We start from the raw sequence: 72,089 nt of genomic DNA, 5'->3' as shown, positions 1-72,089 counted from the left end.
GACTATCATACCTAAAAACTCAATGGAGGTGTTCAGTTGGGTCATTGGTTGTGCACTGTGCAGCAGTTATCTTAAATTCCATAAAGATTTTTAAGAGTCTCAGGCTACTGGCCACAAAAACATTTACTTCTGCTCAGAACAATAAGGCATTGACATGTGTTATTCATGTCGGTGATCTGATTACAGGATCTTACCTTATCACAATTGCAATCGTAAACTCCCATGTATATGTGACTTCATTCTGCAAAAAAAGAGCTAAGTGGTTGTCAAGCGATGCGTGTGCATTCTTAGGAGTCTTCAGTACATTTGGAAGTCAAATATCACTCTTTTCTATGACCTGCTCTTGGTGTGATCAAAGTTCAAAAGATTACATCTAAAAATGCGGCCGCGCCAAAATGGCAATCCTCATTTTGATAATGGGAGTGGCATCATTTTTTTGGGCATATGTTCCTTTAATGGCGATTAGTGAGGACTTCTTTGCTAACGGTATGACTTATAATCCAAAAATCAAAGCATTTTCTGCATTTGTTAACAAAGAAAAACACATTAACATTAATCATATTTTGGAAGGATATCTATCTCAGCAGTCTCCACTTGGGCCAAGATTAATGATTTGATTGGCGATATGTTTTCCAAACAATATGACGGGATAGGACGAAGAAAGATTCACTTCTATGGTAACGATGGTGTCGGTCTTTTCAAATACTTTGTTTCGAGAGATGACTCCCAAAAAACATATGTTTGGACAAATCTTTTGCTTAACTTTCTATGCTTTTCAATTATTTTCGTCTGTTACATCAAAGTCCTGTTTCTATCTAAGTGCACTAGAAAACGCAGGAACAGAAACATGGAACAAAACAGACTGGCCAGAGATAAAAAAGAGACAGAGAGATACATTGCCATAATAATCGTGACAGATTTTCTATGTTGGATCCCGTTCATCTTGGTGTGTATGCTGCACTATTTTGAAGTTATGGACGCAACAGCCCAGTATCCAATATCGTCTATTGTGATTCTCCCAATAAACTAATAAACTCTGTGATAAATCTTCTCCTTTACAACAACTACATTACCCGCATAGTCAAAACAATTATGAATTAGCTAACTCGAGTATACATGTTCTTGTTAAGAATATTGGTTCCAGATGCTGAAAAAAAAAACAATCAGAAGACAATGCAGAATGCAGGAAGACATTAAATTGGATCAACAACCAATCACGAAACCAGAGCATAACACGGGCCAGAAAGATGCAAACATTGAAAGGGACTGTATTATTCTAAATAGGATGAGAACGATAACTAAAGAATCTGTTGACAAAATTGACATTCAAAAATAGGCAATGATCGAAAATAAGGCGACCCATTTGACATGAAAGAGTTTCTAAAAACATAGCCTGATCAAAAAGTTATTGGAAGTCAATTTATTTCCTTAAATTAGCTTTGCATTGCAGAACTATGAGTGGTAGTTGATGAAAAAACTTATTTTATGACTGGTGATTGACAGATTTTCATTTTTGCTCATTCTTCAAGTTTCATAAATTTCAATGCTTATTTAAACCTTTATCTATCCTATTTTAAATGCTTGCACGTTCTACTTGACGTACTTGGTTCACAAGTAAATAATCCTATGCCACTCACTGTATGACAGTCGTGCGCTACTTAGAGTGGACTGTGGAGGGTTTTTTTCGATTATTTTCCAGGAAAATACCGTTGTAATGCTTATATTGAGAAATTAAGGATGGTGGAAGTTTTTCCGAAAATGGATTTGACCCAACTTTAAGAATGGCTAATTAACAAACTAACAAACTAACAACAATCCAGTCAGTGAGTGAGCCACTCTAATTGACCTTCCAAGCCTAATAAGGGGCGCCCATTGTTCACACGAACATGTTTGCAAAATGTATATCAACCGAGGTCACCAACAGCCTAATTGTCCGTTTTCGATTTAATGAAGTTTACATATTACCCAAACGTTCTATCTTGAGTTAAATAGTTTAATGGTTAAACGTTTGGGTTACTATATGTTATATATAATAATACACTCTACACAATTATACATCTAATCTATCACCTTTCCTGTTGGAATTATGTGGAAGTCGGAAAAGAACCAAAAGTTTACAACGAGAAAGATTGTACTTGAACTATGATAAGATGTTGGTAATGAGAAATGTAATTATATACGCTAATCTAACTGCGTATAATGCGATTACACTATTAATTGCACGAGGCGCAGCCGAGTGGAAATTGATACAATAATCGCACGAGGCGAAGCCGAGTTCGATTATTGCAGTTATTTCACGAGGCGCAGCCGAGTGCAATAACTGGTGTAATCGTATTATACATGCAGTTAGATTCGCGTATAACTCCACGCCTCTGATGTTATAACCAGTGTAATTAGTTTATATTCGCACCGACTTTGTTGTTATAAGTTGCTCTCAAAACAATGCGATTATAAACTATAATTGCATAAACAATTTTAAATCAGTTTTAAAAATCTTAAGAACAATTGGATTTACAATTAATAAAATATAATAACTAGGAAACAATGCCGTAGTACACAATTCAATTAAAATTAATTGTCATCCTCGTCCGGTATTTGTTGCTTGAATCTTCTGACATTTCTATTAGACATCCTGTGAGTATGACGATTAACTTAAAATTTAAAACAAGCTAGCAATTACTAGAATTCAATTCCATAATATTATTACATTGACTTTATGACTTGGGATATAGCGCACTTGCAATTAAAATATCAAAATGTATTATTATTTCAAACTATGGATCGTTCACATATTACGAAATCATTTTTTGGAACATTTTTACCCCCCCCCCTCCGTTATAAGTTTTACACATAGCTATTGTGCCGAAATTGCAGTAGAGCAATCATCTAGAAACCCCCCCCTCGGCTGATTACGTAATATGTGAACGACCCCTTATTGAAAGCTATTGAATTAGCGGGCAAACGATCTGTTTCATGATGTGTATAAAACAATGCCAATCAAATGCAATTGCATTAAAATACATTTCCGTGCAACTATCAAATGTTATTGTACCACCCAACTGGTGTAAAATTGGAAAACGGCTATAACACGGCAACCGGCTTGACTGGTCTTTACGGGGCGCTCCCTGGTCAAAGCCTAGGGCGACTGAGCTGTACCTAGTTGTTGCAAACAAACTACTTCTAAAAATCTACGTACGCGGCTCCCGATAAACGAGGAGTTAACAAATAAAGGTGACTGTCTGAAATAAGCTACGGGTGTAGGTGTACCTGTCTAAAAGAAGATACGATTTTAATATTTAAACTCCCGATAAACGAGGAGATGAGAAGTCTGTAACTCGCGACGGTTATAGTAGCTGTACGAAGCACTGACAGTGAACTCCGGTGAGCTTCCCGATGTGATGGCTCAGTCTGTTTATAAACAAGAAATGTGGAGTCGTTATTTAAACAAGTCTTAGACTTATTAGTGAATAAAACGCTCTCGTAACGATAGAAAACTAATAAATCAAGAAGAGCACCAAATCTCGACTAATCCTCGGTGACAATTTCGGAAGTGCCTTATCTTCCAAAAACCTTATCTCTTAAAAAAAGGGCTCGTAAAATCTGATAAATATAAAAAAGGCCGAAGAACTATAGATAAGAAGGTAATGGTTCGAAATAAAATAGATGCATGAGATAAAGTTAAAATTAAGAACTGGCAAAAACCGGAATTAAAATATTAACATGTAAAATTAATATAAAGCCTAGCAACATTGTGAATTTACTAAACTACACCAAACACGGCAGCAAACAATCAACTTTCAAAATAAAGAGACAACAGCGGGTCGCACAACGCCTCAGGGTCTCAGAGCACTGAATACGTTGGCACACGCCGTGTATGCTTGAAGATGATTCGTTCTGGTGACTCGTACGCAGAGGTCACGCGGACCTACCATTTCGACGAATTACTATCACGTGACACCCCGTATTACTGATTTCGAGGAATAACTGTCACGTGACACACTGATAAGGAGATTAGCCCCCGACACCGTGAGAAATCTGCCCTGCCTCATACTGTGTTGTATTAATGCAATGTAAGAATTGACTTATTCCAAACACAAGGAAAGATGTTGTCCTAAACTATAAATTTAAATTTATAAATTATAAATTATAAATTATAAATTATAAATTATAAATTATAAATTATAAATTATAAATTATAAATTATAAATTATAAATTATAAATTATAAATTATAAATTATAAATTATAAATTATAAATTATAAATTATAAATTATAAATTATAAATTATAAATTATAAATTATAAATTATAAATTATAAATTATAAATTATAAATTATAAATTATAAATTATAAATTATAAATTATAAATTATAAATTATAAATTATAAATTATAAATTATAAATTATAAATTATAAATTATAAATTATAAATTATAAATTATAAATTATAAATTATAAATTATAAATTATAAATTATAAATTATAAATTATAAATTATAAATTATAAATTATAAATTATAAATTATAAATTATAAATTATAAATTATAAATTATAAATTATAAATTATAAATTATAAATTATAAATTATAAATTATAAATTATAAATTATAAATTATAAATTATAAATTATAAATTATAAATTATAAATTATAAATTATAAATTATAAATTATAAATTATAAATTATAAATTATAAATTATAAATTATAAATTATAAATTATAAATTATAAATTATAAATTATAAATTATAAATTATAAATTATAAATTATAAATTATAAATTATAAATTATAAATTATAAATTATAAATTATAAATTATAAATTATAAATTATAAATTATAAATTATAAATTATAAATTATAAATTATAAATTATAAATTATAAATTATAAATTATAAATTATAAATTATAAATTATAAATTAGAAGTTGGAAATTAGAAATTAGAAATTAGAAATTAGAAATTAGAAATTAGAAATTAGAAATTAGAAATTAGAAATTAGAAATTAGAAATTAGAAATTAGAAATTAGAAATTAGAAATTAGAAATTAGAAATTAGAAATTAGAAATTAGAAATTAGAAATTAGAAATTAGAAATTAGAAATTAGAAATTAGAAATTAGAAATTAGAAATTAGAAATTAGAAATTAGAAATTAGAAATTAGAAATTAGAAATTAGAAATTAGAAATAAGAAATTAGAAATTAGAAATAAGTAATTAGAAATTAGAAATTAGAAATTAGAAATTAGAAATTAGAAATTAGAAATTAGAAATTAGAAATTAGAAATTAGAAATTAGAAATTAGAAATCAGAAATTAGAAATAAGAAATTAGAAATTAGAAATAAGTAATTAGAAATTAGAAATTAGAAATCAGAAATTAGAAATAAGAAATTAGAAAGATCATTACAAAATTACATATGTCAGATCCCAATCAATTAAATGTCAAATGAAAATTCAACCAAACAAAAAACATGATATCATAAATAAAGAAATGGTTTCAAAGTGTGCACGGAATATGGTATTATGGATATTAAGTCACAGCTTACTTTTAGGAAATCTTTCACGAAATAGATTATAAACAAAATTTCTGGTTTCAAGAATGTAATCCTCATTAAATAAGTTACTGAATTGACTATTTGTGAGCATGTTGTGAAGGTCTGTGCTGCTTCTTTGTCTGATCTTCTTGTAGGACATTCTTTAAGCAGATGGACTTCGTCTTTTTTAATGATGTCACTAAAAGGGAGCTCGTTCAGAAGGTCTAAACGAACTAATTGTTCGTTCAGTTGCACCTGGGTAATTATGAGGATTACCATATCCTGGTAGAACCTAATAAAAGCGATCCATGATATCACGACAGGCCTTATAATTCAATGTTAAAGATGGCAGGAATAAGAAATAGTTATGTGGAGGTTTTTAAGAAATTTGCGCAAAATACGCGCCAGCATGTTATACGAAATTCGGTTTAATCGCGTTACAGGAGTATAGTGCCGAAAAAAACTATGACTAATCACGGCTTACGAATTTTAATAAAGCTTATTGAATGGGAAAAGCGAGCGACCGATTTCATTCTCGGTATCAATTTGCGATTGCAGACGGTTATTCAAATTAACATCATTTTCTTTTGTTAATTGGAAAAGAGACTAGACACTGGCAGCGGTCCACTCAACCCATGATTATGGGCTTTGGTCAAGTTAGCTGATCTAATTTTCGACATTATGGAAAACTGATTCGAAAAAACTAATTCGAAAAAACTGAACGGTTTTTCGAATTAGTTTTCCATAATGCCGAAATTTATTGGTAATTTTTTGGTACGAATCATTCTCGAAGTCGATACATACCTCTGAAAGCAAAGCTCCCGCTTCCGAGCTTCTATTGTGAAGGGGAGGCTTGCCTTCCGAGATCGCATTACAAAGGGGAACCCTCGAGTCCAAAATTTCCAACGTTTTGACTTTTTCGTAAAAATATCCAAACATATTTTTCCCAAGAATGTTTTGAAACTTTAATTCAAAAGTTTGCCCTTTTTGGCCCCTGCCTAGATTTCATGGGGGGGGGGCAATGGCTCCCCTGACCCCCCCCCCCCCCCGCTTCCTACACCCTGGGCAGCCTTATATGTGTACTTCCTAACAATCGGTTCAAGTCCGGAAAAATCCGGCTAATAGATTGGAATGCGGCAAAATCCTTAATCCGGACCGGCAGCAAAAAGCCCATTCCGGTCGGTATAAATTCTTATAGTGGCTGCAGTCTGTCAACTTCCCAACACAATTATGTAGCAGGATTAGCGATATAGGTAGTTATTACTCTACATATTAAGAATATTCATCCTGTTTATTTCAATATAATTTGTCCCGAGAAATAATATTTAGACATTAAACGGAGAATTGTTTGCTGCTCACTAATGTTATGAATCTGATAAAAATAAGAATTGTGACGTGCCTTTGTGGTTCATCAGAATCTCATGATATCATGATCTGAGTTTAAGGACCTGCGTCAGAGGTTCACTGGGACCAGGGGAGAGAAAGCCTTGTGCAAAATTATGATCTAACACTGTGGGTGGATATCTTCATAGCTATTGTGAATAGCTCTTGTATAATATTAATATTAATAGCTGTGTAACTGATAAATGTCTGATGGAGGGTGAGGGGATCTAAAACAGCCGAAAGTTGTGTTATATTCAATCATCGATGACCGGACGTACCAGCCAACTCATATTATTATTTCGATCGTCCAAAATATTTATATCACTTGACTTGGTTATGTACGATTTTGCAGCCAAACAAAACGGTTTTACATAAACACTTATTCCCAACCATAACCCAGCCGGCTCTAACCATGACTCTGACCACAATCCTAGCCCTGTCACAATTCTAATTCAAATTGAATTAGCATTATGATCATCATCCTGGACTTGAAAAAGCAGTCATGGCGTGATATTTTCTTATCGTTAAAACGTGACATTAGATGAAGATGATATGCGATAATATGTTTATCGGTCATCTTACCTTTGGATCTCATATTCACTCAACCAAAGCTTTTAAAAGAGATTGCTAAATGTTTAGTTGATATAGATGCACTTCGTTTCCCGAGAGACTTAGCTTAAATTATAATATTTGTTTCTTTACGGTTTTCGTATCTTATTTCTATGCTATGATTTCATTCTTGTATTGTCAAGCCAGGAGTGTTAGGGCTTCTCTTGACCAATTAACGTTTAATCTGTTTAATCCGTTTAATCTTACCTTTAATTTGTCTGTTCGCAAAATTTAAGAATTCGCAGAATTTTAAAACTCAATTGTGTCTCTCTTTCCCAAACAAAAGGAAATTATATTAATTTGAATAACCGTCCGCAAATGCAAAATGATACCGAGAATGAAATCGGTCGCTCGCTTTTTCCATCCATTCACGGCTTACGAATTTTAATAAGTTTCGATTGATTACATCAATCACAACCTGTACAAATCTCTTTATGTTGCTTTCGGGTCGATACCTAGTATTTCGGGATAAGGATGGTAGTTAGTGTCCAATTAGCTGATGTTTATTGAATCTTTATTGCCGAATACAGCTGCCTTCGGGTAGTTCTTCTTTATCTATTACAATTGTATGTATATGAATGGGTAAAGTTAAATTATTTTTTGACATAATGTAAACTTAAGTCTGAACGATTATCATCAAGACCTGTGGTCCGAGATGGCTGTATCTTTAATGTTTCTGAATCTACGGACACTTGAATGTAACCTATAATTGACTGCCAAAGCGTCTATACATAGATACATACATACATAATATTATACTCTTTCTTTTGATTGGTTGGTGTCGACTGTAAGCTTTCCTTGCGGTGGCTTTCACAACGCGTCCCCATTCTCCAACTCCTGCTGCTAGAGAGAGAGACTCCCAAGTTAAATACCATAGTTATATTAGACATAGATATCGACAACAGACTCCGAGAGTCTTTAAGTTCTGTTACCACCGCCCCTGGTGCAACCCCTTACGGGTTAACGATGAGGAGACAGGGACTTCCAGAGACGGTCATGGCCTGCTACATGCAACTCGTAGGAGTATGCAATGTTCCTGTAACGTCAATGTAGACAACTCCTCTGTCGTTGTTTTGAGTGATCCAAAAACCAAATCCTAGGGTATACGAGACGTGGAAGCCTGTGAGCGTGTTAGAGTCTGTTAAGTGTTAGAGTCCAACTCCTAGGGCTACACGAGACGTCGTTGCCTGTGAGCGTGTTAAATCCTAGGGTTACACGAGACATGGTAGCCTGTGAGCGTGTAGACCGCTCCTCTATCGTTGTTTTGAGTGTTCGATCCAAAACCAAATCCTAGGGTACACGAGGTGTGGTAGCCTTTGGACGTTTAAAATCCTGGGGTTACACGAGACATGGTAGCTTGTGAGCGTGTAGTCCGCTCCTCTATCGTTGTTTTGAGTGTCCGATCCAAAACCAAATCCTAGGGTACACGAGACGTGGAAGCCTGTGAGCGTGTTAAATCCTAGGGTTACACGAGACATGGTAGCCTGTGAGCGTGTAGACCGCTCCTCTATCGTTGTTTTGAGTGTCCGATCCAAAACAAAATCCTAGGGTACACGAGGCGTGGTAGCCTGTGAACGTGTAAAATCCTGGGGTCACACGAGACATGGTAGCCTGTGAGCGTGTAGTCTGCTCTTCTATCGTTGTTTTGAGTGTCCGGTCCAAAACCAAATCCTAGGGTACACGAGACGTGGAAGCCTGTGAGGCGTGAGCGTGTTAGAGTCTGTTAAGTGCGTCCTAGGGTTACACGAGACGTGGTAGTCTGTGAGCGTGCTAAATCCTGGGGTTACACGAGACATGGTATTCTGTGAACGTGTCAAATCCTGGGGTTACACGAGACAGGGTAGCCTGTGAGCGTGTAGACCGCTCCTCTATCGTTTTGTCCGATCCAAAACCAAATCCTGGGGTTACACGTCATGTGGGGGCCTGTGAGCGTGTTAGTTTCCTGCGGAAGGTGTTATTTGCCTGTGGGAAAAGCGGTTATGCTGCGGTTCTAAGGTAAGTAGAGGCTATAAGAGCCTTTCCTTGTTGTAGAGATGGCTAGTCCCTTCCTTTGCATAGGTTAGAAACACACATGCACCTCCCGTTCGAGCCACCCAGCCCACACCACCCAGCCCACACCGCGTGGAGGTTCGGTGAGGTTTTTCATGGGGCCATACATATACTCATATACCTTATCGGACCTTATTTGAACGGACATTAAATGAACGGACATAATTATGAACGAACATTAATATGAACGCCAGAAGGCATTCAAAACCATCAAAAATCCGAATTGTTTTCATTATCTTAACCCATTAGGGACGATAGGGTCGTTTTTATGACCCACCTTTTCTAGACGAAAAACCAAATTACTAAACGCTATAACGAATCTATAGCATATATGCTCAAAATTTATTTGGCTACATATAATGAAGCCCAATAAATTTTGAGTATATATGCTATAGATTCGTTATAGCGTTTAGTAATTTGGTTTTTCGTCTAAAAAAGGTGGGTCATAAAAACGACCCTATCGTCCCTAATGGGTTAAACGTTTTTTATTTCAGAAAATGATTTTAAAATCCATTTTTTATACAGTAAGTAAGAAAAGCAGTCGTTAAGCAGTCAAAATTTTAAAAGATGTGTACATGATCAGTGTCTAATATCGCATATCATCTTCGTCAAATGGGTTTTCGTGCATAAAATAGTTCAACGTTAATAAATTAACCTTAACCTAATTTTAACCAACGTTGGCCTATAAGAACTGTTCATTCACAATTTAAAATAAAATACAACGTTTAAACGCTGTTCAATTTTAAACGTTGCTCATATCAATTGGTTCATCTTTAAGGCGTTCGTGTAATGTTTTTTACCCCAGTTTCAACGTCTTTTCAGTTTCAACGAGTCAGATAGAAACTTGATCTCTATTTCCAGACTTTCATAATGATCATTAGGCTCGCAACAGCTGGAATAAAATAAGTTAACCTCCTTTTTGGCTTACTTGTGGGCTGCTTAAGAAGGCTATACTATATATAACTGTCTAATTAAATAATTGGAAGAGAACTCCATCAGGCCTAGCTGAACCAAGCAAGAGCCACTTTGTTCTACTTGCTGTGAGGTGTCTGAGTCTCAGCTACGCCTACATGGGTTTGGAGTCCCCCTTTTTCTTTTTTTTGGCTTTGCTGTTTGGTCTGCACTGATCACCATTATTTAGGACTCGACATGATTTAGTGTTTTACAGTGTGGGAGCTTGGGAGTAACTCTTAGAGGGAATATCTTCGATCAGATTTGCAAGTGTTTTGCTTGACTATCCTTTTTCCAGTTCCTGCTCTCATTAGCAATTCATCAAGAGCGCTTTCTCCATGGAATTTATTTTCGTTGAAAATCGCAAAATTTTGAAGTTTTTAATTCCCGGGTGCAGATAATTATATAGACTTAAAATAGAATTAAAGTCGATGTACCAAGCGCTTAAGGGCCTTTGCAATCATAACTCAATTTTATATCGGAGAAACTCTTTAGTGTCGTCTAATATTATATTATGCGAATAAAATGGCGGTGACAGGCTCTGTTGACTTGGTGAGAAATTTTTTTCTATAGGGCTCAAGGTAGAGGTAATAAGATTTCAGTGATGTTTCTCCGTTTATTATTCGCATTTTATTTATTTATTGTATTTATTTGCTTATTTTATGCGTTTAGTAATAGAGTGTAAGACCCGGCGGTCTGGTGGAAGACTCTGTACTTAGATAAACCTAGGGTAGAGTGCTTATTTTAGGCTCCACAAGAGAGCTCCTACAGCTCTTGAAACATGAGCATGCCTGGCTAGCCAGAGTAACGAGCTCGACTTACCTACATCATGTCCTCCTTCAGGTCCACCAGGGTCCCGAGTTCGTAACGTCCCACTAATATAGTGGTACCCAACCACGGTAGGGAATGTCGTGATATCATGGATCGCTAAGGTTCCACCAGAATATGGTAGTCCTCATAATTCTGCGGCCTCTAAGTCTATGTATCGTCATCTCGCACAACTCCGAAAAGCCGTTGTGAGTTTGGCATGTGAAAATTTGCAGCCTTCGATTGGGTTTATGAGGTGTCGTACGTCACCTCAAGATCGGGTGACAGGGGGCTGAACAGGCCAGAACCCAATTGATTGGGTCTGAGGTCACGTGACTATGAGCCTGAGATCACGTGACTATTACGTCACCAGAGCTTGCTCTCCGAACTCGAGCTTCTCGATCAGGCCTTATATGGAATAATATAGTCTATCGTGTGTAATTGGATCCAATTATAGGAGCTGCGTAATTATTGCTGCATATTGATCATAAATCACCTTCTGAAACCCAGCAGGCAGCTAGGCCAGAGATTTGAAGATAGAAGGATTTTTTGTTAATGAATATCGTAGCGAAAATCATGTAACCCTATGTTTAAGTGGACGCCGAACACGATAAAACTGGTAATAATTATCATACTCAAGGGCAAATTGCTTAAAAATGGACTTGAATGTCATAGATGTTATTATAAGCTAAGCACCTGAGCGGCTTATCGGGTGGCACCAGTCTCTCTGCCGAATCTCAGTTATTGTAAACAACGACGCCAATAATTTTCAGCTAATAATCAGGCTTATGATGGAAAGATCTCAAGTTCAGAAGACGAAAGAAATTTATCCAAATATTTGCTTAAGATTAATTATTTACGAATACGGATTTCAACCAATATCGAAAAAGACTACCAACTACCAAGGATTGTATCGGGACTTTTATATCGGTATTTCAAGACTTCATAGCGGTTTCAGGATGAACTAACTGGATTTTAGGATTGTATTAGAGTGTTAGGGCTACTTACGGATATTTTGACCCTCCTGTTATGAGAATGGTCCCTGTTATGGACCAATGAAATAGACTGTCTTGCTAGACCTCTAAATAGAGGCTGAAATAGATTGATTAGTAATAAGAAATATACATCGTCATATTATAATCAATAATACATTACACCTTCCCTTCACAAATGAATTTACTTTTCAGGATAAAATCGAACGAAATCGAAATGATACGTGCGTGCTCCGCGCACTAAAATTACATAAAATGTTCGTTGAGATAAAACTTGTACACTAAAATCCCGTTTGGCGTCGCGCCCTACGTCAATGAATTACTAGTTTAAAAACAGAATTCCTGGATTACACTGTCATAATAGCGCTAAATAATCTCCTCAGGTCTATTATTGTTTCTGAACACCCTGGATTGCTTACAAATTTTTTAAAACAATTTAATGCTGTACAAAAGTATAAAAGTGTACTACACGTGTGCATAAAAAATGTGCTTTACAAAACAAACAAAAAAGTGCTTTACAATACATGCAAGATTCACGGGTTCACGAACCCGGTGTTTGCATTATACCTGATCTGAGGTTTTGCACTCAACCTGCCCGAGCGTCTAACTGGCTCCTGACCACTGATCTGAGTGCTAGATTGTGTCGGTTGGTTACTAGTCACAGCTGGCGCTCCTTCTCTACTTGGACCCGGCTGCTGCTGAACTGTTATCACAGGTTGTTCAATATTCCTCGGCTCAGTGTTTCTTTCTGGTATCTCAATTTGCTGCTTCTGTAACTCGATTACTGGCACTAACCGTTTCTTCATCGCATCTACATGTTTCTTTATGATCCTGCCCTTGTAGTTCACATCATACCACAGTGATTCTCCGTGTCTTTTTTCAATCGTTGCTGGTTCGTACTCTTTCCGAGTGTCCGGTCGAACCCATATTGTTTGTTTCTCCTCAAATACACGTTCGTTTCTTTTACTGTCAACAACTTTTTGTTCATTATCAACATCCAGTCGTTCCGCTTCCATCTGATCACTGGGTCTGAGGTGATGTAACTTAGATCGTAAAGTTCGTCCGTACATCATTACTGCTGGTGGTTGCTTAGTTACAGAGTGTGGAGTATTCCTATATGCCATTAGGAAGTTAGCGAGATTTAAATCTAAATCCTTAGACTTTTCGTACATCTTTTTCATCGCTGACTTAAAACTCTGGACAAACCGTTCGCAGCTTCCGTTACTCCTCGGGGAGTATGATGGGCACAAAACATGTCTTATCTGATTCTTCTTTAGGAAGTTCTTGAATTCTTCACTGATAAATTGCGGTCCGTTATCGCTGACTAGAACCCAAGGTACCCCTGTTCTTGAAAATACTCTTCTCATTGCTTTTATCGTAGCTGGCGCAGTAGTGTTATGAGACATCTTGATAACTTCCGGCCATTTTGAGTAAGTATCGTACATCAGTAACCAATAGTTATTTTGGAATTCTCCAGCGAAGTCCACATGTACTCGTTGCCAGGGTCTTGTTGATTTAACCCAGGGATGGTCGATGACTTTTGGTAACTTTTTCCCGTGTTTTTGGCAGGATGCACATGCTTTAACTAAAATCTCTATATCTTGGTCTATTCCTGGCCACCACACATAGCTTCTAGCCAGGCTTTTCATTCCAGTCATCCCTACATGTGTAAGGTGTAGCATCTTAAGAACCTCTGCTCTTAGTTTATGTGGAATGATTACACGATTTCCCCATGTGATACATCTTTTTTCAGTCGTGAGTTGGTTCTTTCTGTCGTACATGGCTTTCATCTCCTTGTGATCTTTGTCTATCTTTTCCGGCCAGCCATCTACAATGTACATCGCTATCTTGCTCAGAATAATGTCTTTGGATGTCTCCCGGGCAACTTCTTTTGCATCTATCAGTGCGTCCTCCACGGTCAAAGAAAATGCCTCTTCACATTCGTTTGGCTCGTCCACATGAATGACTTTTTTCGGGAATCTGGACATTACATCAGCATTAGCATGCTCTTTTGTATTTCTGTATACTATGTTATAATCGTAATTTTGTAACAGCAGTGCATATCTGGATAATCTGTTCGCCGTCATCTCTGGAATGCCTCTCTTAGGTCCAAATATATGTACTAACGGTTGGTGATCCGTCACTAGTTCAAAGTGTCTTCCATACAGATACATATGAAACCTTTTTATAGCCCAGACTATCCCTAAAGCTTCTTTGTCAATCTGGCTATATTTTTTCTCAGCATTCGATAATGTCCTTGAAATAAATTCAACCGGACGTTCATTTGTTCCATCATCATCTATGTGTGACAATACAGCTCCCAAACCCACGCTGCTTGCGTCTGTATCCAGCTTCAAACGTTTCAGCGGGTTGTAGAACGTCAATACTCTGTCAGAACAAAGTAATTTCTTTAATTCTTCGAAGGCTTTCTGTTCAGTCTTTGTCCATCGCCATTCAACTTCAGTCTTTCTCAACTCGTCCAATGGAGCGATTATTGTCGACAAATCTGGTAGATACTTGCGATAATACCCAACTGCTCCCAGAAATGCTACTAAATTTTTCACATTTTCCGGTGCCTGTACTTTTAACAGATCGTCTATCTTGCTGTTGACTGGTGACATACCATGCTTGTTCACCTTGTGTCCTAGATAAATCACTTCTTCATGCATCAGCTTAGATTTATTCAGTCTGCATCTGAAACCGTTTGCTTCCAGTCTTCTCACAACTTTATTCAGATTATCTAAGTGCTCTTTATCGTTCTTTCCTGCTATTAAAATGTCGTCTATCCTACAGCAAACCATAGGTATACCCCGTAGTACATTGTCCATCAGATTCTGAAAGATTGCTGCGCTGCTATTTATTCCATACGGTAAGCGCGTCCACACATACTGTCCCATATGCGTATTCATTGTCGTGATGAGTTGATCTTCTGTTGATAGCTCCACGTTATTGTACGCTTGTTTTATGTCTATGACTGAGAACTTTTCTCCTCCCGAAACGCTTGCAAAACATTCTTCTGTAGTTGGTAACGGGTGATGTTTCATTTCCAATAGTTTGTTGACTGCTTTAAAGTCTCCATATATTCTCACACCGTCTCCTTTTTTCACTGGCATAACTGGAGTTCCCCATGGGCTCTCTTTGACTTTCTTCAAAATTCCTTGTTTCACCATGTTGTCTAACTCCTTTTCCAGTAAGTCTTTAATAGCAAAAGGTACTGCTCTTGATTTCTGCGTGACAGGTCTGCTTCCCTCCTTCAATTGGAGTTGCACTTTATAGTTCTTTACCAGACCTAACTCATCTTTGAAGATGTCACTAGACATTATCTCTTGTACTGTCCGTATCTTTGTTGGTGTTCCAGGATCTGTTTCATCGTCCACACTAACAAAATTTCTCAACTGATGTGTTCTAGGAGCAGTCTCTTCGTCCTCACATCGTTGTCCAGTTTTAAACTTTCTCTTGGCGGTATCTGTCACTGGTTCTGATTCCATAACTCCCAACACGTTCACTGTTCGTACTCCTTCTTGAGTCCCAGGAAATTCTCCTTCGTGTGCGCTACAGTTTCCATCAGTTCTCTCCAGTTCAACCTCTTTTGTTGGTCTCTGTCCAACTTCTGCTGTTTGGCCCTGTGTTCTCGTTACTAACTTTTCTAACCAGTTTTCACCACAAAACTCTGTAATCCAAGAGCGTCCAAACAGTGCTGGAAAGTGATTATCCACCACATACAGTTCCAACCCTTTCACAATCTGGTTGTTTATCGCCACTTCCACAACTGCTTTACCGCATACCTGCTGGTATTGACCATTCGCCACACGCAGTTGCCTATCACTACTTCTCAACTTAAACTCCACACCAGCTTTCTTCAGCATCTCTCTACTGCACACAGATACACTTGATCCACTGTCAAACTCCATCAGACACTCTCGGCGATTGATCCAAACCTTGATCAGGGGTCTAGAATCACGCAAAAAGTTCACGTTATCGAAGTAAACAGTGTTATCATGCAAAAACCTGTTATCATGCAAAATAATGTTATTGTCATGCAAATCAACATGCGAATCATCATGCAAATTACTACCATACAGAACACTATTATCATCATCCTGAATTTTAGAATCATCAATACTTGTCAGGTTGTTGCCCAAATTTGAAGATTTTTGAAACAAAACATTTAACTGGTCATCTAAACTTACGGATTTCTCCGACAATTCACAATAGTAAATATTTCGACTCACAAACTGTTCTGTGTCCTGGTTTGAATCGCTGCTTGAATCGCTGTTGTTGCAGTCTGTTGATACATGATGTGTAGATTTACCACTCTGTTTCCAGGACTTGCGTTTCGTCTTCTTACGGCAGTCCTTAGCAGTATCAGGCACGTAGCCAGGGGGGGGGCTAGGGGGGCGGCAGCCCCCCCGGAAAAAATCGAACCCCAGAAAAAAGATAAGCCCCCTAGTCCCCATGGTCGCCTGGTAACTGGGCTTTGTTTATGACTGCAGTCAGTCAAAGATTTGAACTGTGGATTAGTAAATATATGTCATTAAATCCAAGCAAACATTCTAGAAGACTTCTATAATTATAGTCAATAGTGTCCCCTAGACCGTAGGAAATGTAAAAATCTTAAGACGATGAGGCCTGAGTAAGTCGTAAATTCTGATTGGAGAATGCAGATTGCTGTTGTGAAGTTACCAAATTTACGTGAGTACTTGATTCTTTTCAATCCCAGTTTATTGCTGTCCTACAAATTTCTTTAATGCCAAATGTCGTCTAAAACACCCTGTTTCGCAAAAAATTTCCGGGGGGCTGCGCCCCCCTAGCCCCCGCCAAGGAGCTCCGCCCCTGGACCCCGCTGGGGGCTGCGCCCCCAGACCCCTGCCACAGCTTGCTCGCTTCGCTCGCTGCGCAGCTTGATTGGACGCGTCGGCTCGCTTCGCTCGCCGACAGCCCCCCTCAAAGAAAAATCCTGGCTACGTCCCTGAGCAGTATGATACAATTCACCACAGTTGAAACATTTAGTATAGCAGTCCTTGGTTGCATGCGATTTGAGTTTGCATTTATTGCATCTTGTCTCCTGATTGGAACTTCCCTGTGAAGATTTCCCTTGAGACTTCTTGCTGATCTGTACCTTATGTACAGTTTGCTGGGAGTTTTTAATCATTGCAGCCTCTGATTTAGATCTGTCCATTGCCACCACTTTTCTATACGCTCTCTCTAGTGTCAGTTGTTCGAAATCCTCCTCCAATAGCAACTCCTGTGCTTCTGAGTTAACAATTCCCATTATAAATTGATCTAACATTGAACTGCCGAAGTCTGTAAACTTGCATTTGACTGCCAGTTTTTTTAACCTCGCAACAAAGTCTGCTGTTTTCTCCGACTGCTTTTGGTGGCATTTGTAGAATCTGAATCGCTCTGCCAAAACAGTCGGTTTCGGGACCATGTGATTTATGAGAATTGTCTTCATCTCGAAATATGTAAGTTCGTTGACGTCATTTGGAGATGCTAAAGACGTAAGTAGGGAAAAGATTTCTGGATCAATGCTCGTTAAGAAGTGAGGTTTGATCGTTTGACATAGCTGATTATATTCCGCTAACAGTTGTGCATGCGCGGTTCGTTGCGCTTCATTCGGATTCTCTACTAACGGTTCCGGTTCAACCGGATAGGATTTTTGGGACTTGAGAAACCATGTGTACTGCTCGAACCAGTCTTCCGGCGCGCTGACTGTAGCGGTCAGAGGATAGGGGTAGGATTTTGTCATACTCGTCGCCAGTGTTATGGACCAATGAAATAGACTGTCTTGCTAGACCTCTAAATAGAGGCTGAAATAGATTGATTAGTAATAAGAAATATACATCGTCATATTATAATCAATAATACATTACAGTCCCCTTCCGTTTTACACTACTCAGCACCTTCTGCCTTAAATTTAAAGTTAACCTTACCTTTTACCTAGCATATGTAGTTAATTTTACCTTGTATCTTACAATTAGAGTAAACCTTACCTTTTACCAAGCATATTTAGTTAATATTACCTTGTATCTTACAATTAGAGTTAACCTTACCTTTTACCTAGCATAAAGTTAATATTGGTACCGCGACAATTGACCTCCCGACAATTGACCCCCGACAATTGACCCCCGACAATTGACTCTCGACAATTGATTCCCGAAAATTGACTCCCATTTAATTACGCTGGGGTCAGTTGATCGGGTCAGGGTCAGGGTCAGGGTCAGGGTCAGGGTCAGGGTCAGGGTCAGGGTCAGGGTCAGGGTCAGGGTCAGGGTCAGGGTCAGGGTCAGGGTCAGGGTCAGGGTCAGGGTCAGGGTCAGGGTCAGGGTCAGGGTCAGGGTCAGGGTCAGGGTCAGGGTCAGGGTCAGGGTCAGGGTCAGGGTCAGGGTCAGGGTCAGGGTCAGGGTCAGGGTCAGGGTCAGGGTCAGGGTCAGGGTCAGGGTCAGGGTCAGGGTCAGGGTCAGGGTCAGGGTCAGGGTCAGGGTCAGGGTCAGGGTCAGGGTCAGGGTCAGGGTCAGGGTCAGGGTCAGGGTCAGGGTCAGGGTCATTTTTACATTTTTAGGGCATCAAAAACTATGCCAGAATTCAGAGAACAATTTGATGTCAAGCATCAAATCAATCCGATCTTCCCTGACGCAGAGCACAACCCCGGGCCGATGACTGGAAAAAGGCCCCGAGTAGATGGTGCCCTCGCCTTTTGTAGTGAGTCTTTACAGCGGTAGTTCCGTGGAGATGGCAGTGTTCTTCGCACTAGCATCATTGCAAATAAAAAATTGCAGTTTTACATTAAAATACTGGTTTACAATACCGGTTATCAAATTACATTATAGATAATCGTAAAGAACTTATTCATATTAATCAAATCCAAAATCCTAACACAAACGCAACAAATTTTACCAAAGACTTCATGCTTCTGATAAATCTAATTTGTTGCGCGAGAATTCTGGCCTCTGGGTCAGCTGAGTTTATTTGCAAATAATTTACTGTTATCAATAAAAATTCTATTCGCACGCCCCCCAAAAAACCACCCAAAACCAAACAAAACAAAAAACTTTGATCTGGCAGCTATAACACACATAACCCCGGCATCGCAGGATTATATTTCAAATTTCCCGCGACGCGCGGGAAAATTTATAATAATTTCGAGGCGAAGCACGAGGGATTATTATGAAAATTACCCCGACGTGCTTTTAGCACGAGGTTATTTTAAATAAAACTTAAGCGTGCCGGTGTTAGTGTTATAAAACCCCTCCGGGTTAGTGCTAGGACCACAAATTTGACATTTACTCCTCAAATATAGCTATATGAGATCATTATGGAAAACTATGAAATGAATTGGGGACTAAACCAAATAATATACAACAAAGGTACTATGACTTTTGAAAAGTTGGCGTTATATCTAAACAAAATTCTCCATCAGAACGTTGAAATGAATATGAATATCGATAAGGGGCGTCGATTAAGCCTGGCAAGCGATAACAGCTAAAACTGGATATCGTGTCCATGAAAGTTTATCAATAACGACTATAATACATGGCTTATATCAAACACGACAAAATAACCGAACCGGACAAAATCAAATGTATCCGTCGAGACAAAGTTTTGGAACTGTCCATTAATGTAAGAGTTTTAAGTAATGTCAGCAGTGTGCTGGTTTTTTGCCATGCGCCTGCAATTAGACGAGACATAGATCGAGTGATTATAGTTCTTCTCTTACGTTAAGCCATAGGTCACGTGACATTTTTTTACCAATGCGCGTCGTAGTAGTTAAGTCACGTGATACACGTCATCAAAACACGTGACATACGCGGTTTTGAAATTCTCATGGAATGTCAAAACAAAACAAATCTTAGTGAGCCAAATTAAGCGGGGCGGGATTATAAAGCTGTGCCGGGGTTATTTATTCAGCGGGAAAAAACTTACAGCGGATCCGGTATTACAGAATCTATTTAGCGGGAGCCGGATTATCAGAATCTTATTCTATCCCGTAGGAGTTTATAAGAATATAATTTTTTACAATTCCAATTAAGCTTCTAAAATGCTTACAACTGTGCTTAACACTAACTACTAGTCCCTCATGAGAACTCCGGGGTCTCACGGTGATCTGCAGATCACGTCACCCAATCAGTGACGAATAATATACAAAGTCATTGATTGATAAGTGGAGAGTTGATCAGCTGTCATACACAACATAATGTTGCGAGATAATAAATAATACATCACTAATCTAACATCCCTGAATTTTTTTTATTGAAATCATTTCAAATCATATCATTACATACAATATTTACACAAAGAACATAATTAAATCTTTCATAAGTATTAAGACTCCGATAAAATACGATTTTTTTAGGACAAAATGTAGTAATCAAAGTACCTGATGGTCACCAAAACACAGAGGTTGAGAGCACAATGCACCTCCTGCACAAGTATGGCCCACGAAAATCTTGAATTCTAAATAGAATTTCAAATAGAATCACATCAAAAATAATCAAAAGCAATCAAATCATACAATAAAGTGAAATCCATGAAGTGAAGATATGCACTAAATGAGGCATGAGAAATACAGACCACAGAATTTTAAGCTCTATGGAACATATTGTTAGCTTTATGTAGACTGCCTCACATCTCTGTCTCTGATCTCGAGGGAATCAACGAATCACATAATCAAAGGTCCTCCGCAAGAATTTTATCCACATGTAGGAGGAGGTCAATTTGCTTTTGAACTCAGAAATAGTCTCTATCTCACGTATAGCTAGAAGGAATATATTTCCATTTGGAATGGGTCCTAAAGATAAAATTCTTAGTCAAAAGGCGTAGAGCTTGCTCGTGGTAAGATTGAGCTTACAAAACATAAGGGGCTATGTAGCTATTTCTTACCCTCGAAGTGCCTTGAAATTATGCAAATATGAGTAAAGTGACAGTATATGACTTCTCATAAAGTGAGATACATTACTCTACGACTATTTTCATCTGAACAAAATAGCAATTTCTCCATGCCATGCCTAACCTTTTGGTTGGCCTTTGAAAGGAACTTTAGAGCAACTGTCTTGCCAGTCGAGATTCTTGTCACAAAAACACCCCAGATCCTTTTCCTGATCAACATAGTCAAAGTGCGATTCATCCCATAGAGTAGCAGTGACTAGAAGTTTAAAAGAGGGTAGGACACAATGAGGGAAACTGTTTCGGATATCCCTTCCTGCGACGGAGCGGACCTACCATAATGACGGATGAAATCTCATTTTATTAGAAAGTGACCAGTCATGGAGATTAATCAATGTCCATCTGCGTCCTCAGGATATCAGACTCCGAAACAATCTTCCGGCCAAATTTTAGTATCACGGCCATACTGTGACAGTTGTGTGCATGGTGAAATCCCACGCACTGATAGATCATCAATGACATAGTGAACAACACGGTCCCAAAAATGACGCCTTGTGGTACAACCAGACCTGGGCGTATTTCTCCTAGAAAAGAAAACTTGCCACTTATCAAGACCTGTTGTTGCCTGTCTCGGAGATAATCATATAATTTCAGTAGCCTCCCATCAATACCAAATTTGCACTTTAGCTTAAATAATATAAGTATCATGGTTAACCGAGTCAAAAGCATTGGCAAAATCAAAGTAGACTACATCTGTTCAAAGATATTCATTCAGTGAAAAAGCTTGGCTGTCCACCTAGACCTACAAGATTAGTTGCACATGATCCTTCAGACTCGAAAACCGTGTTGTTTATTCGTTGATCATGGCAGTAAGTAAGTGGCAAGTAACTCATCTTTTTAATTATTGCGGTCAAGAAACTTTGGTGATTAAGCATGTAGCGGAATATTGTGCGCCTAAAAATTGAAACCTTCATGTTTATCACCTTTTTATATATGGGTACAACGTTTCCCAGATTTCCACTCCCTAGGTCAATGGCCCAATGTTGTAACCCAAAAAATGAATGAAATTATAGTGAAAATGGGTATGCAAGCCCGACAGCACACTGTATTTTCAAAAGTTTCCCATGAAGACCACAGGCCCATAAGCTTGTTAGAGTTAAATGTTGAAAGGATTTTTTACGGACCCTTTGGTGGTCAATGCAATATCAAAGCGCCCAATCGTTTGAATAATCAATATCTATGTCGAATAATGATGCTTCAGAGAACTGCTCGAAGAAAAAGCTATTGACTCAGAAGGCCTGGTCCTCGGGCAGTTGCGGACATGCCTTTGTAGCTTACAAACTCAGGGATTCTACTTTGACTAGCATTTTTATTTTTACATATGACCAGAATTTTTTGGGGGTTTACAAGAGCGCTAATCATCTTGATTTCATTAATGTTTCCTTCGCATTTTGAGCATCCACCATTTTTTAAAGTTTTTCCTGGCGAGGAGAACGCTATTGGGCTTCTATCGCTTTTATGTCTATCTTTTAATCAGTCTTATTTACTTGCGCCTGCACATAGCCCTCTGAGTCCAAACAATGGATCTTGTCCATCGTCTTAACTGAGCATTTCTTGATGAATTGTCAGTGATATTGAAAAGGTTTTTCCTTAAAATTTTTCCACCCAATTTTCCAGGTTCTGTGCCAATACGCAATGCATTCCAGTCTGTGTGCCTAGTTCATGGTTTTAGGCCTCTCCCAGTTCACTGTTTTTATAGTTTAGCACATACTGCAAACCGGCTTCTTCCTATTTACCTTAAGTTGATCTTAAAGTGATTGAAATGATCAGCTACAGACCTATCTCGCCACCTACCATTAGGTTCCACAGTTATAGACTCATAGTTTGTGAGCAAAAGGTCCAGTGTGTTTGCTTTTTTGCATGGTTGGGTGTAAGTACACATAGCCGAAGGCCAAGGTCTACAAAAGATCAACAAAATCAGCTCATAGTGACATGAGCCGGCCAGGTAGACCCAGAGACTCCAGTCCAGGTTTGAAATCTCCCAGGATGAAAACTTTGCTTAGCCCTCTTCTCCGAAGAAGAGTTTCAGAGATCCAAGAATTTTTTCATGATTTGCAAAGCCCAGTGTACCAACACGATAAACATGTACAGATACAAATTTAAAATGCCCGTGATTTGTAAACTCCACAGCAAGAAATCTCAGCCCCTCTTTAAGTCGGAATTTCTTCGAAGATAATTTGAAGGTCTGCTCTAACACAATCCTGAACCCCGCCACCATTTTCACCTAAACCGGGTCGGATTAGAGGATCTAGGTGGATGATTTTTTCTTAGATCCGTCAGAGCTGAAATATCTATATCAATCAGGTGCAGGAATTCGCTATCAGCTATGAGTTTTTTAAACCAAGTTTCGTTAAGTATTGCAATATCTATATTTGCCTCATTAAGATAAGTTGAAAGCTCAAGACATTTGGAGTTATCAAGCATTAGGTGGGCATTATTAAGCCTCACCGAAGGGAATAAGGCCTTGAGCTTCTGGAAAGTAAACATTCAATACTTACTACTTCGCCCCACCTAATATCTATAGGAGGGGTCCTGGGTTTAACGATTCCAGGATTTACAAAAACAACAAAATACCATTCAACAAGAACAACCAAATTATGCATCCATTTATGTGCAATACCACTCTACCATAGATACAAAGTTTAGATTACGATAGATTGTAACATGGCAGAAAATTGTAAAGGCCATCGAAACTATAATCGTCCGTTAAATAATACAGATTTGCTACGTGTAGAAGGAACTATGCAGTAAAACTATCGCAACAAGTTGGCACTGTATGTAGGTACAAATGCTCGGCAATCATATGTGACTCTAGAAAAAGCCAACCCACTAAGCCCCCGCACAATAGTGATGATGATGAGTGAGAAATGGCATAAATGATAAAACATAGATACTATATAAAAATAAGCTAAGATCGATGCAGCTGTCTAAAATTGTCAAAGATACTATCTGTACCACGTCCTACGGTTCTAAGTTTTAATGGCTCTTGCAAAAGAAGCATTTTATCCACTAATCACACCAACTCACATCTATATTGTTACTAAATCGATCATGTAATTTGACAGGAAGGTGTACTTGCCAGACACCATCTTCAATATAACTAGCTAAACAAATGTCCAATAATACAGCTCAGGTTAAACTATTGATATACTAGGATTAAAATATCTACTGTGTATGGCACAATCAAAATCAGCAGCTTGTCAGTAGTATATGTATAATAGATTTGGCCTGTCGGTGATATCATGGTCACATTAAAACGTTTTCCGCGAGGAACGGTAGTCCTAATAATTCTGCAGCCTCAATGTATAAACGTCAATCTTGCACAAACTCCTTAGAAATCGTAAGTGCTGGCCCCCCCCCCAAAACTGTGAAAATTTGCAGCTTTTCAGACATAATAGAAATAAGAGGTGTCGATCGTCACCTCAATTAAGGTCAGGAAAACAGAGGAGCCTGACCAAGACAGAACCCAATTGATCGGGTTCGGAGGTCACTTGATTATGAGCCTGAGGGCCCGTGGATATATACGTCCCAAGCTTCATTTATCTCGTTTCCCCGCTCATTTGACCGAGGTGGATCTTGGATGCTTTTTTATTTGTATCTGATAATGAGAATGTAAGTGTAATTCTAATACCTCGCCATAGAAAGACCCAAACAATTTTCGAAGAAAGCTAGAAATTTTTAAAAATATAATCGACCTTGTTACAAACTCATTTGGAAGAGACCGTTCCCCCCCTGAACTAAAAGTAAAATAAATATTTCAGAAATTCTAGAAGGTTATGGATTAGTCTATGAGATACAGGGTAGGCAAGTCCTGCAGACTAACAATATAATGGAGTAATTCAGTAATTCGTCGCAACTTTAGTTTTAGATAAAAAATTCCAAGATTTATTGAATTTTGCATGTTTAATGTTGCCAATATGTTCATTTTTCCCTTTATTAGTATCATTGACGCCCTGCACAAACTAATCTATGAGGCTAAGACCGAGTATGTTTGTCTAATTTCTTGCTTCCCAATTATCAAATTAGATGATGGCGGTGCTTTCTGAAATAATGATCCTAGTAGGTCGCAGTAAAAATGTCTTGGGTCGCAGTACAGACTGACATTAACCATAACACGGTTTTTCGCAAATTCCAACCTTATATATCATTTGGCTTGAAAATATGATCTTACTCGACATATAGAAAGGATGTTCTGCAAGCTGGAACCTCCTATATGTGTTTTATTTTACGTTTTTTTTATTACGTTTTTTATTTAACCTTTGTTTTATTTCGTTATTTTATTTACGTTTGATTTAATTATGTTGTATTTATTTTTAAGGCGTTGTTTTATTTACATTGTTTATTACGTTGTAGTTATTTACGTTTTTTTATTAACGTTTTTTTATTTACGTTTGTTCTATTTACGTTATTTTATTTGACGTTTATTATTTACGTTATTTATTTACGTTGTTTTATTTCACGTTGGTTTTATTTAGCCGTCCTGCTAAGCTAGGGATGAAATATCAAAATAGGCACACATTTTAATATAGATATACTTTTAATTAAAATGCCCATTCAAATTTAATACATAAAACAAAATACCAACTTGCTTGATTCTGCACTAGTTTGAACTTACACCCGAAATTGTAAACCGATGAATCGACTAAAAATATACTAAAATTTTCAGAAATATGTAAATATTATCCCTAATATAAATGATTAAACACTAATTTGTAATAAATGATATCTTTATACTAGTTAGTAACATAATAGGATACATTATTTAGATGATAATAAGAAAACATATTAATTGTTTCATTTTTATCAAGTTTGTAAAGTGAGTGTAAAACGTCATGACGATAACGAATCATCATTTTTCACGACCCTACTGAGGGTCCAACAGTCCAAAGCTGGTAACAATTTATAATTGATAATGTAAATTTTTTACCAGTCAGGTGGTGAATACCACACACAGCTCACCGCCATACACCGAAGCTTGCCATAACTCTCACCTTATAACAACACACACATCATCTATGGGTCTGACAGTCTCACATCCATACAAGCTATTTACTCCTCGATCTTAACGAGGAGTGGAACTACTAAGACTGTTAGACCTTCCTCATACACTCGGATCCACTAACACCTTAGAGTCAAATAGGATAGCTGCACATATCGGATTGTGGGGTAATGAAAAAGCAGATTGAGCTAGGGCCCAGATTGGTATAACCAGTGAATCCACTTTTGAACTGCCCCATTCCACAATCTAACATCAAACGCCTGAATCGACGACAAAGTCACTAGACTAAATAGGAAACCTGGTTAACTGATGGACCAACACACCAAACGACAACTCTGGTCACAAAAAACATATCAACATCATCAAAAATCCTAACACGAACACTCTGCAACAAACAGACAAAATTACAGAACTGCATGCACCTCACACAGGACATTTGTGGCTTAAACAAAACACCCCCTACCATCCGCAAATCAAGCACCAGCGCTGTCCGATTGTTAGGCGACGGAGAGGAAACTATCTCACTCTTTCTAGGACAGAGTCCGGCTATTGCCCAAATAAGAGGTCAATATTTCCTCCAGGAACTATACCTCTCCCCTTAATGACATATTCGACAACCCAACACAACTCCACTATTTCAACTTCGACAAACCACACAAAACGCTAAATTGTGTCCCAGAGGGGCTGGACAAGACTGGTGTAAACATAGCGACTACTTAACCATCGTCTTAGCTCACCTTTCCCTTCCAACGCCCACTCCACTGTAAGCGTTCATACACGACATATCTACAACACTTACTTACCGATCATCCTACATCCACTTACTAGAGGACTGTCATGCCCAAGAGGAAGGCAAAGCATCCACATGCTTCCTCTCGTGGGCCCACCCATCCCCAGCCTCTCCTATAAAAAAAGAAAGATAAACATCCCTCGATTTAATTTGTAACCTTCTAACGATGTCACAGCTGAAGATATTTGACAAACAAGAAAGATGGGTAAAAAGTGGCAAAAGAGCAAAAGTGGCCTAAATACAAGTGGAAAATTTGGGAAAAGTTAATCATCCTAATAAACGTCATAAATCCTTGAAACTTCTGTGACGGTGAAATCGATTTTTCCAGACGATCTGTAGCAGTAACTATAGTACTAATCTTTGCACACTGCACTGCCAATGGTCCATATCACGCAAAATATAGACCTTAAAAGGTAATCGTGACGTCACCTTTTCCCAGACAAGATGCACGAGTACTGAATAGACTGTGCCTGCAGTCACGTGAGGCCACGGATTTTTTTCCCGATCCATGACTCAAAGTGCCCGAAGGCACAAAAGAAGTCCAAGGACAAGGGTTAGCGATCGAGGTTTTTTTTTATAAGGTAGCTTTGCGTCCGTGCCTGCGACCGTGAAGTGCGACCGAACGTGCCTGCGAGCACTGTTATCGCCCACGTGACTACCTGCGCAAGTATATTTTGCGTGACAATCTGAATTATAAAATTGATTGGCGCGCTGGCGCTGAAACCAACCAAGGTACATTATTAAATTCATCAGTACGTATCCCCTAGTACTAGGCCTAATTAATAGCATATTAGTATTATTTGAGTTAGTATTACTATTTTGCACAGATCCGTGTCAGGTTGCATAAACACAAATATATGGTTACATAGAGGTATAACACGATTTTCAAATTCAATATAGAATTATATTAACTGGGCGGCGCTCGGCAGTCTGCAATGTCACTTCGCGCCATATTTGCATGTTAATATAAACAGTAAAGACTGGGCCGTCCCCAGGTTTTGTATGGAATATGATTAAATACGCCATCAGGGGCGGATCGGAAATTGAGCGCCATCCACAAAGAAAAGCGGCCGCAATTACTTGTTACTAGCGGTGCTTTTGAAAAGCCGTGCGCGACGTGCCTCAATGATTTGTCACGTATCGTTTTGGCACGCGCTATAACACAATATGTACCTATGGACATTACATCGACCGCAAACCATGACAACAGTCATGCCTCATGTGAACACAGTCATCAATGTCGGGCCCTTAAATCTGAGAATAAACTATGGGCGAAAAAAAATTAGGGGGGGGTTTACATTCTTACAATCTTTACATTTTGCTAGAACACCTCTCTTTAAATTCATGATATCATTAATCGTTGCCAGTAGTCATGAGTTTAAACATACAATTAACAGGAATTGGGGACCAGTCCGTACGTGACGTGGAATAGAGTGGGATCTTGAGTCGACACCTTTAGAAATAACACTAATAGTGAGCTGGGGAGCGGCGATAAGGTTGAGAGTGGACTCCACTCAGCCTGACGGAGGGATGTAGGATCACTCGGCTCACTTCCTCTCTACTGTACAATACAGCCTCGGCTGGTGTCTTTCCTCCATGGCTTTAATCTATTCTATTCTACGTTTAGTAGAAATAAATTATTACTCCTTATAACAAAACGTAATAGATTTTTTGCTTATCCAATTGTTTTATGTTTGCATATACTTCCAACCGCTACTATATAACAAATACTTTGAAGTATCGAATTATTACAAAGCAGTTGTTAGTTTTTTTTAAGAACTGACAATTTTCATGTTTGTCTTTTCGGTCCTTGATCTTTGTCGCAAGGGTGTTTAACATGGAAAAGATGGAGTAAGGAACCTAAAAAGAATGGAGGAACAATTGAAAAGATAAACTGCACTTCACATGAAGTTTAAAGGTAAATAGATATAGAGATAATAAGAATTAAGATAACTATTGAATCCGCGCTAGTGGGGACCTTTTAGTTCATTTACCAAACCAGACATCTTGTCCGTTATCCAGGATATTTACACTATATCTCCAAAATGCTCTTCAACTAACAAAAACTGTTCTAGGAACAAAACAGCAACAAACTTCTAACAAACAGAATCTCCAGATTTCAACAGAAAATTATAAAGACACAGCTCAAAGAGGTACAGCAGAAGTACACCCTCCAATACTACCCGGATTATTGACTTCAGATGGTGGCAACACTACCCAAAGAAAAAGAAGACACATGGAAGAAACGAAGCTCGCAGAAAAACCACATACTCACAGTGGAGAAAAGACTGGGAGATTCTGAAGAACCCCATTACAAAAGGAGGATGGAAAAGGAAATGACCAGGTGTCCTTAAAGTCGAACCCCATGAAAGAACTATACAGTGTCCGGCAATACAGCAACTTCAAGTTTGTTGCCCAAGATACAACTTCAGAAAGCTAGACAGTATATATATCACAAGATAAATACAAAGTATCATCAAAAATCTGAACAGGAAAGAATTGGACCCCAAAATGTCCAAATCGAATATTCCCTCTGACATCACAAACAAGAGAGACATTGCTAGAGAAACATTTGGAAAAGAATGAAATACTGAAGTCCTCTTCTGGAAAAGACGATGCAGTAAAAGTGGTTTACTCTCGATGAGATATGAGAAATCGCTGTCCTCCTGTGTTCACTGCAAGCAATGCTGAGGGGTAAATCAGACCAAACAGAGACTATATACACATTGACCACAGGAACACCATGTCACAGACCGAAATCATGTCATTCAATGTTATCATTGCCAGGAATATGTCACATGGCCAATTCCATGTAACTGTAAAGCAACAAAGATAAAGCCCAACATGTTTCTTCTGTGCAGAAGCCACCATCGAAAGATTGGTAATAACACGATGAAAGTAGTAGATAGTAAAACTTTCAAGTACGAAATAACTCTTTAAAAGAGCATCCTAGGCACCATAATAGATACACAACGCATAAAAAATAAAACAAAAACATCAACCATCTTCCTAACTTCTTCCACCCTCCCTCACTAAAGCTAAAAATTCTAAGGTCTTTTCGAAATCAGTCAAATTCTTAAGTCAATATCAAAGATTCTACTAGTCCAAGTCTTTTCTAATAACTCCTAATAAGTTTAAACATGGACAACCCCGTCTCCCTATCCATAAAAAATCAGAATTTATAGCAAATAACTAGAGGTGTATGCTGGTGAGTCTTCCTGTCCTTTAAGATATGTCCTAACATTCTCCATCGAACTACAAAAAATTTTTAAAACGAATAAAATTAAAACCCAAAGCGGATTAAAAATTTTTTTTATTTCCCCAATTTTTTTTTTTCGGAAAAATTTTCTTTCCCCCCTTTCCCCGGAAAAAATTTTCCCCGGTTTTAAACCATGTTAAAAACCCTTCGAGTGAAAAATTTCCCAAAAGGGTGGGCCCCCTGGTAAAATTGGAAAAGGCATAAAACCCCCCCCCAAACCCGACCAAACCGTGAAAAGGGTACTTTATCAACCGAAAACCTATAAAAAACTAAAATTTTTTAGAAGGCCCTTTTAAAAACCCCGAAAAAAAAACAAAAAAACAACCGTCAAAAATAAAAAAAAAAATGGGAATTTCCCCAGATACAAAATTAATTCCCCCCCTTCCCCAAAAAACGGAGTACCAACCCCCCCCCCCCAAAAGGGCCCGAAAAATTTAAAATGATTTAAAAACTTTTCAACTTCACTGAAAAGTGACGTAATTGAAAACCCTAAAAACCTGTTACTTTCAAGAAAACCCCTAACCCCGGGGAAAATCTAATTTTTCTCCAAAAACCCTTAAAAAGGGGCTGAATATTTGGGGGGAAAAAACCCTGTTAAAAATTGTTTTTAAAAAAATTTTGTAATTCAAACCATTTTGTCTTTTTAAATTTAATCTTGGGGTCAAATTTTCCTTTTTTGGTTAAAATTTTTTTGGGAAAAATTTTTGGGAAAATTTAAAAATTGAAAAAAAAAATTTAGAAAAAAAAACCTTTTTGGAAAAATTTTTTTTTTATTTTTTTTAAATTTTTTGGACGCCCCTCTAGCCCACTAATGCCCCCCCAAAAGGGAAGAAAATTATAAATAGTTTTATAAGATTATCAAATTGGCAAGCAGAGACGATAGTAGAGATATGAGATGCTTTCGAATCTTTAGGGAATTGATAGTCCTTGTTAAGGTCTACACATTTCGTCAAAGGAAATAACGTGGATAAAAATGCCCTATAAATTTAGCTAAAACACGTAATACCTGTCAGATAAAAGGAGGCATGTGTTGAGGTGAGTTTGAAGGTATCCTGATCTGGGGGCTGAACAACACACGTGTAGACCTCAGAGAGCACAGAAGCAACTCCGGTAATAGTCAGGGTACTGGTAAATACCTTGAAACCTGGACATTGTCAGGTAAATGTTTACTGCCATTGCTCGAGGAGAACCGAGAAATACTCAAACATACCCAAAAATATAAATCATATATAAACCATACATTCCGCATATAAATGAAGCATGGCAAGATGAAATATTACCAGAAGTAACGCCAGGAGCTGAGGAGAGCTGAACTTCAGTATTCTCCATGTCTCCAGAACCGGAGGTCCAGGTGATGTCAACAGCTGGGAGCGTCGTCTCTACCGTTACACAGGACATTGTGGTCGTTTTATCGACTTCTGCTATGGTATCTGTCGGATTCGTAGCAATACCTGAAGACATGTGTTGTCAGGGATCCATAAATACATTGCAATTTCTATTCAGGACAGAATATAAAAGACTTTGCCATAGGATTTTATAAAATAAATACGTTATGTTTCATGATTCGACTGAATGACAATTTAATCTCATTAAACTATATAAAAAAATAAGTATAAAGAATAAGGAAAAGGAACGGGAATGAAGCCAATACCAGAAGTGAAACCCCACCAAAGAATAATTGATCCTTAGCTGTAGACCTGGTGAAATAAAGTAACTGAACTGTAAGTTTAAGAAAAGACGGAAGGAATAAAGGAGAGAGGAAATAATGTTATGTGAACATCATCAGCAGATGACTTGGCACACCTATATATATATACACTATATTTTGCTAGTTTATATGCACAAGAAACTATAAATATCTTACTGATGACATAAAGCTCCTGAGTGTCTTCCGAGTCCCCATTGCTGCATCTATACTCTGCAGAGTCCGCAGAGTCCGCGTTGATCACAGTAAGTGTGTCTGTTCGTGTGTACGCAGTGGGTACACCGGCAGTTACCGTGAAATCAACATCATCAGACACAATAGCTGTTGAAGATTCGCCCTTATACCAAGAAGTTGCAGTGCCGAGACTGCCATGAAATACACAAGATAAGATGACACTCTGACCGGAGGTAGAGTATTTGTTCGGTGCTGGAACTGCAGCTGAGAGGAGGTACTGAGTCACTTCCATCTCATGAGAACCAACACTACCGAATGTTACTTTGCACTTGTAAACACCGTTCATTTCAGTGGTTGCAGTCTCGGCTGTGAACTTCAGGAGCGAATGGTGGTTATCCGCTTTGTTTTCTATAGCATATTCCACGCTGTTATCAATAGGCTGAGAATTTGCAAACCATTCAACAGTAATAGCCCCGGCAGAAAGTACGGAGTAACTGCACGTCAAAGTGAACGCAGTCCCAGCATTCAACGAGAAGGATTCCTCGCTCGACGTTATTTCAACGGCTGAAATATAGATTGTTAATACGACGAAAATAATTTACACTTTGAAGTTGAGTTATCGTTATTCTTTACTCCCCCTCCCACTGTTTTTATTTGAATTAAAGAAGAAGAAAACAAGTTAAATACCATACCAAGAACGTTAACAGTCTGTGTAGACTCGACCTCAGCGCTGTCTGCGATATAAATCCCCTTGCAAGTGTAAGCAGTAGTCACAGTCAATGCTTTTGTCGTCAACGTCGTTTCCAAAGACTTTCCAACTGGTTCCCAAGCAACGACCGAAATATCGTAAACGGAATCATCGACCAACGCTGGTGATCCGGAACCAGCAGCATGCCAGCTGGTTGAGCCAACTTCATCCCCTTCGAACTTGCAGGTCAGAGTTACATCACTTCCAGTGATTATCTCTGTTGTTTTGTCATTAGAGTGTGCTCTGACAAAAATCTGAAAAGGAAATAGTGAAATACAGTCGTCAGCTTGGTCCTCAAAGTATACAGTAATCACGGTGAAGCAAAACCTTAAGAAAATGTAACTTGAATGCTATTCCCTTGTGATTCATTTTTGCGCATACAACGCCTTACTCCATGGAAAAATTTAACTTCCATTCTAATCCTGGTAAAATGGAGCTATACTAAGTGAGAGCTACATTTCACTCACTAGCTATACTAAGTAAGAGCTACATTTCACTCACTAGCTATACTAAGTAAGAGCTATATTTCAATCACTAGCTGTACTAAGTAAGAGCTACATTTCACTCACTAGCTATACTAAGTAAGAGCTACATTTCACTCACTAGCTATACTAAGTAAGAGCTACATTTCACTCACTAGATGTACTTAGTAAGAGCTACATTTCACTCACTAGCTATACTAAGTAAGAGCTACATTTCACTCACTAGATGTACTTAGTAAGAGCTACATTTCACTCACTAGCTATACTAAGTAAGAGCTACATTTCACTCACTAGCTATACTAAGTAAGAGCTATATTTCAATCACTAGCTGTACTAAGTAAGAGCTACATTTCACTCACTAACTATACTAAGTAAGAGCTACATTTCACTCACTAGTTATACTAAGTAAGAGCTACATTTCACTCACTAGCTATACTAAGTAAGAGCTACATTTCACTCACTAGCTATACTAAGTAAGAGCTACATTTCACTCACTAGCTATATTAAGTAAGAGCTACATTTCACTCACTAGCTACATTAAGTAAGAGCTACATTTCACTCACTAGCTATACTAAGTAAGAGCTACATTTCACTCACTAGCTACATTAAGTAAGAGCTACAGTAAGAGTCTCACCAGAAGGTTGGGACTAGTGACAGAGCCGTGTCCCGCATCACCGTATGTAGCTTTACAGTTGTACTCTCCGGAGACGGTGGGTTCAACGCTCGACAGAACAAAATCATGAGATGTTACCTCATACCCCTCAACTGAGTCAACATATGACTCGTCTACATGGGTCTCTGTCCCAACTTTAAACAGTTGCACAGTGACTGACTGGCTGGTGCCAGCACTGATCCTAGCCAGTGCTATACTTGTGAATGTGCAGGTCATTGTCAATGTAGATTTTGCAGCTAGTGTTACTGTAGCAGCTGTGAGTGTCGGTTGTTCTGAAAATTTGTAGAGTTTGTTTAAACGTATCTGTTTATAATATAGGATAATTTAAAGTTATGAATTACGTTCCGGTATAAGTTATGATAAAGTAAAATCAATGACCATCTTTTTTTTGCTGATTTTTATGGTTAATTAATAATTAGTGTAATGCTGAATAACAGTTTGTAAAACTCACCTAGTACGTTTAGGACCCCTAGCTGCACGACACTACTTTTACTACCGATAGGGTCAGTGTAATCCGCTTTGCAAGTATATGACTGGTATACAACGTTGTAGAGGTATGTCGCGGACGGGATGACTAACACTGACTCCACCAGTTGATCTGCATAATCACTATCTGTAACCTCAGCATCAGCTTTTGTAAGGTCTTTAGCTCCATCATTCCAAGTAATGGTGGTAGGTTGGTCTCCGTAAACTCTGCAAGTCAGGGACACTACCTCTCCGCTCATCACGTGCAGGGACGCTTCCTTCTCCATCCCCACGTAATAGTCCGACATGTCCGGGATATCCCGTACCAGTAGTGGGCTCTCAGCAGTGACGTCCCCGAACACTCCGTACGTGACTGTGCACTTGTAATCACCATTCAGCTCCCATCCTCCAACGGCAGGCACTGTGACTTGGAATGATTCAGTGCCTGCTGTAGTCTTATCTATGACTATGTTGGAATCTAACGGTTCCCCATTACGTGTCCAGGCTGTCTGGAAGGTTCCATCGTCAGCACCCAGCTCTTTAACAGTGTAGGTGCAGACGAATGTTACCGTGGCATCAGCCACGACGCTGTCCACTGGGTCTTTAGTAACGGCGACTACTAGTTGCACATCTGTAACTGTGAGAGTTTGGATTGAAGAAGTTTCCACTCCTCCGTCCGTGTACGCCGCTTTACAAGTAAACGCACCAGCATTATCAGCCGTCAAGGTGGCTATTGTTAGAGTGTCAGTCCGCATCTGGAGCTGATAGGTTCCAGGAGTAACAGTATACTGTCCCCCCGTCACGACTGCTCCGGAATCCTTTAACCAAGTTGTTGCTCCCAGAGCATCACCATAGAACGTGCAGGATATATCAATGTTCAACTCCAAAACTCCGAATATGCTAGCTGAAGGTGTCACGTGTCTAACGTAGCGAGTAACTTGATCCGAAGCGGACGTGCCAACATCACCGAAAGTAACCTTGCACTGAAAGAGGCCGTTGTTGGACTCATCTGCAGCTGCCACAGTGTACAGTGATTGGGAGTCGGAAGGAGCGGTGATCAGCCCACTGAGGGTTTCTGGGAATATGACGTCATTCTGGTACCACGAGACAGTGGGGCTGCCATCGGGGAACGCACTGAAGCTGCAGGTAAATGTGACGGAACTTCCATAAGCTACTTTTGTTTCTGTTTCTCCGGTCGCGACAAACTCAGTTATACCTAAAATATATATGACAATTGTAACTTGAAGATGTATACAATCCTCGATGATATAAGTTCTATTAGCACGAAAACCTGGTCCTTTTTTGTTTTGATCGAATGAAATCTAGAGGAATGAAATCAATAAAGTTATTAAATTAATTTTATTCTTCCTTGAAACATAGTCAAAGATATTTAATTGTTTGCCGCTTTTAATTATTGTTTTCGCAGGCAAATTTGAGTAGATAAATTATTAGTAATGGAAATAATAATTAATTCTCTCTTTCTCTTACCCAGGACTGTGAGGAGGATATCTTTAGAAGCATCTTGCGCTCCTGATGTGTACTGTGCAGAACACTTGTAGGTTCCTGAATTAGCAGCTTCAACTGTGTTAATCGTTAACGTATCCAGTCTTGAAGATGCTGTGGGAGATGATGTAGAGAAATCGTACTCATCATCATCAGTGAGCACAGTGTCACCAACTTTCCAAACAGTAGTCGACAGAGCGTCCCCGTGGAAGGTACATGTCATGACATACTCTGCTGCTCCATTGATGGCATAGTGACTAGATACAGTGACCTCGGTCAGCCTCACATTTTGAGTTACTTCCTTGTGGAGCTGCCCATAACTACCAAAAGTCACCGCACACCGGTACACACCGTTATCTGCCTTGCTGGCTGTAGTAACTGTTAGCACCGACTTCTTGTCTCCCTCCGCTGCCACTGTAATTCCTTCTCTTATCTCCGCACCATCTTTAGTCCACAGTACCTGTAGACCTGTACTTACTGCACTGTGGGTGCAGCTTAGTGTAAATGGCCCTTCGGCGTCCACTTTATCGTTAGTAGATGTGACACTGCTGATTGCTGCGGTAATTCGGAATGTTAATCAAACTTTCATCAGAGAATCAGGGAATCAGTAACTCCCAATACTGGATAATTTTATCTTCTTTCTAGTGAACAAACTAGTTAACCAATATATTAATATCATGTATTACTAATGTATTACTGTGTATTACTAACTATAAACAGTGAGGGTTTGCGTTTTCTCAGTTTGGGTGTAGGCGTTGTTACAGGTGTAATCTCCCTCGTCATCATGCGTCAACGCCAGAATAACCAACTTGTCCATACGCTCGTAATACTCTGAAACAGTGTCCTTGGATCCTGGAGTAAGGGTGTACTTCTCTCCATTCTCCAGGTTAACACCAGCCTTTGACCACGTGGTGGGACTGCTCATGAAGTCCTCATCACCCCGGAACGTACACGTGATAGTGACTGAGGCTGCTCCGTCCAGGAGGTGAGTTGCAGCGGCTCCGACTTCACTTTCACGGACCTTTTGCACAACCTTCTCACTCTCTATTGAGTCGTACTCACTTCCGTACATTACCTGATGGGAGATAAGGGTTTATAGTATTTAAATGTGAGGTGTTAGTCTAACTGTTTAAAGCCTACGAAAGCCTTTTGCTACGATTGAGAAGGCTGGGACTGATTAAGAAGGCCGTTTATTACCGTGCAGGTATATCCACCATTGTCAGATAGGCTGGCTGATGTTACAGGATAATTCGAGTCTGAATATCCTTCAATGATCTGTCCGTCCTTTTTCCTGAAAATATCTATAGAAATAAATGTGATACCACAATATCGTAATATCCATATTATCCATAATAGTGAATATGACAATACCATCGTGTTGTCATAGAGTACTACATTAACTTTTCGATCTTACTGGTTAAGAATAAAGCTGAAAGTAAGCAAAGCAGATACTCACCATTGCAGTGTTGCAGTGGCGCCTGGTGGTGCAGGACTATGGTTACAAGTTAAGGTAAATGGGTCCCCAGTCGTCACTATCTCGTTGTCGGATGTTGTTTTACCTAAATAACCATGTTGAGCCCAAAACACTGATAACAATAACAAAAAACATTTGTTCTTTTGAAAACTACAATCCAGCAAAAGAAAACATGTTTCTTGTTGCTGAAGTGAACCCCCTACCCTCCCCTGCGACACTGGAGTTTTTTCTTTTAAATTGAATGTTTATGGGCTAGGAACCGACCGGAAATCCGGCTGAATCCGGTTCCGGCCGGATATCCGGCTTCAAAATCCGGTTCCGGTTCCGGCTCCGGCTGAAAAAAATTTGCCGGATTTTTGCCGGATTTCAGTTTTTTTTTACCGAAAAAAAAATCAAAAAAATATTTTCGGCTAATAATGAACAGGGTAGCCTGAATCGTGGAAAAAAAAGCGGTTTTAAGAAAAACTTTAAAAAATTTTTGACTTAGAAGTTTTTCGGTCCGAGTCGTTCTCGAGACGTACCTCCTGTATCGAGAGCTCCCGCTTCCGAGCTCGTGTTGCAAAGGGGAGGCCTGCCTTCCAAGATCACATTACCGGGGGAAACCTCGAGTCCAGAATTGTGTATCGATGGGTAGGTGCGGACTTCGAAAAACCAAAAAAATATTTTCGGCTAATAATGAACAGGGTAGCCTGAATCGTGGAAAAAAGTGGTTTTCAGAAAAACTTCGAAAAATTTTAACTTAAAAGTTTTCGGTCCGAGTCGTTCTCGAGACGTACCTCCTGTATCGAGAGCTCCCGCTTCCGAGCTCGTGTTGCAAAGGGGAGGCCTGCCTTCCGTGATCACATTACCAGGGGAAACCTCGAGTCCAAAATTGTGTATCGAGGGGTAGGTGGGGACTTCGAAAAACCGAAAAAATATTTTCGGCTAATAATGACAGGGTAGCCTGAATCGTGGAAAAAAGTGGTTTTCAGAAAAACTTCGAAAAATTTTAACTTAAAAGTTTTCGGTCCGAGTCGTTCTCGAGACGTACCTCCTGTATCGAGAGCTCCCGCTTCCGAGCTCGTGTTGCAAAGGGGAGGCCTGCCTCCCGTGATCACATTACCAGGGGAAACCTCGAGTCCAAAATTGTGTATCGAGGGGTAGGTGGGGACTTCGAAAAACCGAAAAAAATATTTTCGGCTAATAATGAACAGGGTAGCCTGAATCGTGGAAAAAAAGTGGTTTTCAGAAAAACTTCGAAAAATTTTAACTGAAAAGTTTTCGGTCCGAGTCGTTCTCGAGACGTACCTCCTGTATCGAGAGCTCCCGCTTCCGAGCTCGTGCAAAGGGGAGGCCTGCCTTCCGTGATCACATTACCAGGGGAAACCTCGAGTCCAAAATTGTGTATCGAGGGGTAGGTGGGGACTTCGAAAAACCGAAAAAATATTTTCGGCTAATAATGAACAGGGTAGCCTGAATCGTGGAAAAAAGTGGTTTTCAGAAAAACTTCGAAAAATTTTAACTTAAAAGTTTTCGGTCCGAGTCGTTCTCGAGACGTACCTCCTGTATCGAGAGCTCCCGCTTCCGAGCTCGTGTTGCAAAGGGGAGGCCTGCCTTCCGTGATCACATTACCAGGGGAAACCTCGAGTCCAAAATTGTGTATCGAGGGGTAGGTGGGGACTTCGAAAAACCGAAAAAATATTTTCGGCTAATAATGAACAGGGTAGCCTGAATCGTGGAAAAAAGTGGTTTTCAGAAAAACTTCGAAACGTTTTAACTTAAAAGTTTTCGGTCCGAGTCGTTCTCGAGACGTACCTCCTGTATCGAGAGCTCCCGCTTCCGAGCTCGTGTTGCAAAGGGGAGGCCTGCCTTCCGAGATCGCATTACCGGGGGAAACCTTGAGTCCAGAATACAGAATAGTGTATCGAGGGGTAGGTGCGGACTTAGAAAAAACCGGAAAATATTTTGGGCCACCTCCCTGGGCTAGCCCCCGGCTATAATCGCAAAATTGGCAGTATTTAATCTTATGATTATGAAATACGAAATATGAAGGTCACGTGTTCAGGGTTTAATTAGCTCATTACTGCAATCATGTGACTCAGCTCTAGACGCCAGACGGTGATTAGTACTGTACTAGACAGTGCCTGCTTACGAACAACCTTATTAAGCACCTCTGGTTGTAAGTCACGTGACCCAATGATACTCAGACTTGCATGAAAAAAAGGGAATTCGCACAAACGCGCTCAATCAGGGCCGGGGTCTGGCAGCATATGCCAATTAGATATCATTTCTGATTATTACTCGTCTAGTGTCGTGACTCGTGTCTACTCGTGTTACATTGTGTCTGCTACGTACTGCTTGTTTAAGCAATGTCTAGTAGTAGATAGGAAGATTTGTAAAAAAACTATATCTGTTCGGACGTTGAAGCCGCCCTAAGTCGAGTCGAGTAGTAGTAAATCTAAAACATCGCCCGTCTGGTTGTTCTACTCAGAAGAAAATGGGATCCCTTATGCAAGCTGCAAGAAGTGCTCGATGAAGATTAGGCGTGGAAAGGAAGGAAATTTTCCGGCAACATCCGGCAAAATCCGGCTGCCTTTTATTTCACTCTGAAACCACCGGTTCCGGTCCGGCAAAATCCGGCTGAATCCGGTCCGGCAGCCAAAACCCCAATCCGGTCGGTTCCTATTATGGGCCTCAAGCTCACCGTTTGTAAGTACCGAAAGAGTCAGGACGGATTGAGATGGGCTAGAATCACTGACATAGGTTGTTTTGCAGGTGTAAGAATGTTTATAAGCTCACCGTTTGTAAGTACCGAAAGAGTCAGGACAGATTGAGATGGGCTAGAATCACTGACATAGGTTGTTTTGCAGGTGTAAGAATGTTTATAAGCTCACCGTTTGTAAGTACCGAAAGAGTCAGGACATATTGAGATGGGCTAGAATCACTGACATAGGTTGTTTTGCAGGGGGTCCGGACTCTAGGGCGTAAGACTCTAGGGCGTAAGACTCTAGGGTCTTAGGGTTAGGGTTAGGGTTAGGGTTAGGGTTAGGGTTAGGGTTTGGGTTTGGGTTAGGGTTAGGGTTAGGGTTAGGGTTAGGATAAGGGTTAGGGTTAGGGTTAGGGTGATGGTTAGGGTTAGGGCGCCGCCCTAAAGTCTCACGCCCTAGAGTCTTACGCCCTAGAGTCCCGGACCCTTTTGCAGGTGTAAGAATGTTTATAAGCTCACCGTTTGTAAATACCGAAAGAGTCAGGACAGATTGAGATGGGCTAGAATCACTGACATAGGTTGTTTTGCAGGTGTAAGCAGCTGCATCCTCTGCTGCAACTGTGAGGTATTTAAATGTTGTTGTAAGACTGTTTGTCTCTGAGGAGTAAGTGCCAGGGGTGACTTCTGTTTTACCCTCGACGTCTATTTCGGCTTCCGCTGAACCTGCTTTGTGCCAAGTAGCAGTATTCATTTCATCTCCATAGAAAACACAGGTTAAAGTGACTGAAGTTGTTCCTGCAGAAGCGTAGATTGTAGCGTCATCGATCTGTCCTCTTACCTTCACACTTTTGGTCTGTCTACCGGTTATTGTTTCGCCAGTGTAATAAACTTCACAAGAGTAAACCCCACTATCAGATCCAGCAACTGTGGCAATGGTGTACTCCAGCTCGCTTTGGTCAGCAGTAGGAACCTCCTCCTTCACCTCAACTCCTGATCGATACCAACTGACTTTAGTTGCTCCAGCTTCGAATTGGCAGGTGATCTTGAGCTCAGTTCCAGGGGTTTGCGTAATCGCAGTAGCATCTTTTATACCTGTCACATCTGCAAAGCAAACATTGATTTGTTAAATTGTTTATTTGTTTCAAATCAGAGAATTTGTACCCTGGGAAAAGCTAAAATATCGGTTAGATTCTACTATTGATCCTCTGTGTTTACTTACCTTGAACTTTCAACTCCACGCTATCCTCTAGAAGCTTAGGTTCAGACGTCGACCAGGTAGCTTTGCATTTGTAGCTTGCTTCATGATTAGGAACGGATGCAGCTGCAGTTTTTAATGTTGAAGTCTGTACATTGTCCGCAAATGTACCAGTATCGATGGTGAAATTAGTGTCATCAAGATCGGCGCCAGTCGAAGTGTACCATTTGAAAGTAGCAGCTTCATCACCATTCACAGTGCAGACTATTTCGATACTAGCTCCCACTCCAACGTGGAAAAGCTTTGCAGTTGTAGATAACTTCCTGACGTAGAAAGCTTTTCCTTCAGCTGGTTCGGGTTCCACGATCACTGTTTTACCATCTATTGTATAAGTTGCTTTACACTTATATTTGCCTGTGTCTGTGGTGGCTGTGCTTGAAATTATATATCTTTTTCTCTGGACGTCACCACAGTTGTCTCCCTCGGAAGTAGCTGCGATTTGATCAGACGTAAACGTTGTATCATCCTTGAACCATTCGATTGTTGGGGCACCAGAACCAGTATACTGTTCGAAGTTACACGTTATTGTAACTTTGCTTCCTTCTGCAGCTGCCTGACTACTCATAGTCATTACTACATCTGCAAACATAAAATATTGCATTAGTCGGTTAAGATCGATGCATTAAAAAGTTTTTGTTTCATTGATTTAACATTTTCTTGACTCTATTCACAATTAAAAAGTTATCTGTATAAGAAACTTACCGATAACTTACTTGACTCTATAACTTACCGATAACTTGGAGATTGAGTGGAGCATGTATAAGAAACTTACCGATAACTTGAAGATTGAGTGGAGCAGCAGGTGTCACTACAACAGCACCAGTTGTATATTCAGCAGAACAAGTGTATTCGCCGGAGTCAGATAATGCAGCTTTTGCAATGGTGTAATGTGAAACACTTAGTGCTCCTTCTGCAGCAGCGGCTGTTACTGCCGTCTTTTGGGTTGCGGAAAATTCTTGTCCTAAGTGCATCCATTTGACTGTACCTTTAATTTCTGCAGTAGTATACTTGCAAATAATCACTATTTGGGTATCTCTTGCCACAGGATGAGCAATGACTGGATTCGTAGATATAGCCACAGTTTCTGAAATAAACGCCATTTCAAAAAGGGCTCAACAAGTCAAACCTATACAAAAGTGTTAATAGTGACACGTCAGGAGTCGATAGAGCAAATTAGATCGAAAATTAATAATTAAATCTAATAACAATTTGTTTAACATTTGGGTCGCTAAAATAAATTTTATTTGTTATTGTTGGAAGTTTGGATTTATTGAAGTGCTTATTTATTAAGCATACTTTTTACTTTTTAGTGCAAAATCGGTGAGTAAACCGTTGTTGCTAAATTCCCTATCATAGTGCTAATTTCTAATTTCTGATTGCTGATAAGTAAAATTATATTCAAACGTACCTCCATCAGTGCCATCTGTTGTAGCTCCTTGAGTTACAAGGGTAGCAAACGCCAACATCCACAGCATATTTAAAGGTGCTTTAAACTTTCTTGAACTCGTCGACTTGAGATATTGTGGACGCAATTCGGAAGCTATTACAGAGTAAATTAATACCAGATTGTTAAATTAATAAGGACTGGAAATTTAATGAGTTGCTGAATAAAAATGTTAGTTTAGATTCAATATTTTGAACGATTCTATTTCACATTCATTTATTGCTGTACTCTGTTAAATTTGAAAAGTATGTAATAAAAAATACAGTAAAACCCGGATTTACTGCGCCACGATATACCACAAAACCCGGATGTTTACTGCAGTAAGTAATAGAGCAATTATTGATATCATGTTGATGCCGGTATAAGGTAGGAAAATACGTTATGCCAAACCACTCTTCAGGATCAAAAGTTAACGGGACACAGAAAGATGCACAGAAACTGAAACAAACGAATATTACAAGGCATAAAGTAAAATCAATCCACACTCGCTGGCACAGTTACTCCCTGCATTTCCAATTAAAGCTGTTTCTATGCTGCTATACAAAAGCAAACCGGCAATTATCCACGTAGTCACGGCAACAAACCTCTAAACGTCCAGAGTAAGATGTCTTTCAGGCCCATTCTACCATGGCAACAAAACAACAACATATGCGACTACGTACAATATTTATCAAATTTGTAGCCGATGCCAACGCTGAATAGGCCACGATCCCTCTTGAGGAGCCAGTGTAGATAACTGCATATAATCTATACTTGTACCTAGGGTAACACCTTCAGTCCCTCTTGACTACGAGGAGATCTAGACAACATATTATGAACAACGGTGTGCTAATGAGCTTGTGGACTAATTATACCTAATCACAATATTATAGTCCACAGTGTGACCCACTAAGTGACCCTAGTTGTAGTGAACGGTGAATTTTGACGTATTAATCCAGAACGTTTAGAACGTGAGAGGTGTGGACTATAATGTTATAATTAGGTCAAATTTCATCGATGCTCTAAAAAGAAAAGAAAGGTTTTAAAAAGGAATGAAAGGTTTTTTATACTCCTACAAACTGACGCTATTACAGTTCTTCAAAACAAAGGACTGTGTAAATTAACTAGCTTTTGTGTCATTTTGTCAGACACATCAATCCAACCCTATACAACACCTACTTCCAAAACCAAACAATTGGAATAAACTGAATCAAAAAGCCCATTTCAGCCGTCCAATTTAATACGAATTAGTTACAAGATCCAGTGAAGAAGTAATTACAAGGAAAGTGAATATAAAATTGATACTGAATAGACAATGTCCCTAAACCCTCAAGGAAACCCACACCCCCCCCACCCCCCACCCCCCCCCCCCCACTTAATGTAATACCACACTTCAACTAAAAGGGACGCACCTCCTAAAAGGACCGAACCCATTAACTACCTCCATGCAAAGATCCCCCGATAATGGACCAGCTATTCACGGTTAGAAATATAAATCACCAAACTCGCAGTCTAATTTTGACCACATAAGGAAGCTACATAACCTGATAGGTCAAACACATACCAAGAAAACTAGTTTAAATTAATACAGGAAGCTTAATGCCATTAGTTTACATTATATCAACATTGGTAGATATAAATTTTATTAATCATGAGCTCCAATCTATGCGACAATAAGATAGAATAATGTTATAATTTACAATCTATTTTATGGTATTAAACCGTAACTGTAAATAATCCCACGTTTAAATAAATTTGACATCCGTGTTAATTTTGAACAAAAATAATAAATACATAAAAACAACCCGGAAATTTTACTGGGCGCCACCCCAAAATAACCAAACAAAAACCCGGATGTTTACTGCGGGAAGTAAAGAGCAATTTATTGGGAAATCATGGTTGAGCCCCGGGTTAAAGGGGGAGGAAAAAAAACTTTTGCCCCCAAAAAACCCCCCTTTTCCAAAAGGGTCAAAAATTTTAACGGGAAAAACAAAAAAGATGCACAAAAAGAAAAAAAAGAAAATTTCAAGGCAAAAATTAAAAAAAAATCCCCCCACACCCCGCTGGCACAAAATTTTTTCTCCCCCCGGGATTTTCCAATTTTTAAAAAGCTGTTTTCTTTATCAGCTAAAACAAAAAACAAAAACCCCAAAATTATCCACTTTCCCCCCCCGGCCCCAACAAACCCCCCAAACCCGTCCCCCCAGAAGTAAGATTTTCCCCCCTTTCAGGCCCCCCCTTTCCCCCCATGGCAAAAAAAAAAACAAAAAAACCTTTTGCATACGTACAATTTTTTTAAAAATTTTTGTAAAGCCGAAACCAACGCGGAAATAGGCCCCCCCGAAACCCCTCCTGGGAGCCAGTGAATAACTGCATAAAAACCTATACTTGTACCTAGGGGAAAACCTTTTCCATCCCCCCCCTTGACTACGAAAAAATCTAGAAACCCAAAAATAAAAAACAACGGGGGGGTGCCTAATGAAAAGGCTTGTGGAAACCAATTATCCTAAATCACAAATAATAAAGTCCCACAGTGGTGACCCATAATTGGAAAACCCTAGTTTTTTTGGTAAAACGGTGCTTTTTGAGGTAAAGGTCCCCCGAAAAAAGTTTTTTCCCCAAAAAAAGTGGGGAAAAGGGGGGGGACTAAAAAAAGGAATAATTGGTCAAAATTTCACGATGCCCTAAAAAGAAAAAAAAAGGGGTTTTTTTTAAAAAAAGGAATGAAAAAAGGTTTTTTTTCCCTTTCCCTTTTCCTACACGACTGAAAACCTATTTACAGTTTTTTTAAAAAAAAAAAGGGACTTTTGGGGAACCGTAACCGCTTTTTGGGGGGGTCCCCCTTTTTGTCCAGAACCTCCCCCCCCAACCCTAACCCCCCCTAACAAACCCCACCAAAACCCAAACCAACAATTTGGGAAAAAAAAATGAAAAAAAAAAGCCCCCCCGGTTTTAGTAATTACCCTTTTCCATGGGGAAAAAAGTTTAAATTTAAGGGGAAAAAAAAAAGTTGGGATAAAAAATTTGAGTAAACCCGGAACAAAAAGTTTTTCCCCTTTTATTAATGCCCCTTTTAATGGTGAACACCCCCCCCCCCCCCCCCCCTTAATGGTATACACCTTCACTAAAAGGTGACTGCACCTTCACTAAAAGGTGACTGCACCTTCACTAAAAGGTGACTGCCCCTGATAGTGATAGCTAGTTCAGCGTTAGGATATAATAAAATTCAAAACTGCAGTCAATTTTGACCATAGACTCATAGACGATAGGCCATAGAAAACTTAATTATAAGGTAACAGAATTATGCATTATTTACATTATTCACATTGGTAGATATAAAGTATTTATTCTATGAGCTCATCTATCGACAATAAAGTAATGAATGTTATAATATTACAATCGTGACTTTAATGGTGATTAAACGTGACTGTAAGAACAGGCCGTGTATATTTGACCGGTGACGTTTGACAAATAAAATGTCATAAAACATTTTGTGGTCTTGAGGAATTCTACTGAATTCATTTTTGGTTTTTACTGATGATCTCATGATCTGCTAGCAATAATTATTATGCTTTACATTATATAAACTTATAAGTAACTTACCCATATGCCATAGCATCGGTATATCAATGAAATGGTTAATTTTACAGATAAATTTGTTTTACTGATAGATAATTCGGGTACCTCACCGTGCCACATACCATGATAACGATCACAGATAATATTATATTATTATTATTATTCAATTGCTCAATCTACCTCCTAACTCATCTTCTGAAGATTTCACAACTGTGCTTACGTTAGAAGTTAGGGCAAGTAAGTTATTACTGTAAATTATATTAAGATCTAATAATCGTTACTCCTATTTGCTATTTTAGGGGTCTGATATCATATAACAATATCATAGAATTAGAGGTCTGCTGACTGTTGAGCGGAATGAACTTGATTCCTTAATCGCGGCAATATAACCATGACCAGGAAATCCAACATTTCTGATAGAGTCATTTGTGTAAACGAGCATATTTAATATACAGTGTATCAGTATCAATTAAGTTAGATCTTAACAAATGAGACGCACTGCTCACAAGCAGTAAGCACTTAACGACTACTAATTAATCAGCAGCTACTTAATCAGCAGCTACTTAATCAGCAGCTACTTAATCAGCAGCTACTTAATCAGCAGCTACTTAATCAGCAGCTACTTAATCAGCAGCTACTTAATCAGCAGCTACTTAATCAGCAGCTACTTAATCAGCAGCTACTTAATCAGCAGCTACTTAATCAGCAGCTACTTAATCAGCAGCTACTTAATCAGCAGCTACTTAATCAGCAGCTACTTAATCAGCAGCTACTTAATCAGCAGCTACTTAATCAGCAGCTACTTAATCAGCAGCTACTTAATCAGCAGCTACTTAATCAGCAGCTACTTAATCAGCAGCTACTTAATCAGCAGCTACTTAATCAGCAGCTACTTAATCAGCAGCTACGGAGTGTTATAAAGTTGTTGTACTCTATAAGTGTATATTCACCTACAAGCATAACTGCTTGGCGTGATGAGGTACATCTTTGATTGGTCGAAGGTCTTTCAACAACACAGCATCATCACTTTCATAGTAGTCCCCGGCTTATGACGGGTTCATAGCGGTATTAAACATGTTTTTCTGGGCCCAAACATTCTACGCTCCTACTATGCTATTACTGGTCTCTTGACTAACTCCCAATCATCTGTCCATATGGTATTGTTTCTGGACAAATAGATGGTATACGATGCCCTCAGGCTGATCTCAGCGATCTTCATGCAGGCCTTCTTCTTCTCTTTGTTGTTTACGTTCAGGTGGTTCATAAAGGTTGGGAGGCTATAGTTGTAAATGCCTCGAGCTCCCACTTCTACTGTCTGGAGCTTGCAAGCCCATCCGTTGGCTTCTATATCTTCTGTCAGCTGCTGATATCTCTTCATCTTTCGCTTCTCTTGATCAGCAAAGTTCTGCTCATTTCCACAAGTCAGCTCCATTAGATAAACCTTCTTTGCTTTATCTGAATAGATCACTACATCAGGTCTTAGTGGTGTAGCTGCAATGTGCTGCGGGAAGTTCCTCTGTCTCTCATCCTCATCAAATATTATCTTCCAGTCGTTGGCATCTGAAAAGAAATATCTTTGGGTCTTATGATGAGTTGGGTCAGCTAAGGTAACCTTCTCGCGCTTATTGCCTGCCTTGTGAAAGACCGACGGTGCCCTCTTCGATTCCTTGGCGATGTCGGAATTAAACTCTTCAATCTGTGATGAAACGGTCTTCATGATTTCACGTAGGACCTGATCATGGCGCCAGTTGAAACGTCCCTGTCTTAGTGCAACCTTGCAGAACGTCAGGATATGATTGAGTGTCCCTTGTTTGCTGCAGAGTTTACAGTTTCCTGAAACGGCTTTATTCCAAAGCTTTAAGTTGCTAGGTGTTGACGCAGTGTCATGAATAGCATTGACATGAAACTTTAACAGTTCCGGACTAAGTTGATAGATCAAGTTATTCCACGTGGTGTCAAATGTCATTGTATTTTCCCATGTGAGAAAGAGGTTTTGCCGCTTTTTGTCAAAAAGTGAACAAATAAGTGTTGCAGCTACTTAATCAGCAGCTACTTAATCAGCAGCTACTTAATCAGCAGCTACTTAATCAGCAGCTACTTAATCAGCAGCTACTTAATCAGCAGCTACTTAATCAGCAGCTACTTAATCAGCAGCTACTTAATCAGCAGCTACTTAATCAGCAGCTACTAATTAATCAGCAGCTACTTAATCAGCAGCTTCAGAGCTTGATCTAACACATCCGGTAATGATTCCGAGTCACTGTCTTAAGGACATTCTAACTACCCCAGTGTCCCTTAAATGAGTGTTCGAACTGTTTTCATTCGGAGTTACAGTTGCATAATTTACGCCCGTCTTTGAGTTTGTGTGTAATCTTTCTTGATAGTGTATTTTTGACTTTTGGAGTAACTTTGTGAATTTTATAAACCTCTCCTGCATAATTTATTACCTTATCGGTGCATTATTCACTTTTATCCGGTTAAATTATTATATTTGATCTTGTTTCTTTTTCGTACAGATTGTAGTGAAGTTAACTTTTTTAACGTGTTTTGGGTCTTATTTATGATTTTCTTATAATTATCTTATTTATTTCATTGATGTATTGTCACGACGGGTCCGTTAGTGTTCCCTTTGACTATTTAAGTTTAATTCCAGTTTAATTCCAGTTTAATTCCACTAGTTAAAAGGTTAAATTTCAAGTCGACTCAAACTGAATGAGATTTAATTGCGATAAAATTATCAAACTCAAAACTGCAATCAATTTTGGCAAAGACTAAATATATAATGTATAATAGGAATAATGCTTAGGAGTCGCATTTGGTGATGTTTCTGATGAGATTTTTGATGATTCCTTGAGAAAATGTTATTTTTTCCTGAAAAGTGCATTTTCCTTTTGTTGCAATACACGCAACCATCAGGCATTTCATCGGAAACGTAACAAGTAATAATTCACATTAGAAGATGTAAAGGGTTAACTCTATGAGATGTAAAAGACTTATTCTATTGTCGTCATTGCAAAACAAAAGAACCCTCTGACCTTACCTAATACTCTAATATGTTAGTATTAATCGTGACCATGATAAAATTTATACGTGGCCATTATAGACCCAACGAGCGGATGACCTTTGGAGAATAAGATTTTATTTGCATTTTTGTGGTCTGGAGGAATGATTTTATTTTACCTATTTGTTATGCTATACGTATAATTAGTGACATAATATCCGATATGCGATAACACCGGAAGATCAGTAGTGTGGTAGATCTGTAGATATAGATCGAAAGGGTGTTTTTTTTATAGTTAGGAAGTGTACGTTCACTTAATATTTTATAATTATTAATAAACTTTAAAATCAAAGTAATGATTTCAATAGTTAGGAAGTTCTTGAAACATATGAATGATACGAAAAGTTTTTATTAGCAGGAGCTTTCGAAATATGTGAATATTGTCTTCAGCAGGAGATGATGGGGTGACTAGTTGAATATATATAATCAACTATATACTACCACTCTATCATATAATTATATATATAATAGAGTGGTTTCAAAGAGGGTGTGTGAGGGTGAGGGTGGACTGAAGAAGGTGGAAAAAAGTAAAATATCATAGAAACAAAAAATCTGGTCTTCTGAAGTGGGGCGGAAGAAAATGCCAATTTTTGGGTTAGGTGATTTTAGAGGCTATGCCGTAAAATCTCTAAAAAAGTGTATATCTAGAGCACAAACGCGCAGCTTTGTCTAGTACTTTAGTTAAGTTTTCGAAATTGTCCCACATTCAAAACGACGATTTTTTGTCGCCCCACTAACACGCCCCCCCACCCCCCCCCCCCCCCCCGCACAGCCAGGGGCCGCGGGCCCATCGTTACGCACTGCAGTGGCCTCATAAGAACTTAGGAAGGGACGGCGTTGGTAGAGGAATGAAACGGTGAGAGGTGTTGTACTTTCTTGTGTTCCAATAACTTATTGCTGCAATACTGCATTTCGCCATTTCCCAGTCGTCCATCACTAACCAGAACGGTTGGGTCAAAGATAAAAAGACCAAGAAAAGTTTTCCTTTAGATTTCTCTACAGATTGATTTTAGTTGTGCGGTTCGCAGTACTGCTTTCTTGAGTGATGCCAGGGCTTTATGGTGGGAAAAACTACACTAGATCACAAATAGTGAAAAACTACCATAGATCTCAGGCAAGAAAGAAAAACTAGCTCTACAAAAGCAGAAACCTCAGACCGTATTAAAGTACAACCACAACGTCCCTGGTCTGCAACTAAGGAGTAACAGAACCCGTATTCACCAAGCTGTCACACAGCAAAATAGAGCCTACCACTCCCCCTAACCCGTTAAAGCCGGCTTTGAGCCAGTTATTGGGCACTGTTAAAACTGCTGCGTCTAACACAGTGGGTATGAGACTGAAAAACAGAAAAACTCAACATTCAATCAGACCCTCAAGTATGTGCATGTCAGATAAGACACAAGCTGCTACTTCACTGATGACACATGGCTGCGTGATAGGACAGAATTGCGACGACGCAACATTAATAAATCAAGAAACAGCATCAACAAAACGCCTCAAAAGAAATTGAGACAGACATGCTAACAAGCTAGTAGATGCTATACTACGCTGATGACACGGAGCGTACGTTTGAAGCCACACGTGCCTTGCCACTGATAAACAAGAGAAACCAATATCAGTGTCAACGCAGCATCAGCTCGTGGGAAAACGAGAAGAGAAAGGCTGCCATTGTCCGTGAATGGGTTTTGCAAACACTATGCCCGTCCAATACCCTTTGCAACCCTTCATGGACCTCTCGACCCTTCAGACTCCTATACAATGTAAAGAAGTACACTATGCAGCCTCCAAAGTTGAAGAATGGGAAGGCAGTAGGCCCAGATCAGCTTTTTACCACTACCTCCTTAAACTATGCTCTAAAAATTTCTACGACAATAGCTGTACCCTCATTAACCATCTTTTGAGCGTAATTGAAATGTTCCATCTTTTACAGAGGGATATTTGGCACCCACTGCAGAAGCCTGACAAACCCAACGCCTATAAGGTCTCAGGCCCTATGTCTACTCAAACGGTACTAGAAGCTCTTGTCCCTTATCAACACTTCACAGGGTCAGGAGACAGATAGCTGAGGACTTGAGTATACTGGACCCTTGCAAAATGCGTACAAGGCAGGTCACAATTGTGCTGCATATTTGTAGGGACCCAACGCCGTACTTATATCTGTAGTGACGTGAGAAAAAGATTGGAAATTCTCCAAAAAGGGGCATCCGATCTGAGATCAGCTTTTGACACAAACCTTAAAGCGCCCAGTCATTCTTGACTTGCTAAAGGAAGCTGGTTGCTGCAACAATTGACATCAGGTTAGCAGGTATTTGTGTCAAATACAAGAACTCGAATTAAGATTGACGAAACCATCTCTCTGGAGTTTGAAACCCTCCAAGGATCTTTCCAAGGTGATGCAGGCTTCAGGGGCAGTTTACTCTATACTTTGCTGGCGCTCTGTACACCTAAGAGTATGTTTCATTTCACTACCTGCGAACAAACCCTCCTTTTGACCCAGACTCTCCTCTTGCCAATATAATGGGAGTCTGCAGATGATGCAGATTCGGTGATGACGCCGAAGAAAATTCTGCCGTGAGATGCTGCCTATTTGCAGAGAATTTTGGCTGAATGGGTGTACTTGTAACGAAGCAAGACCTGGAATTTGTCCGTTGCTCTATAGCAGCAAACCAGATGTCGAAGAGACAGGAGAGCCATTAAGAGGTACTGGTAGGGCATGGGGAAGGTTGTGTCACTGGGATCCAGACTTTGCAGCAAATCTGACATTATTCACCGCTGTATCTATTCATAGCTAATGGTGCTTTAGTAAGTACAACAAAGTTTGCTGGAAGAAAGTCCCGAATTTCATGGACACAAAGTGAAGTTATACGTGGCCCTTGTCACCCAGTATACTACTGCTGTACAACTGCAATAGCTGAGGCCGCTCAGATAAAATCCTTCAGAAAGTGGATGTATGTCCAGCGCAAACATTTGAGGCGGATCCTGACTCCACTTATCCCCGATTCATCGTTAACGAGTACTTTATGCTCGTTGTTGGGTGATCCAATTAAAAGAGGAGGGTTGCTAAGTCTCGCTGAAATGCTCGAGGATAGAGTTGGTAGACATCAGATCAGTATTTTCAAAACCATTTTGAGTGATGTAAATAATAAAGAAATATGAATTTATGTAATACTAATTTGACAGATATGGACAGAACTACGACTTACGTAAAGCCGTCCAACCAGAAAAACATGTGGAGCAATTTGTTTAGTTCTTGATACTTTAACTTTTTTGGGTTAGTTTTTTTCTGAGTTCTAACATTGTAGACTTATCAGTCCTAGGATTGTTTATGTTACTTACTTCGGATTTGTGTAAAGTTTGATAATAATAATGTTATTGTTTATACATGGCGTGATAAAACACATGGTATTGGAAGTAGAAGTAGTGGTCAGATTCCCGTGGGAAGCAGTAACCATGGTTCTGTGCATGCTGCTGCTTAATAATCACCTAACAACTTGTTATTTTCTCTCTTACCAAAAATGTTTGCTGAATATTCACAGTAACAAATATTATTCTCTCTATCAATCATGTTTGTTAAATATTCACAGTAACAAATATTATTTTCTTATTCAACCATGTTTTGTTAAAACATTCACAGTAACAAATGTTATTTTCTTATTCACATGTTTGTGAATTCTTTGCTTCTCAAGTTAATTATGGCAACCTCGTACTGTCGGTGTAAAGAAACGGCCCCTGGACAATTCTTCTTCAAAACAGAAAAAATTGTAAATCAGTGGTAACTTATCAATATATCAACTCACAATTACAAACTAAATCACGTCATTAGTTGTCATAACAACGCCTTTCCAAATAAACACCAACAACTTTTTAAATCCCTCTGCTGACAATTAACTGCTTTATTTATAAGTGGAGGGTCGAGAGATTGTCATATTTGATGATCAACCTTAAACTAACTGAACAGTAAAATTTTCTTAATTGAGCTACGACTGGTAGATGAAACCACATCTCTAAACGTTTAATTTAGTCTCTTACATTACGTGACAGTATTAAAAAGAAAAATCACTGATCCAATAACTTACAAAACAAGAGCTATACCAGAACGACGTTATTTGCTCTTCATCAAAACAAATATGATAATGAAAACTGTTTATCTGAAGAGTATTTAGAACATCACCATGGTACCTGTGCTACTGTAACCAGGTAACCAGATCATGGCAGAGAAACCACTGAAGCAGGTGTAACCATGTTGATATTGTATCACCACTGCTGTGTTACATGGTTACTGCATCTATCAAAATAAACATTGAAAACTAAGATTAAGAACCGTCAAATCCATGTTTGAGTGAATGATTGGGTGCTGTACCCCTGGCAACATAATTTTAATAATCTCCACGAGAAAAAGCCCATACCAAAAAACCCACATCCCAACAACGATTCAATTAAAAACTTACTTAATTGGTCTTTAACTATTAACAAAATAGTTAATGGGCTAATGAGTTAATTGGCTTATAAAACTAGCCTGGCTACACTAAGTTTTCTTAACAGCTTATTGGGAGTCCAGCTCTCAAAATCAAATCACCTCCGTCAGGAATTACAAGGCCCCTGGTCTGTAAATCACGTGGACGTAACAAACAGTGTATCACGCAGTTCCCAAGGAGACGACACTAATGACGTCACTACAAGGCGTTCAGGTTGGTTCCTCTACCTCGTTCAAACACGTGATATCCGCAGTTACCAAGGAGACAACCTCTGACGTCACTACAAGGCGTCAGGTCGGTTCCTCCTACCTGTTGCAAAACAAGTGATATGACGCAGTTACCAAGGAGACGAAACTCTGACGTCACTACAAGGCGTCAGGGCGGTTCTCCCTACCCTCGTTGCAAACAGTGATATCACGCAGTTACCAGGAGACGAAACTTGACGTCACTACAAGGCGCGTCAGGTCGGTTCCTCCTACCCTCGTTGCCAAACACGTGATACACGCTGTTATCCAAGGAGACGACACTCTGAGTCACTACAAGGCGTCTCGGTCGGTTCCTCCTTCACCCTCGTTGCAAAACACGCGTGAGATATCACGCAGTTACAAGGAGACGGACACTCTGACGTCATACAAGCGTCAGTGGTTCCTCCTACCTCGTTGCAAACACGTGCATATCACGCAGGTTACCAAGGAGACCGACACTCTGACGTCACTACAAGTCGTCCAGGTCGGTTCCTTCCTACCCTGTTGACTGAAGTGTTGAGGAGGAGGAGGAGTAACCGGTATATATTAGCTGGTCCCGCTGTTAGATAACTGCGCTCTACTGGCCCCGTTAAATACCTGTCTGTTCTAGTCGTCTGAAAATGAAGGAGTGTTCCATGGTAACGGCAGAGGAGAAATCTTAAAGCAAGAACATTATGCACCTTGGCTCTACATTACGGACCAACTGTACAGGACCACTGCACTGGGGGGGGGGGTGGGGTAAAACGATATATTACCTCCAGGAAGAGATATGTTTCTTGTCTTTGTAACTGGCCCAGATTGAACGTTCGCCAACTTCTCCACCACTTACCACCGTTCATAACGTCCATTTGCCTAGGCTTTCAGCGCGATAAACCTGAAACCAAACATTCGGTAACCATGAGTAACAAGATTACTGTACTTGTAACTATGGTAACAGGATATTACTATACTTGAACATGGTATCAAGATACTATACTTGTAACCATGGTTACAGATTAATATACTTTGTAACCATGGTAACAAGATTTTACTGTACTTGTAACCATGGTACAAGATTTACTATACTTGAAACCTTGGTTACAAGATTATTATACTTGTAATCATTGGTAAACAAGTTAGGTACTTGTAACCTGGTTAACATATCAATACACTACTATCTGTAAAAAGGTTATTAGTAACTCTGTGTCCCCCACCCACCCCCCACCCACCCCCCCCCCCCCCCCCCCCACACTAAACAGGTAACTATACTCACCTTTTATAATAACTATAACAACATAAACAACACACAGTAACCCATGGTAACTAACCTGTGTTTATTAGAAGCATAACAACACGCAGTAACCATGGTAACTAAACCTGTGCTTTATTAGAAGCATAACAACGCGCCAGGAACCAGGGGAAAAAAAAATAAAAACTAACCTGTGCTTTATTCGAAGCATTAACAACACGCAGTAACCTTTAAAAACCACTGTTTCCTCGAAACTGTGAGAATTTTCACAATACCAAATTTGTCATACCTTTTTGGAAAGATCAGTGAGTTTCGCCTAGGTGCCATATTTGATGGTGCGCGGCTTTTGGAGCAAAAGTAGCTGTAAAAGTCGCGTAATTTTACCAAATTTGACCATTTTTGTCGTATTATTCGGATTTATCTTCAGTTCCTTAAATGAGATCATTCTGGAAATTGACGACGACCTTCCAATAAGATCCGTCATCTTCTATGAAAATATCAATCTGACTGGCTGTCCCATGTCTGGCTAAACTTCTCAATAGGTTCACTAGGTTTAGGCTAATTACGTTTTGAATTAGGGCACTGTAAATCCATCCACAACGTATTATCCGAGCCGGAGTGTCAGTGCTTTTATTCGAGATCTTTACCGAAGTTTGATTCAGCCAATATAAGATTCCATAGGGTTGCAACTTTTCTCCGTGTAGTTTTAGTTTTACGAAAGTTTCTGTACGCGCTTACAATTTTTGAACACGTCAACTTTCACCTATTATTTATCAAATGTTTCTGTATGATCTGAGATTTGAAGCATCTTCAGATCCGTTATGATTCAGAAGCTTTTTTCCCTTTAAACAGTACGTTCACAAAATTGAGTGATGATAAATATTGAAAACTAAGAAATTTTCTATAAAATTCAACCTTGAAGGAAGAACAATCAGCTTCTTCTAATGGCTTCTCAAGTAAACAAGATACTTGGATTTATGTTCTTATTAGCTTCAGTATCAAGTACTAACAACTCGCCCAGAAATAACATCATAGTAAGTTAGATATTAAACTTATTATGGTTTCTTTACTAGTAGTTCCAAATATAAAAGCGAGTTCTTCGTTTAAAAGCTAATATCTCGTATTCTTTTTAATACCTTGGTCACCAACAAGTTCTTCAAATCTAACCATGAATTTCTTCTAAAACCTTGTTTATCCTAGTCAAATTTCAGGACGAAGACGATGTGGCTGACCTCAAGGATTTACTCCACTCATCAATGCAGAGCATAATCTTACTAAACGACCTCGTTACTAAGCTCACGGAAAATGTTTCTGATCTGACCATCTCATTTGCTGATACCAAAGCCGATATGCGAAACCTGAAGACCACAGTTGAGGAAGAGAGGGCGAACCTGAAGACTTCCGTTGAGGAAAAGATGACCAACCTGATGACCTCAGTCGAGGAAGATATGGCTGACTCGAAGACTTCAGCTGAGGAAAAGATGGCGAACCTGAAGACCACAGTTGATAGTGAAATGGCGAACCTGAAGACCTCAGTTGAGGAAGACATGGCGGACCTAAAAGCTGCCCCTAGGGAGGTGATGATAGTGAGTGGGGAGGAAGAAGCAGGTGAGGCTGGATGTGCTAGAGTATGTTCTGGAACCACTGGTCGAGGCACCACAAATTGGATTGATGCTTCTTCTACCAGTGTCCGGGTGAGTGTGGACATTAGCGACTGCGGGTTTGTCAAGGTACCAACTGTCACCACCTCGGTTGAGGGAAACTTTTATCATTGTAAAGCTACTGGTCTTGCTGCAGTCTACACCACAACCACAACATCTTTTGATATGGTTGTAGGTGGACCATCATCATCGTATTATCCAGTTGGAGGAAGGGCTGCGTCCTGGGGTTGGAATGTAGAATGGATATCTGTTGGATACATCTGCTAATATAATTCAAACTGAAAAGAATAAACTAGACTTCTTCTGGTGGGACTGTTTGATTATTGACTTGGCGAATATTCCGATAAAAAGTGTTTTTTATCGTGTTTCTTTCTTGCATGATATAATCTATGGGGTCATGACCTATCTTCTTGTATATCTAATACTATAACTATTGCTGGATAAAAGTAATAACTGGCCAAGTCGTCACGTTAAATTCCTTGTCATCGCCTTCATCGTTTTAAGAGTATCATGTTTTTATTTTACGGTTGATAATTTGTTGATATTTTAGCTAGGAGAAAGCACAACGCACTTTTAGAGCCGATGTTAAGCTTTTAAAGTGAATTCTACTGGAAGTTTATTCATACTTGTAGGTTTACAACCTACCAGGACGCGCGCCGAGTTGGACCCGTTAAATTCATACGAATAAGTTTAACAGGCGATGGTTCCAGCGCTAATCAATTAAATTCTGTTAGTCATCTAGTTAAAGTGGTTTTATTGTGTTATTCGTTATTGTACAAGTTTGAAGATTTGCAATCCGATTAACGGGTGATACTCGTAAAATATCTGTTCCATATATTGGCGCGCGTCCTGGTAGGTTGTAAACCTACAACAATCCGATAACTCGTTCAGAAAAATTGAAGTGAAGAGCAAATTTAGAGAATGTTAAGTGGTAGTACCAGTGGTCAAAAGAGGTGAAGGATAGGTTGGAAACTATAAGTATATCCTGAATAGAAGAGACGGATAATATCTGAATCTACCTGGCTTATAACTTCTAATGTGTAGATTTGTGGAGTTCTCGACAGCCCCAACTGCACAGTTACTGGCTGAAAACAAAACCATAAAATTACATACATGGAACTGCAACTGGTAATCAATCTTACCTTCGAAATTTGTAAATTTACTTCTGAATTTGGGTCCACTAACTTAGCCTTAGGAAAGCGCAAAATTTCCAAACAAATTTGATGGACAAAAATATGATTTTTTATCTGCAAAGCCAAAAAATCACATTTTCTCCCATAACTTCAAAGGGAAGCATTTTAGGGTGTTTTTTTGTTCATAACTCCTAAATAAATGTGCTAGTTGCGGTTATTTTTCGCTCTTCAAAAAGTCACTAGCACATTCCTATCAAAATTTTAGAAAAATCAGTAAATATTTAAAACGAAAAATGTGCCTTAATTTGTTGTTTGGCTTTGAGGTCCAATAGATCTGAAGATAAATGAGTAAAAACATTTTTGAGGGCATCAAAAACTGCGCCAGAATTCAGAGAACGATTTGATGTCAAGCATCGAATCAATCCGATCTTCCCTGACCAGGCCCTTTTGGAACTCATGCTTAGGTCACGTGACCCGGTTACCACGTGACCGAGGCCCTTTCGGGACTGTGACCCAGGCCTTTCGGGACCCAGACCCAGGCCCTTTCGGGACCCTGACCCAGGCCCTTTCGGGACCGTGACCCAGGCCCTTTTGGAACTCATTCTTAGGCCACGTGACTCAGGCCCTTTCGGGACCGTGACCCAGGCCCTTTCGGGACCGTTACCCAGGCCCTTTCGGGACCGTTATCCAGGCCCTTTCGGGACCGTTACCCAGGCCCTTTCGGGACCGTGATCCAGGCCCTTTCGGGACCGTGACCCAGGCCATTATGGAACCCTCGTCGTTACCGTACTTCGATTATAGTGTATCAGTTATCATTCGTAGGTGATAATAGAAGAAGTAGGCGTAAAGGGTAATGAGCTTTATTCGTTGCAGCGTTGGCTTTATAGTGGGCTTAATGGATCTTGGATCAAATGGTTCACAAATACTGACGATCAATGCCAACAAGCGTGTCACATATTTGCGATCACGCATGGGATCTGATCGACTCTATCAAGAGGCGTCTTCAAATAACTGTATCCTGATTCCTGATCTCTATCAGATCAAGTCACTGTTCCCAGATAACTGAATCTCAATATAGGTTCAATCATGGTCTTAGTAAAGAACTACACCCTCAGTAACACATAAACAGACCTATTTTTGATAAGAGCGGCGGTTATACGTTTAGAATTTCCAAAGTCCTCGAGAAAATGCAAAAAAAAACCTGCACAATTCCCGCACAAATTTCGAAAAAATCGCCGCACATTTGCCGCATAATTGGTAAAAATTTACCGCACCTTACCGCACATTTTACCTTTATAGTCGGGTGCGGTACCGCATAATTTCGATTTTTTTACCGCACCTAATATGTGCCTCTGGCTTGAAATGATTCTTTTGTGATGACGCTGATTTAAAAAGTACTATCAGTATTACTGTATTGTTTTCCCTAAAAATTAACCGATTCGTGTTATTCGACTATTATTTGAGGTGCAATATGCGGTGCTTGGCAACACTTGTAGGGTATAAAACCATCTCCAAATAAAAGGTGACCATCGTCAGGATAGCATTTTCATAGTACATTATTTTTGGGTTTCTTACTTAGTGGATAAACAGTGTAATCCTTATACTCAGTGACGAAACGTACCTGTGGGCCGCCAACCGGCCAACTCGCTAAATTTTCCCGCCCCTCTCCCCTTAAATTGTTCTAATATCCTGATTTTTAAAGAATATGCTTGTAAAATCTTTAAAAAGTTTTTTAGTGGGGGCGGTCGTTTCGCCATTTACACCCTGGCTTTGAGTTCAACATTAAGTTACATGCTGCAGAGTGCCGTCTCAAGTAAGTTCTCTAGTTGCAATGCCACACACCTTGCTCGGGGTACACGCAAAGATTCTCTGCTTCCCCTTTAATCACTTAATCGTTCATAAAACAATGGGTAAACGGGTAAAGAGGGGCTACAAGGCATTGGAGCGAAATAGAACAATAGCGATTAGGCAAATCTTGTGAGCAAGGCTCTCCCATTCCACACTCCTACTATCTTCCCTGTCTCACTTAATGTACCAGTTCGTTTGCTTTTGTTCATCAGAGAGAAATCCAAATGCCACTCGTAGGTCGAAATATCTTCAGTCAAAGAATCAAGCACCGGCCATTGAGGACGGTTTTAGCTGTCATTAAATCTGTGTTCACTATATAAAGCTTGCAATATTAATTATTCTGTTGAAACTTGGCAGCCTAGAGATTCTTCTTTTTCGTGTTCTTGGGTGAATTTGAGATCTTCGGTGAGGAAGTTGAGGAAGGTGAGGAGAGTGAGGAAGGATTCTGCGTGTTGTCTGTCTCTGAAGGATCCGAGGGATTCGTCAACGAAGTGGGAGTAGATATTAGGGAGTCAGGACACGAGGAGAGGGCTAAGGACTCTAACTCGGCAAGGCGTATTTAAACGATAAAGGGGAACCCATGGTGCCACCTTCGTATTGGGAGCCATTAAATTGGAGGTAGGAGTTGCATCGAGGCAAAAGTTGACGAGGTGGTGGTGGTGAGGTTAGAGGGAAGGAGAGTAGGATTCTGTTCGTAAGAAAAGATGACTGTTTTAAGGGCCAGGCGCATGTCACAGGAGGTGTAGAGGGATTGGAGTTTGGACATCTAGGGAGGTGTGATATGAGTAAGGGGGATTAAGAAATGAGTCGATACGGTGTTTGAAGTCTGAGGAGTCTTTGAGGCATAGGGGTTTGAGGAATGTAGCAAGGACTTTGTGGAGCGCTTGCAGGGGAATTTTGTAAAAGCTAACTACGGGACGGATAGGTGCGCTAGGTTTATGGATCTTAGGTTGTCCGTAGAGTTGAGTTTATTTAGGGTGGAGGTTCCGCATCTTTTTGAGGTGGTCTTTCGTGATCTTCTTGTCGTTGTGAAGTTTCTCGAGTACTTTATAAGTTTATACAGTTTGGAGGTGACCGATTGTGTGGGGTTTTTGTTCAAAAGGGTGTAACTACCTGAGGTCAAGTGATAATTAACTTTATTTATGTATTGTTCGTGGGTTAACACCTCAGTGGAGTTTCCCTTATCAGCAGGAAGAAATTTCAATTCAGATAATTCTTAGATTTGAATGATTTGAGAGCTGTACGCTGTTGTGGAGTCAATTTGTCATGGGTCATGTCACGTCGTTTGTAAAATTTGGATAATACAGAGGTAACCTGATAGGTGGCGGGAGCTTCCGTCCCTTCACCAAGCTGTTTGGTGACATTTTAAATAAGGGGAGTTAGTTCAAGGGTGGGATCTGATGTGGGTGTCGGGACGAATTTCAGGCCAAAAGAGAGTACGTCGCTTTCTGCTGTGGAAAGAGTCTGTCCGGAGAGGTTGATGAATGTCTTAGCTGTGGTGTCTTTCTTTGGGGTGGGTGATGAGGAGAGGTAAATGGAATGTGGGAGCTGGTATGTCAAAGGTTGTGAGGGTGTCGTAGAGAGGCAGAGATGTGCACCGTGTTACTTTTAGGCGGCGGCGGTCTGGACGCGGTGATCTGACTACTAGAATCTAGATATCCAAAGCACGGTCGATGAATTACAAGAATGAAAATCGTACTACTATTACTTAGTATAACCAAGTTAGCTTATAACTATATTAGCTGCATTGTTGAACAAGAAATAATACCAAAGTTTTCTACAGTTACAGAATAAAACTGCGTAAATGGTGGTAATTTGGTTGTGTAACTGATGTATATGAATTGATTTATTAATATCACTGATCTACATTGGGCAGTCTCCAAGAAGCCCGACTGGTCCATGGACCACTCTAAGTGGTCCATGGACCACTTCACCAAGGTACAGTGGTCCATGGACCACCATAAGTCAACTCATGAAGATTATATATAATTTTTTATTATCAACTTATCAATTGAAATTGGCATCTTTATGATTGCAATATGTATAATAAGTATTACAAAAGTAAATAACATACAATTTACATAGATAGAGGGAGGAGGTCGGAGCTCTTCCTCATCTCCTCTGCCTTGCCCTTTCTGAGAGAGGCAGAGTCCTCAAATAAACAGTATTTGCATTGATCACACAGCTTGGTTCCCTTGAACTGATCAGCTAGGTGATGATAGTGTGAGGAGTCGACAAGCTTCATTTCTGCAATAAAACGCCACTTGTAGAACGTTGATCTTGGCATCTGAATTTGCTGAATAGCCAGTCTTGCGCTCGTCCCACTCAACAAGAGTTAGTTCCAAGTCAGTTTTTCCAACAACAGATTTTTTCACATGAGCCCAAAGTCATTCCTGAGTGTTAATATGAACGCCAGTTGCCGGGTCCACGAACTGGATCGAGTTGTTGACGGTGTGATGAGTGTAGCCAGCGGTAGTTAGGCTGTTATAGGCTCCCCACTCGTCAGTATAGACAACAGAACCAGGGAGGATCCAGCGTCTAATCAGAGGGAGTAGTGTGGGTGCGCCTCTGCTGTTGTTCGGACAGGGTAGTAGGAAACAGTTACCGTTGCTCCGATCTACAGCTCCAAGCACCCACTGCCCTTCTCTGTAAGCTCCTTTATTGTACTTGCGTTTTCCGAACTTGGCCTCATCCATCTCCACGACAACACCAGGTCCACCGAGAGGAGAGGGATTGGATACCAGAAAGTCAGCTACTCTTGTATGTATCAGGGTCTTCCAGTCACTGATGGTGTTCTCTGATACTCCTATGAGCTGAGAGATAGCTACATTTGCAAGGGATTTGATGCTGAGGTAGAAAACCAGCTGTAGGAATAGTGAGAAGGTGAGCTTCTGTCCAGAGAGTACACTATCCGTTCGTATGTTGCTAAACCGTGAGCAGGGTGAACACCGCCAGATGAGAAGGTCTGAGGACTTCTTAGAGGAGCAGGGTACAAGGTTCATAGCAGAAGAGCAGCCAGGACAGGAAAGAGAGGACTTCAGAATACCACGTTGAAAGAGGAAATCCCTTGCATGCTCATCTGTATTTGTAATCCGATGAATTTCGTTGTGTAGTGAGTGGCTCATATTGAAAACACAGTAGAGGTGTACAAGTATCTGTCTTGTACATCGAAAACGACGATGGCTGTGTACAACAATTCATCTTATATATCTTTGCGACGTTTTTCGTAGTTAATACTGGCATCTTGCAATCTTAGCGAAGAAGTCTACCGTATGATTGGATCATATGATATTGAAAGCTAAAGTGCTTGCTGATACCATGGACCTTGGTAAAGTGGTCCATGGACCACTTATTCAGTGATAAGGTGGTCCATGGACCACTGGTCCATGGACCAGTCGGGCTTCTTGTAGACTGCCCTACATTGAAGAACTAATTTATCGTTAACAGCTGTATTTGTTGATCTGACGGCCAATACCTCAAAGACCGCGGTCTGGGTCAAAATTTCGCAGCGGGGGCGGCTAATCGCGGTGGTGCACGTCTCTGGTGAGAGGAAGGGGGTGTCGTATTCTGATCGGAGGGCAGATAAATTCTTTTGGTGATAGTGAGGACTGAGAAGGTGTCATCTGTGGGTGTATGAAGACTTTTTTATGTTGAGGTGTGTGAGTTTTTGGAAATACTGGAGGGTGAAGAGTGATTCTATCTGTCTAAGGTCATGTGCTCGTATATTCTCTTGCTTTGTTTTTACTTGAGGCGGTATATAGTAGCCATAAACGGTTGTGGCCATAAACGGTGTTTGAACAAATTTACAATCACCTTTAAATTCCATCTTAATTAACATATTATTATCTATGCAGCTATGAAGCTTGCGAAATTACTGATCCTGTTAGTGGTGAAACTTGGTAAATCAGATAAAGCTTCGCTATCACAAAGTCACCACACGACATCGAGCACATTCAGAATGATAGATCCTTGGTCCGAAGGTAATTATTACTTATATACAGTTGAGTAGTTATATCATTACGTGTTATAATTATAATCGACCTATATCAGTTTAAAGACAGTCATTTTTGTTTTAAGTAAATGAATGAAAAAATTATCTTATTTCACATCACTCTTGAAAATACTTTGCAGAATTGTGCAGTTTTCAAGAAGACAGAGGATTCTTGAAACAGGTATGTACGAACCAGGGGAAGGATGAACACACGCCCTATAAGTGCCACAACACAGAGGAGTATTATTGGATAGACAGGAAGGGCTACTGGGAAGAAGTGACAGCTTTATGTTCGGATGATCCGCACTATTATCAGGCTTGTGGTGATGCCAGTGTCACTGTAAATAATATTGACGTAAGAAATGGCAACACGCTTTGTGGAGGATTTATATGTAAGCGTTCGTGGGACATCGTGAACTCAGTACATTATAGTAAAATTATTTGTAACGGTAAACATGACTGTGCTAATACAGAATTAGATGAGGAGGGATGCAGCGAAGTGATAACTATGCCGAGTGGGCAAAAGATAGCGTCCAATCTAATTTGTAATGATAAGTGTAATATCGATTGGGACTGTGAGGACGAGGCTACATGTAACGGATACAGTTACGGTATGTTTTGTAACTATAGACCAGGAATAGTAAAGTACATTTATCCATACTTTATATGTAATGGATTTGCGATCTGTGTTAACGGAGAGGACGAAGCTAAGTGTACCGTTACTAATGGAACACAGTACACTTGTGAACATCACGATACTAAACTTACAGTACCCGTACACAACTTTACAAGATGTACAGTGTTACGCGTATTTAGTGACAGGTACTGCAGTGATGCTTCAAGTCAAACAAACTGTTCAGATCCCGCCAGAGTAGGGGTAAGATGTCTTGTTAACGGATACATGTCCTCTGTATCAAAATATATGATCTGCTCCGGTAGAAAGGCAATATGTGACGATAACTTTGAGAACCATTGCATACAAACCTCTAGTCAGTGTACTGTTCACAGACACTTAATGTGTGATGGTCAACCAGACTGCAGAGACAAAAGTGATGAAACTGATCGTATCTGCATCACCATGACACCGGTAAAGTGTGAAAGACGTGGCGGCCAGAAAAGGAAACTCCCAATACCTCTAGCGTGGGTAAGAGACGGGGTTAAGGACTGTTTGAGTAAAATCGACGAAGATGACAATTGGCCTACTTGTGGGAGCACCAAATCATTAAGATATGTTATCAGCAAAGACACGTCGTGTGAAAATGTGTACCTTTGTCCATGGGGTGATCCTGGATACGTGGAATTTAGTGAACTATGCGATGGAGTTGAAACATGTGGAAATGAAAATAAGATCTGCTCTGAGTCCCGCAAACAACCGAAACTGTCCACAACTGTTTTATCAACTAACAAAAGCCTGGTAAAGCATTTATCTTACTGCATAAAGGGGATAAAAAATACAAAAAACTTCAAAAATCAATGCTTCACCATCAGTACGTTTATATTTTCAAATGAAAACGTTTACGGAGGAACCAATACAACGGTTATAATGCCACATGTTACTCAAAATTGTGACCACATGTTTGGAGAACAATATTTTTACACTAGTTGTGCAGGAAAGTGTGTCAACTGTTCCTGTCCACTGAAAAATATTCCTAGATATGAGGCGTGTCCAGGACAATATCATAAAAGAATAGGGACGATAGCCAATAACGAATTCCTAACATTTGTCACAAAATCCTATGAAAATATTTATACGAATAGATATTTCGTCTGTGACAATAATATCACTTGCATTGATTATTCCCAAGTATGCAATCTCATCAATGATTGCGGGGATGGTTCGGATGAGGACAGCTGCACAAATAACTTCAAATGTAACGGTAGCTACATACCGGTGACAAAGAAATGTGACGGATCATTTGATTGCCTGGATTTGACAGACGAATGCAATGACCAGTGCTCAAGACAAATTCTAGAAGGGAATGCTCTCAAATGGTCATCGTGGGTTATAGGATTTCTAGCGGTCCTGGCAAATTTTATCATCATGTCCAAAAATACTGGAACCTTAAAGAACTGTAGAACTACCGTAGCTCTGTTTAATAAGTCCCTCATCATGATGATATCTTTTGGAGACCTTTTAGTTGGTATCTACTTATTGGTCATATCAATTTATGATGGTGTAATCTTCAAAGAAGAATATTGTACCCAACAGATCGGATGGATTACAAGCATCCAATGTTCAACTATTGGAGTTCTTAGCACCATAGGATCTCAAGTCTCGCTTTTTGCTATGTGTGCATTGAGCCTCACCCGAATTTACGGAATACACAACTCCATGAGAATTCCAGGAGAAGTGACATTGGTAAAATCACTCCAAGTTGCAGGAGGTGTTTTAATGATGACGTTGGCGTCCATTGTCATTGCTGTAATCCCAATTATTTCCAAATTCGAGGATTTTTTTGTCAACGGAGTGAAGTATGCAGAAGAGATAAAGGTATTTATTGGAACAATGAACAAGCAGACACTATTTGCCGTCTTTCAAGGATACTTTGGTAGAATGAAAGAAACAACACTAAGCTGGCGTATGATCAACAAAATGATGTCCGAGATGTATTCTCACGAAAATGGTTATGAAGACTACACGAAAAACATCCAAAAGGTAGATTTCTATGGGAACGATGGTGTTTGCCTCTTCAAATATTTTGTCAAAGAAAATGATCCACAGAGGCACTTGGTATGGGCAATTCTTGCCCTGAACTTTGTGTGCTTCTTTTTCATTACAGCCTCATACTTGATCATTGGCATCATATCTCGCAAATCTTCTAAAAGTTTGACACAGTCAGGAGGGAACCAACAGATTTCACAACGCAATAGGAAAATGAACTTAAGAATCGCCATCATTATCACTACAGATTTCCTTTGCTGGGTACCCTTCATAGTGATATGTGTTCTACATTCCCTTGAGGTTCTAGATGCAACACCCTGGTATGGCCTATTTTCCATGATTGTTTTACCGATCAACTCCGTCATAAACCCACTAATATATGATGACACTGTAACAAACCTTATAAGCTTACCTATCCAAAGACTCGGAACCCTAATCACTGGTTCAAGAATTTACCGAGAGTTAAGGCTAAGATTACAACGATCATCACCAGTTGAGACCATTGAGATGAATTGTGTGGCCGTACAAGACGGAGAAGTTCCAGGCACAGCAGAGATGACTGAAGTACGAGACAAACAAAGAAATGATTAGCTGAGACAAACAAGGGAGGTTATGACGGTATTTTGAGAGATAAAGCAGTATAAAAACGATCAAGTTAGATGATAACGCCGGAAATGAACGACTTAAATAATATGCAGTAAAAGCAGATGAGCGATGACAGAAGAGGCAAATACAATTTTTAAGGGGAGTCAGTTTAACAGGACTACGTTGTCAACGTGAAAATTAGCATTTATAAATTTGGATGGAAGTGTGGATTGTTATATCAAATCATTATACACTTATACTGACAATAGGTTCAAGGAATCGAATTCCTTTTCAACATTTAATTAAGTACATTAAGTATACTAAGTACATCAAGTACATTAAATACATCATGTACATTAAGAATATTAAGTATATTTAAGTACATTATACGCTGATATTGATATGATATAGCTTCTATCACATATATTTACAAAATTATTTAATATTTATAATAAGTAAAGTGATAATAACAATATTAAATTATGAATGGTTTAGGTAATAACTTATCCATACTAACATACATATTCCACAAAATTTGTTTTATAACTAATTTGAAAATCATAGATCGCAAGGTTGATTTTGAATAAGATATTGCTAGACACTAGTATCGTTATTATTTAACAAATCCAAAAAAAGAATAAATATATTATGTATTTAAAAGAAAAAAAGGAAAACAACAACAAAAAAACCAATAAAAACATATTATCGTCTACATAACGGACAATATATGCATCTCAATCAAAATATTGATTAATTGATTATAATGCTATGTTATTTTGGATTAATTGGAACATTTATTGGATTATTGAATTATGCTGTTATTTTAGTATCTAGAACATTAATAAAAACACGTCTTTTAAGTGTTGTTTAAAATAATTATGTGACGTATTGACTAACGCGTTAGATTGGTTAAACAAAAAAAATTATAATTGTGTAGTGGTGACTGGTGAGAACAGTTGAGATTATCATTGAGTCATTGGGCTCCAATATTAGCATGGATAAGTGCTAACCCCACACTTGACACTTTGTGATGTTTTGTCAAGCCTTCGTATAAAATTAAATTTCAGCAAATGAGTTGTGTCTAATTTATGGTTGAAACTGGATCAGGAAGAGCCATTTTAAAATGAATTCAAATATTTTCAACGGGATTCTGTCAAGCAGAAGATCCTAAAGCCCCTGGAGATCCTCAATTATCTGTAATTTCAAAAATGGTTATCTGGAGGTCAACCATACAAATTTATTAACAGTTGCAAAAGCTAGTAAGTTGTGCTAATTTTATGTTTTAGACTGGATCAGGAAGAGCCATTTTAGGGTCAAATCTTAGATGGCAAGTACGTACGGTACAGGGCTTTAAGTACGTACGGTACAGCTACTTTTAAAGGTACGTACGGTACAGGCACTGTAAGGTACATTTTTTTTTCAAATTTTTAGAATCAACTTCAGTGAATTACTTGCAATTTTTGATTAGTATTATCATCATAATTTTTGAGACAGAACTAGAAGTCGAAAATAAACACACAAATTAACCGGTACTACACTACTACTACTTGTAATTATCGTTAAACTCAAAGCTTCATCCTTTTGTTGCAGTATACGAACACCAGCTTTTCAGCTAGCTCAGGTCGCAACCTTAATCTACGCATGTCCATTGCTATCAACTGGATTTTTACCTTTCAGCCTACTTTATTAAGTATGTACCGTACAGCTAATTTAAAGGTACGTACCGTACGTACTTGCCATCTTAGGGTCAAATTAAAAAATTTCAATAGGATCCTGTCAAGCAAAAGATTCTACAAACATGTACAGGTTCAATAAAGCTATTAGCCTGTGGGTCAGAAAAGCTAAGGCTTGGGGAGCCTGCCACAAGCTAAAGAAGATGTGGAAGTCTGACCTTAGAAGAGGACTAAAGATCCGTCTATTTGTTGCTACTGTGGAGTCAATACTTCTTTATGGTTCTGAGACGTGGACGTTGACAGAGCAATTGAAGAAACGCATTGATGGCTGCTACACTAGAATGCTAAGGATGGCACTTAATGTGGATTGGAAGCAGCGAAAAACCAACAAAGAAGTCTATGGCAACCTACAGAGAGCAACCATGAAGATCCAAGAGCGCAGGATGCGACTAGCAGGCCATATCCACCGACACCCAGAACTAGTTGCAAACCGCTTGCTACTCTGGGAACCAACTCATGGGGTGCGGAGTAGGGGGAGACCAGCCATGACCTATGTTGATAGCCTACGAGCTGACACGGGTCTCAACGACACTGGAGAAATGGGCGGGCTTATGGCGGATAGAGTTTTATGGAGACAGCGCATCAATACTCGGACGCTGAAGCCGCCTTAAGTCAAGTCAGTCAAGTAAGTCTTTAGCCTGGGGTCCCCTGGTAACTTGGTGGTGGACCAGGATACACGGCGACTGGAGAGCTTAGTGAACGGTGAATTTTGACGTATTGGACACACGTTCCATTCATTTTGTAGTGAACGTTATTGAACGTTAGTGAACGTCAGAGATCATCAAAAACAAAAATTCATAAAAATAAAATTTTTGAAATCTTGATTTCCCCAACTGATAATTATTAATTTACCTAGAATGATAAAAATGAAGCAATTTTATTTCTGTGCACAGATTTCTGACTTAGTCGCCATGAGCCCATAATATGATCACACACAGCATTTATGCTACTGAACACTACTAGTAATTTATCCATAACGTTCAGAACGTGAGATGAGTTTTAGTGAACGCATGTACAGAAAAGTTTTAGTGAACGTTCCGTATGTGCATGATTGTGCACTACAACTAAGCTGGAGAGGTAAATCTAGCTCGGGGTCTTTACGATTTGGTAGTACTGATAGTTGGATAATATCCGGTTGAAAGAGACAAGGACAAATGAATCAGGAAGTTAGAAATGTAGGCTGCTTCATTTGTCCTTGTCTCTTCCAACCGGATATTATCCAACTATCAGTATTTCAATCATGAGACTAAGAAATAGCGAACTATTCCATCATTTGATTTGGTTCTTTAGCTCGCTTGGCGACCTCTATTGATGAATTTCTACAGTTTTTTAAGATACCAACAATTTCAGGATGAATCAGACAACACGAACGATGCATCATTTCAACATGATGGTACATAACATGAACCAGATGAACATGCCTAAAATACCCACAGAAGCAATGTGAAAAACTGAGAGATCACATATTCTAATACAGATAAATCCAGCTCGCAGTGCAGCAATCAGATGAACGAAGTACCTTCTTAGATGACCAAGGACCAGATATGATCAGGCATGATGGACTTTGAAAAATTCACACTATTAAAGAAAAGTATAGGTTGTGACCTTGACTGTTTACATTGATAAAGAATGTGTTCAGTAATGTTTGAAGTGATTTATATTTGTGGAAACATTCACCAAATGATGTCATAGCAAATTATGATTAAATCTAATTCAGTTCACTCTCCTAAATCGATCATACCTATAACATCTCCGATTATTGCATGCATGTACTTTCTTTAGTAGTATACGATTATAAGCGGACAATTAATAATAATATAAACCAGTCATTATTCAGACATCCTATGCGGTTTAGCCATCATTGCTTTAGGGGTCAATCGAACAATGATCTCGATGCTAATATTTTGCACCGATAAGTTCACAGCTAGCTTTGACTCTCCATTTTACTTCAATCGTGAAATGTAAAATTAGATTTTGGAGGATATTAGAGGTATTGGTAATAATATTTGTGATATTTATATTAACAATTCTGATATTTGATGATAACTAAAAATTGAATATTTCTTTTCAATACAGTAGAACACCGGAATGCCTAACGGTATTGCTCTCGTGAAAATTCTTACACCATATTAAATGTCTTGAAATTTAGATCGTCAGAATAAGATTCCAAAGGCCCCACATAAATTTCTTTAAAATTCATCTGGCTACTGTACCGAACAGTATTTCAGGGTTTAACTGTATCTCTGTTACTACAAAATACAAATAAAACACGCTCATTATGGTAAGGGGGCTAATCCACAATTAATCTTAAAAATCAAATCAAAAAAGAAATGTACAATACATTTTACTTAAAGAGTATATATAAACTATAACATAATCTAAACAAAATTGTACTATGTGTCGTATCCACAAAGCTGAAAGAAGAAATTCATGTCTACGAATCCACAACCATACAAATCAAGAGATATCTGTGAATAGAAGGTAGGTACATTAAGATAACAATTTGTCAAAGCAGTGAAAACTGAGCAAATTGAATGCAAGTTAAAGACTGGGTTATCCTTTAATTAATTAATTAATTAATTATCCTAAATGGTTGAAAAACATTTATATTCGGCAACCCAATTGTTCTAGGTTTCTCTAAATTCCCAACAAATGAATGCTAAATTGAAAAGAAAGGCATTATGCAGTGTGCACGCGTATCAAAATAAAAATCAGCAGTTCACTAGTCACTACTCTACCAACATGGTGATCAAGAGGGAACACAAGTCCCGAAGGATTCTGGTTAAACGAATAGAGTCATGCACGAGTTCCCATTTGGGGCCAGTGTAAGGCGGATACTGCCCGGGAGGGTATTGGCTGGGCGGGTATTGCCCGGGTGGGTACTGGGCTCCGGCGTTTTGACCTGGTGGGTATTGTGGCCGGGTGTTTTGCCCTGGTGGGTATTGCCCAGGTGGGTACTGAGCAGCGGGAGGATAGTTTCCGTAA

General features: G+C 39.2%; 4 protein-coding genes across 4 annotated transcripts in view; 1 reads left to right on the top strand and 3 right to left on the bottom strand.

Moving 5' to 3' along the window:
* Nucleotides 1-12,857: 12,857 nt before the first annotated feature.
* On the bottom strand, nt 12,858-16,235 carry LOC134815385 (uncharacterized protein K02A2.6-like). Its single transcript, XM_063823918.1, has one exon. It carries the CDS (start codon nt 16,233-16,235, stop codon nt 12,858-12,860), a length of 3,378 nt encoding a protein of 1,125 aa, XP_063679988.1.
* Nucleotides 16,236-18,123: 1,888 nt separating this feature from the next.
* Nucleotides 18,124-43,035, bottom strand: LOC134815384 (hemicentin-2-like). The gene is made up of 15 exons (XM_063823916.1): nt 42,889-43,035; nt 42,253-42,564; nt 41,445-42,059; nt 40,745-41,326; nt 37,522-37,624; nt 37,263-37,356; nt 36,777-37,140; nt 36,051-36,620; nt 34,549-35,778; nt 34,059-34,369; nt 32,887-33,196; nt 32,180-32,758; nt 31,596-31,766; nt 31,322-31,459; nt 18,124-18,134 (listed from the first exon to the last, which is right to left on the bottom strand). Exons 1-15 carry the CDS (start codon nt 42,953-42,955, stop codon nt 18,124-18,126), a joined length of 5,457 nt encoding a protein of 1,818 aa, XP_063679986.1. The 5' UTR covers nt 42,956-43,035.
* On the top strand, nt 28,776-57,772 carry LOC134815602 (uncharacterized). The gene is made up of 3 exons (XM_063824154.1): nt 28,776-28,793; nt 56,414-56,525; nt 56,703-57,772. Exons 2-3 carry the CDS (start codon nt 56,436-56,438, stop codon nt 57,417-57,419), a joined length of 807 nt encoding a protein of 268 aa, XP_063680224.1. The 5' UTR covers nt 28,776-28,793; nt 56,414-56,435; the 3' UTR covers nt 57,420-57,772.
* Nucleotides 57,773-71,776: 14,004 nt separating this feature from the next.
* The window catches only part of LOC134815150 (programmed cell death 6-interacting protein-like), a 2,365-nt gene continuing 2,052 nt past the window's right edge, over nt 71,777-72,089 (bottom strand). Inside the window, exon 6 of the mRNA XM_063823654.1 lies at nt 71,777-72,089. This exon is cut by the window's right edge and continues 88 nt beyond it. Coding sequence (XP_063679724.1) covers nt 71,834-72,089 — 256 coding nt within the window. The 3' untranslated portion in view covers nt 71,777-71,833.

Source organism: Bolinopsis microptera, chromosome 5 (genome assembly GCF_026151205.1).
Source record: "Bolinopsis microptera isolate Bmic1 chromosome 5, MBARI_Bmic_1.0, whole genome shotgun sequence".
In the NCBI taxonomy this organism is placed as follows: Eukaryota; Metazoa; Ctenophora; class Tentaculata; order Lobata; family Bolinopsidae; genus Bolinopsis; species Bolinopsis microptera.
This window is presented reverse-complemented; position numbering and strand designations above follow the sequence as displayed.

What these genes read in the sequence shown, in the direction of transcription:
- LOC134815602 (XM_063824154.1), top strand. Translation starts at nt 56,436, where the DNA reads ATGGCTTCTCAAGTAAACAAGATACTTGGATTTATGTTCTTATTAGCT. An exon ending in CGCCCAGAAATAACATCATA is followed by an intron (nt 56,526 to 56,702) that starts GTAAGTTAGATA and finishes GTCAAATTTCAG; the next exon opens with GACGAAGACGATGTGGCTGA.
- LOC134815384 (XM_063823916.1), bottom strand. Translation starts at nt 42,955, where the DNA reads ATGCTGTGGATGTTGGCGTTTGCTACCCTTGTAACTCAAGGAGCTACA. An exon ending in ATGGTGGATATACCTGCACG is followed by an intron (nt 37,141 to 37,262) that starts GTAATAAACGGC and finishes ATCTCCCATCAG; the next exon opens with GTAATGTACGGAAGTGAGTA. An exon ending in AGCTCCTGGCGTTACTTCTG is followed by an intron (nt 31,460 to 31,595) that starts GTAATATTTCAT and finishes GACAATGTCCAG; the next exon opens with GTTTCAAGGTATTTACCAGT.
- LOC134815385 (XM_063823918.1), bottom strand. Translation starts at nt 16,235, where the DNA reads ATGGAGTTTGACAGTGGATCAAGTGTATCTGTGTGCAGTAGAGAGATG.